We start from the raw sequence: 72,089 nt of genomic DNA on the forward strand, positions 1-72,089 counted from the left end.
CACGACTCTAGATTTAGCTCAAGGCTTTCATCAAATTTTACTAAATAAAACTGACCGAGAAAAAACTGCATTTTCTACTGACTTCGGACATTTTGAATATAAACGGTTACCGTTTGGAGTTTTGGACTTAAGGGCGGACCGGCGACTTTACAGAGACTGACCAATACAGTTTTGTCGGGCATACAAGGAATTAGAACTCTAGTTTATATGGACGACATAATAGTTTACGGGAAAACACTTGAAGAACATAATACCAAGTTACTAGAAGTGCTAGAAAAATTACGACAATACAATCTAAAGTTGCAACCCGATAAGTGTCATTTTTTGAAACACGAAATTACGTATTTAGGCCATATTATCGGTGCACACGGTGTGTCTCCTGATCCTGATAAAATTTCCTCAGTAAAAAACTTTCCCACTCCTTCCAATCAAAAAGAAATAAAATTACCGCAAATTTATACAAAATTACTCCCGAATTGCATTACCTCTAACCGAATTATTAAAAAAGACGCAAAATTTAATTGGACCCAAGAGTGTGAACTTGCATTTAATGAACTTAAACAAAAACTAATAAATCCACCTTTACTGCAGTATCCCGATTTCGATCGAGAATTTTCATTAACCACGGATGCAAGCGGTTTTGCATTAGGCGCGGTTCTATCTCAAAATGTCGAAGGAAAAGATTTACCAATTGCATATGCATCGCGAACCTTGCACCCCGCAGAAAAAAATTATTCTACTATAGACAAAGAACTTTTAGCAATCGTATGGAGCATAAAACATTTCCGACCTTACCTTTATGGTAAACCATTCAAATTGTACACCGATCACATGCCCCTTATCTACCTGTACAAATGTAAAGATCCAAATTCACGGCAAATGCGCTGGAGGCTTTCCTTAGAAGAATATGAATTCGATATAATTTATAAATCTGGATCATCTAATACGAATGCTGATAGTTTATCTCGCTCATTTTTTGATATTCAAGAATTAGCATCTAATGAAAATATTTCATCTATTCCTATCGATTCTAAACCAAAATTATCTCTTCTATGCAGATGCAATTTTAATTCCGAAAATAATTTTGAAAATTCTTTAAATACTATTAAAACCTCGGTTATAATTAATAACAATATCGAGGAATCGAATAAAGTTTTTCTCTCATGCCTAAAACATGAAGAGTCCGCATTGATATTCGTGATAAAAAACCAAACTCCCGATGTTAAATTAACTAAATATTTCGATTTTTTCCAACATAGTAACATTAATAACAATTTGGCTAATTACGGAACACACGACTTTTTCAACTTAAACTACTCTCAAAAACAATTTTTTTACTCAATTGTAAATAACATGAATTCCCAGCCAACACTTGAAGATTTTTTCCATTGCCTCTTAAATCTAAAAGCTCATTTAATTCAAGAAAATATTAAATTCATTGCTATTTCAGCTCCCGCACAATTTCAAAGTTTTTGCCACATACCAATAGAAAATTTTAGAATTTTATTACGATACATTTTCAGAGACACCGACATAAAATTAAAAATTTATTATGACAAAATTATTGAAAACCTAACACCGGATGAGATAAGTGAGATTTTAAACCAATTTCATAGATCACAATATACGGGAGGTCATCTGGGCCATAAAAAAACATTCAGCAGAATACGTAGCATATACAAATGGCCAAAAATGCGAAAACAAATTAAATCATATGTAAGTAAATGTCCTGATTGTCAAAAAAATAAAGTATGTAAGAAAACAAGGCAACCTTTAGTTATAACAACAACAGCCCGCGAGCCTTTCGAAAAAATTTGTATTGATATTTGCGGCCCTTACCCCGTTTCTGACTCCGGAAATAAATATTTGTTGACATTTATATGCGACTTAACGAAATATGCAGGCGCGATCCCCATTTGTAACCAAGAAAGTTCGACAGTCGCAAATGCATTCGTTTCAGAAATTATTTTAAAATTCGGCTTTCCTAAGGAAATTCTATCTGATCAAGGCACCACGTTTACTAGCAATTTATTCAAGGACGTTTGCAAATTACTAAAAATTAAAAAGATAACAACTTACCCGTACAGACCTGAGTCGAATGGCTCATGCGAAAGGATCCATAGGGATTATGTTCAAAACTTAAGATCCTATATTAACAAAACCCAAACAGATTGGGACAAATGCATAAAATACGCTGTTTTTATCCATAATACAACTATACACAACGCGACAAATTACACACCTTTCGAGTTAGTTTTTGGTAGGAAATTAGAATTACCACTGTCTATAGCAAAACCTATATTTCAATATAACTACGACACTTACGTTAATGAGTTAAAATCGCGGTTATCGCACGCGAATAGTTTCGCTCGACAAAATTTACTGAGTAGTAAAGAAAAAACTAAAAGTAACTATGATCAAAATTTGAATCCTGAAACCTTTGAGATCGATGAGTATGTTCTTTTGAGAGATGAAACTCCGTATCCGCGGCGATGCAAAAAACTTTTGCCCTTATGGAAAGGTCCCTTTAAAATATTAAAAACCGATAGTATAAATAGTACCATTTTGATCCATAATAAACATGTACAAGTGCACAACAACAAATTGAAAAAGTTTATACCAAACGAGTAAAGTAACATAATCTTTATCAAATTTTCTAAAAAAAAAAAAATCTTATTATTGAATTGCATTTAATTAATTTGATAAATCTCATAGAATAATGTTAATTATCACATAAATCAAATTATCAATTAAATTTTATTGATTAAATAATAATAATAAAAATAATATTTCTTTTCACAAATAAATTAAATCTAAAATATGTAATGTAAATGAATTTAAAAAAATAGTCCAATTTATAATATTAATGTTAAGGTTTAGCTAAGTGTTTTGATTTACTAAAATATAAATAAAAATTGATGTCTTTAGTTGTTATATCCATGATGCATCAACTCATAGTTATTAAGATAAAGATTTTAGTTATTAATGTACAAGTTAATTACAACCTGAAATTCGCTAATGTTATGTAATAAGCCGAGGACGGCTTAATTTTCACGATGGAGGTGTTGAGAATTGTGTTCTTTATAATTATAAATATAGTCATAAGTAAATTCATTTGAACGATGTATAATCCCGAGTAACGGTAAATGTTGCGAATATCTTGTACATCTGCAAGACAACCGTTAATAAAAGTTTACATGATAGCTCATGTACCCTCGGCGAGCTATCATAAAACTAGAAATATTGGAAATATTTTAAAAATGTAAAAATATAGGTTAGTTAGTCCTGAACTCTTGAACAAGTAACAACTAAAATATTATAATAAAGCGCTAAATAAATTTTTGTATCTAAATAAATTCTTTGATTTCACACACTTCCAGAAGAGCTACAAATGTTCCAATTCTCGTCGTTATGTATTCCAAATAAACTATAATCTACTCAAGAAGTTATTAAAAATTGGTTACATTTATTCATTAATTAGTAAATTCATTACTAACGTCTCTTCAATATATATATATATATATATATATATATATATATATATATATAAAAATTAATAATACACATCTCACAAACATACCTTGTATACCATTCACTGGCATGCCTCAGCCAGCTTTTTGTAGCCTCTGAGATGGCAAACTTGGTTTCATTAGGTAAGTTCTTTAGAACAGTTTCTGAAATTATTCATATGTAAGTTTTATACATAATTTACAACATATCATAAACATAGGAACTATAAATTACCATTGATGATATCGCACAGCACAAGCTCGCAATACTTGTGCTTAGAGGTGGGTCGTTGACGGTTTTGCCGTCAACGAAACGAAACGGATATCGGGGGTTCGTCAACTAGTTAAATAACTAGTTATTTTTCAACTATAGTTATTTTTAACGATTCAACGCTGGCAACGTTAAGAAACTGATAGTTAAAATAACTGTTTTATTGAAAGTTGGTAATATGAAGTTTGTTCTTATAAGAGTCAAGTTGACGTTGTTAACTGATTTGTTGAATAAAAATATATAAATGTGAATTGTCACATTTATTACACACACACACACACACACACATATATATATATATATATATATATATATCACATTTATTGTTATTAGTAATAAATAATGGTTTAATTTAAAAAACTTAAATATTTTCATTACAGCAAAGCCGTATACTAAAACATTGAATTTACGTGTTATATAAAAATAGCAATATAAAAATATATAGTTACATAAAAATGTTATAAAAAATAAAAAATTAATTTTCAGGTTTAGTTTAAAAAAATTATTACAAGACAAATGCTATGAGAATTTTATGAAAAAATATTAAACATTGAAAACTATAAAAAATGTAACTGATTTTCTAAAATTAAACGATTTGGCGCGTGTTGCAAGTTTCTATAATATGTGCACGAACATCTGCAATATTATAAAAGCAGTAGTCTAACAATAAGCGATTTTCATAGTATTAGTTGATCCTTTCCAACACCAGGTACCTGCTAACGTTCGTTTTCGAAAACGAACGAACTCCTATATCGTTGAATAACTAACTGGCCGCCATGTTTTCAACTGTTTCGAAACTAGTTGATTTTCAACTAGTTATTTCGTTGCGACGAAACGGTTAGTTAGTTAACGAAGAAGAAACGGTTGAAAATAACCGTTCGTTGATTCAACGCCCATCACTACTTGTGCTTTCCTTTACCCCCTGCCCAGCTGAACTCTCCTAGCCAGGCCATCATCAAATATCAATTTAATCAATTGTACTGTGACAGATTTAGCACATTTTCCACCTGTCCTAGCCAAATACAAAATCTAAAAATAAAGACTAGTTTATAATAAAGCTAACTAATAAACATAAATTTGGGTGAACTTGTGATTACCAGTTGTGTTTTCACATCCTTGTTGTTTCTTAGACTATCCTCCACTTCTCGAAGTTCGTCCATTGAGCACAGAGGAAACTTGTTTAAAATTTCCTTGATTTGGCCCATGTCACTACTCATGACAGCCTTAGGAGACTGGAAGGAATCCATTCTCAACATCATTTCCTTCACTTGCTCCTCAAGGCCCTCCATGGTTAATCGAACTTTAGTCATCTCCCTGATGAAAATTTCCTCGCCAATTGAATCTAGCAGGGTAGAAATGCCAGCATTATAAAATATATATTTGTACTAGTAACATAATATTTCAAATACCATGCAGTATACAAAAAGCTTTACGTACAATTATTATCTCTGTTCCGTCCAATTTGTCTGCAGCTTTTTTTCTGGAGAAGTAATCAATGTCTCCAAATCATTATTCATGTTTTCAATTGGCTGTTCTGCACATATATTTATTCTTGTGCAACTTTTCTGTAGATTTGCAGAATCAGTAATAGCTGTTGCCTGGATATTAGCCTTTACATAGTAATTCACACGCCTTTGAAACTGCCTCTTTGAAATAAATTTAACACTTTTGAATACTTTTTTTTTGGCGCCATATTATATTAGAAGTTTTAAAATACTATATATTTTAGTGTGAACTCAAATTATAACTCTTAGATAGAGAACTAAACTGATAAAAATGTAAATTTATTTTTTTCAAGTATGATATAAATTATTTATTACACACTCAAATATACATTAATTATATAAAACACATGCAATTTCCACTATTATTAATCAAGTTTAGAGCATTTGGATTTTCAATATTATTTATTAATAACACCACATATATATTTAAACAGAACAAATGAAATTTTCACTAATAATACTCAATTACGCAACAACTATTAAAAGAATTCGACATATAGCGTCAGTAGCTTAATTGATGACGCCAAGCGACGCGACGGCGAAGAGAAAGGGACAAACATATACGTTTAGAGGTCTCAAGCCGTGCGCGTACGAGAGCGACATGTTCGTGAACCCGTGCGCTATACCTGCTCGAGTCCTTTGGTTTTGAGACGTCCCGTTGCATATTCATAGGATATTCATAGGATATCGCGATATTGGGAGATTGTGAGGACAAGTGGGACATTCCCTGGCATGTCTTGTGCTGTCTGGGAAGGAGCTGAAAATTTAAAAGATCGAAGACTCGAAGAGCGAGGAGTATCAACAGACAGTAGCGATGACAGGCGCTCATTATGCGGCTGCGCATGTATTTGTGTATAAAAATGCTGTGAAGTAGGGAACGGGCAAGCTCATAAAAATGTCAGTGAAAACGCCATGACTTCTCGGGGTGGCGAAAAAGTGCAAACAAGGATTCCAAACAAGATGGCGTTTGACAGGTTTTATTTCGTATTTTGACAGGTTTTATTCAAACTTATGTGCTTGTTAAAGATGGTTATTGCTTCTTATAATCGCAATTTTTATTTATTTCTAATAATAATGCGGCATATCTGAGTCACCAATCATGTGCGTATATTAAGTGAAGAAAGCGCATGAATAAGAAAGTGAATTTTGTTATAATTAACGTTAGAAGAAATAAATTGCTTCGTTGGATAGATTCATTGAGGTATGTACTCATAATTAAAATGTATTTGCTATTGACCACCATATTAAAACAAACATGTGTTGCTTAAAGGTATGATAAAATTTTCAGACAAGGCCATAAGATATTTTATGATTTGCATGTTGTGTTATCAGCTGAACAAAGTTTAGATCTTTCTATTAGTACTTTGTTGCAGAATGAATCTCATATTTGATAGGATGTCAGGACTTACAGGATTTCTACACTGCAATTTGATTTGATTTAATTGTTTTGTATTATTGCATTACTGCAGGTATGTTTTGTTTTATTGCATAAAAAGATATTAACTTTTAAAAGTTTTAGGAAGCTATTGTATCAGTATATGCACGGTTGAAGAATTTCTCCAAAATTTGATACCGATGAGCAGTATTTGCTAATATTGATAGAAGAGGGTCTCCTCCATAGATTGGTAATTATTTGTGTGAATTTAATATTACATACCTGTTAAAATTTTATACTTTAAATTATATGCTCTCAATGTTTTTTTTTTCAGATTAATTTAGGTACATATAAGAAGTATTCATCTTTGATTTCCAAAAGCTTTCAATTTATGTATTACATATAACATTTATGTACAGTTAATATTATTATACAAGCTAACAGTCATGATACATATATATTTAATCTAATATAAATTAACATTTCTTTCATTTACCATCCCCATCTTATCCAATAATGAAAGTTTGAAGATTCACCAAAATAGGACATAAAAAAACAATATTTTCACCAGAAAATTGATAGTCCTTTGGTATATTACATAGAAGTTTTAAAATTTTCATTCTGTGTATGACTCATTCTACATGTATACGCACACTAGCTTCAAAGTGAGTTTAATTAATATCTCCTGGTGAAAATAATCCGTTTTAAATTTAATTTTAAACAAATAGCATATGCACAAGTACTGCTATATTTATTAATTTGTCTAACTCAGTCCATATTGATGAAAATCTTGACTATAAAGTACAATTAAAAACTTTGTCTTTTTTACTCATGAATTTACCTTTGTCAGTTAATACAGCACATCCAGATTTTACTTTTTTTTATTACGCCCGAGAGTACATTAATTTGGGTTGGAGTGATTCTGCCTAAGCCCACATTATTAACAAAAGAAATAAAGCCATCTGGAGTGCAAATAAATAAGAACCTACTTTCAAATACCCTGGAAACTACCAACGAATGAATCTGAAAAGTAAAACCTAAAGCAATATAACTAATTTCTAACTTTCATAATTAGTGTTTTCTAAGAATCAAACTCACAAATGGATTTTTAATAATGTTTTTATGCATGTATATATGATCATTTAAGCAAATATTGATTTAATTTACTAAAGCCTCTTCAAACTTTGAACTTTCAATATTTTTCTGATTGAATATCCTTCCTGAATGTAAATAGTATGCATATTGGTAGTAGCAAACAAAATTTATATTTTGAATTTCATTATTCTTACCTCTGTTATTGTAAAATCATAAAAAATAAATGATGAAAATATGTAAGAAATATGAATTATTAAATGTTTAACCTAAAAATGCACGTTTTACGTCAAAACAAATATTAGTTGACAGCAAATTCAACACATAAATGTGTCATCCGCCATATTTGTTGGAATCCAAGTTGCACTTAAAATCCGCTAGAGGAGAGCTTGCCCGTTCCCCGGGTGTGTAAGGGTGCATTCGACTTGGACGCTTACGCGCTGTGAGCGCGCCGTGAGCGCGCTTTCATCGTTCGACTTGGCGCTGTGAGTGTCACATAAGTACGCTCGTAGCATCATCGTAGCATGTTCGTAGCACATATTTTGCGCTCAAACGCGCTCACGCCACGGAGGTGAGGCGCGTGAAAGTGTCATGGCCGTTTATCAAAACGAATGCATGGAATGCATAATCTAATCCTAATTTCATTTATTCATAGTTCAATTCTCAGTTCAATAAGTACGCAAAAATGGCGAGCTGTGCATTACAATCATTTTCTGTTGATCTATTTGATTCAGAAACAAATAAAAATTTCTAATAAATTATTTATTATTTGACAGACAGTTGCCGCCATTTTGATGCTTATTGACGCTCACAGTTTCCAAAACGAACGGAATTTAGTTATCGATTCTGAGCGCTTCTAGGCGCTTATCGGCCAAGTCGAACGCTAAAAATTCGTGCTTATAAGCGTGAGCGCTCACAGCGCGTAAGCGTCCAAGTCGAATGCACCCTAAATGTCAAGTCTGTCAAACATAATTGGTGTTCGCGCATAGGAATTTCACGTTTTTCATGTTGTAATCATTGTTAATTTTCCGGCTTCTCAATCTGTATGTTTATTCATTTTGTTGCTGAAATAGTTAGAGGTTAGATCAGGTTTATTTCATTTTTGTGTTCTTAAATTATATCATTTGTATTATTTTCTTTTATTTATTTGTGGATATAGGTAACGTAGGATATAGGACGAATTACTTTAATTTTCAGTACCTTAGGTTAACATACTAGTTGAGTTTTTACATATATAGTTATAGTGTTAGGTTTATTTACATTCTTAATTACTATTTACAATTAATTTCTTCTTTTTATGTCTTAATTTTTATTTAGGATAGGTTTCAAACTCATTTTTATCTAGCTAAGCTCCAAGCTTATTTTTAGGTTATGTTTACTTCGTAGTTAGGTTTTATTATTTGTGTACATCTAGTTAGTTTTAATCGTTTTCTTTTTACATATATAGTTATAGTGCTAGGTTTATTTACATTCTTTATTACTATTTACAATTCATTTCTTCTTTTTATATCTTCATTTTTATTTAGGATAGGTTTCAAACTCATTTTTATCGAGCTAAGCTTCAAGCTCATTTTTAGGTCATGTTTACTTCGTAGTTAGGTTTCATTATTTGTGTACATCTAGTTTGTTTTAATCGTTTTCTTTCTATATTTTATATCAAATTTTTTTTAGTTAATATAGGTTTTAAAAATAGTTCTGAATAGGTTACGTTCTCTTTCAACTTTTTTTTATATACTTCATTATAGTATTTTATTTTTAGTTTTTATTTCTTTTATAGCGATTTATATTGTTTAGTTACTTCTTATAGCTTTTACTATGATTAGTAAAACTGTGTGTTCACGTTGCTTTAAGCAATTTAAGAGCAGTAGCTCCTTATATCGCCATGTTCGTGAGGTACATGGCGAGCAAAGCATTCGATATAAAACTACATTCGAATGTAGTTATTGTCAAAAATTACTACATACTAAATATGCTTTAAAAAGACATGTAAATAAGTTCCATTCCGCCTCTCCCTGTAATCCTTCTGTAGACGTTGATTCTGACTCCAAATCACAATCAAGTTCGCAGAATTCCTTACATATCCAAATACCTCCTACTACACCTATGCCAGAATTTATACCTTACAATACCTTTTTTAATAATTTTCGTATCAATCCTCATACTTCATTAGCACTTCATTCCTATACAGCCTCCAGTTTACCATCACCATCCATAACTTCTGATTTTCCTACTGATACTAGCATTTGCCAACCATCCACGCCTTCCAGAATAGCTTCCCATTCTCCAACAACTTCTATTATCCGTCGGCCCTCAGTTCCATTAATTTGCCAACCATCCACGTCTTCCAGACCATCTTCCCATTCTCCAACGACTTCTATTATCCGTCGGCCTTCAGTTCCATTGATTTGCACTAATATTTCTAGGATCCATACCATTCCCAATCCGCTTTCTCCACAACCTTCTACATCAACTGCTTTTTCCACTTTGACTGTCACTCCTAAATCATCTTCCCCATTCACTCAAGCATCCCCCAAGACTTCATTTCTAGGTTCGCCACGATCACAAAGGATAATATGCCCAATATGTAAAAGAAGCTTTTCAAGATATGATGCATTGCGGGATCATATTGAATTTGACCACAACATTGAAATAAAATATGAAGAACAGTTTTTTTCTTCACTAAATGGTTTGTTAATTTTTAATTATTGATATTATTAAAGAAGTTGTGTATAATTTTCATACTTACTTGTAGATTTTTATGCATGGAAAAATCTGACGGAGCAGCAGGATTCATCTTTTTATGTAAAGGACAGTGCTGGACACAAAACAAAAGGCGGACCCATAATAATATATTACAATTGTAATAGATCATACACAAATGAAAAACTCACAGGCAGACATTTGAAAGAAAGCAGAAGGATTGGTTCTGCATGCCCCTCGCGAATCATATCTACCTTATATGATGATGGTCACGTGGTTGTAGACTATTGGAAAACTCATGTAGGACATGAGAAACTGGCGAAATATGTCCCAATAGACAAAAATTTGCTGAAGGACATCAGAGGTATATATTTATTATCACATGTACAATTTCGCTTTTCTCATTTTATATATATTTTAAATGTTAAATTTTAAATATGAACAACATACTACAAAATTCTATATTTATATATATATATATATATATATATATATATATATATATATATATATATATATACATACATACATACATACATACATACATACATATGTACATATATTTGTATATATGTATAATATACCACATATAAAATCAATATTACAACTTGTATAATATTTGCAGAAAAAATTATAGCTGGGGTTAACGACGATGTGATTATCGGCACAATACGTGAAGCTTGTTATCGTAAAACATTACCTGAGAGAGCTTCATTAATATCTAAGAAAGATTTGTGGAATATTAAAAAAAAGGTTATACCATCATATACTCCTAAATGTAAAGATGATACAGTAAGTGTGCGAATGTGGTTAGAGGAGATGAGATCTGATAATCGATTCATTATTGTTTTTCATAAAGAAGTTGGACCTGGCACTGCTAAGTACGGTCTTCAAGATGAAGATTATATCTTAATAATCATGACAAAAATGCAATGTAGAATGTTGAAGAAGTTTGGTACTGACAGGGTTTGTATTGATGGTACCCATGGGACAAATGGCTATGGGTATCTGCTACAAACACTGCTTGTGGTTGATGAATTTGGAAGTGGCATACCAGTCGCATTTTGTTTTTCAAATAGGCAAGATGAGTTTATGTGTAAAATATTTTTCGAAGAAATTTATAAGGTGGTAGGTATACTTAAAACAAAGGTATTCATGACAGATGACGCTCCAGCTTATTTTAATGCGTGGTCATCTGTCATGGGTGTGCCACAGCACAAACTTTTATGCTCCTGGCATGTGTCCAGGAGCTGGAAAAGATCAGTATCAAATAAGATTTTAAATAGAGAAAAGCGTGAAGTCATTTACCAGAAATTAATAGAATTAAAAATGATTTTAGATGAGGATGATTTTTGGAGCAATTTAAATTCTTATTTGAATGAGCTTGAGAAAGATGATGATGCGAAATTATTTGTTAAATATTTTAAGAAATTTTATTACAGCCGAGCAACTACTTGGGCATACTGCTATCGCAAAGGTTTAGGAATAAATACCAACATGTTTTTAGAAAGTTTCCATAACCAAATGAAAACTCGAGTTTTGGGAAGAAAATGTACTAGGAGGATGGATAAAGCCATTCAATTGGTGTTACGCCTCGAAATGAATGCTCTTATTCAGAGGACTCGTAGAATAAATGGAACATTATTATCGACAAGGCAGAGAGATGTACGAGTAACCCATGTAAGAGGTGCAGCAATATTGCCGCATCGTATTCTAGAATGCATTCCCAACACACAATGGAATGTTTTTTCAACAGAAGATAACGTTGCACCATACGTGGTTACCAAAATAAATCCAACATGTAATAGTACATGCATGAGATGCGAATCATGTAAGATTTGTTTGCATACGTACTCATGCAGTTGTATAGATTATTTGATACGATCAAATATTTGCAAACACATCCATGCATGTGTAAAGGTTTTCCCGAGTGATACTGGTTATAGGCGTGAACTTTTAGAAAAAGATATGTTACAAAAATCTCAGGACTTCAAAAATCCAGAGAATTTTCAAACAAGTACAAAAGACGATGAAGAGGCTTGTTATGCCATTATAAAACAAGCAGGCCAAGAGATCATGAATTTGATACAGGATAAACAGTTTGGTAATTATAAAATATTTAAGGACCAAATTTGTTCATTTCTGCAACAAGTAATGACATCGGCCCAAGAAAATATGAGAGAAAATGTAAATAAAAAGATAGAGTGCCAAAGGGCAGGGAAGAAAAAGACCACTTGATTCGTTATTAAATTATCTAATTTATTTAAATTTTATTAGCAATGTTATTTAATTAATTTATTAATTTATTTATTTAATTTATTTAATTTATTTATTTATATATTAATTTTATTGATGTTATATAATTTTATTGCATATAATTTTACTGTTTGGTAAATTTATCTTTATCATGAATAATTTATTTAAATTATTTAATTTATATATGGCAACAAGTGAGTCTGCTCAATATTTGATACAGAAACATGAACAATAGTACATAGCTACATATTTAAAATAAGGTAAGTTAAATATTTCACTAATGTATTATAATTTATTTCATAATTATCCATGTATTCATATATTTTATTTGCAGGTAGCAAGTGTTATACTACGCATTATACTAGTAGCAAGGCAAATACTAGCATACCACAATAAGAAAGTCTATCATACAACACACATGTAGGTATGTACATGTCATACTTTTAATACTTGGGGGACTGGTAATGTTTTAATAGGAATCAATCAATTCTTACTCGCATGTTTTCTTAACTATTCAGTACCAGTTCCGCACATGTAAGGATGCGTAATAACTGCATGCGTATGTATGAAAACAAATCTTACACGGTTCACATGCAAGTACTATTACATGTTTTATTTTTCTTAATAACTGCATATGGTGCAACAGCATCTATTACAAACCATTGTGTGTTGGAATTATTTTCTGTGTTACGATTAGGCAATATTGTTGTGTATTTTGCGTGACTTGTTTATCTCTCGTGTCTTGTTGATAGTAAATCTTCGTTTTCTTTGATAAAAAGCATCTTAGGTGCAACACCTAGGGTACTTTCTTCCCAAAACTCGACTTTTTATTTGATTGTGAAAACATAATTACTCGGTTGTAGTAAACTTTTCTAAAATATGTAACAAATTACTTAGCATCTTTCTAAAATTTATTCAAATAAGTATTTAAATTAAATCTTCCTCTATAAAATCGTTTTATTTCTACTAATTTCCAATAAATGACTTCTCGCTTTGCTGTTTTTTATGCTGTGGGACAAACAACAAATGACATATGACCAAGCGTTGATATATGCTTGAGCATGATATGTCATGAATGTCTTTATTGTAATTATGCCTAATGCCTTAATAATTTTCTTGAAAATATTTTATACCACTATTCCGTTTCCAAATTCATCTACCACGAGTAAGGTATACATTTGAAAGCCATAAACAATAGTTCCATTTGTATCATCAATGCAATCCCTGTCGGTACCTCAAACCTTCAGAATTTCAAATTACATGCTAGTCATGATTAAGATATAATCTTCATATTGAAGCCTATAATTAGCAGTGTCAACATCTTTATAAAACAAAACTATGTATCGTTTATCTTAACTCATCTTTTCTACCCACTTATTTACACTTTCATCTTTTCATTTGTATGTAACACTTTTTTCTTTTCTTTTTCTTAATGTTCCACAAATCTTGTTATTAATGAAGCTCTCTTTATTACTTTCTTATGATAAGCTTCATGTATAGTGCTGATATTCACATTGTCATTAATCCCAGCTATAATTATTGATCAAATTCAAAACTATTGTCATTTTTACTCAGATCTTTAATTTTTAATTTATTGGTGATTTTCCTGTTGTACAGTTTATATTTTGTTATACTTTATTTAGCTGTTATTTATTCTATTCCTATGTATGTTTTTTTTTTTTTACATTTCTCTTTCTATGCATATATATTTTAAAATACGAACATATGCATAAACAAACACCAAGCCTCACTCTACTCATTTATTTAAGTCTTTGAGCTGCACTGCTTTCATGTTTCTAAATATAGGATATTAAGTTCATTTATTGCATAGTTTGCAAAGGTCTCGTGTTTGTAATATATTTGGTTACTAAATCATAATTAATATTGACTAATAGTAACATTTTTATTTTCCTTTACTAATTTTTGAAGCATATATTTTTGAATTTGTAATGCCAATATGAATGATAATCAATTACCTCAAACTTCCGATCACAAGTCATAAAATCATGAGGTAGTCATTGAAAATAATGCAGTCAATTAATGTTGCCTCCAATGCACACAAGCAGATATATAATATAGTTTAGGACAACTTATTATGAAATATAAGGAATAGCAAAAAGAGTCAACAATCGCTCGGCTAATCAATCATTCATATCGCGGATTGTACAAGTTGCATGTTTCTAAAGCAAAACAACTGTAACAAATGTTGAGAGAAAATCTAAGAAATTAATATTAGAAGTTTCTTATAAGAAGTTTAAATTTTATACAAAATTATATATACTAAAAATTGCAATTAGTAATTTAAAAGTAGCTATACTGTTAACAGAAAACATTAAAGATTTCACCTTTGCGGTCACAAAACACATTAGCAGTTGACATAAATAAATACAATACAAACAAAAAAAATAAAATACAAGTTTGTATTAGAAAGTATAATTAGAATTATTGTCATTTAAATATAAGATAGTCATGATTCTAACATGCGAATAGAAAGAAATGGTGAATTTTAAAAATTATTATTTCAATTTAATGAATCATTGTGGCTTGATGAATAAAATCTTATAACTATATTAATTCAAATGTAACATAAAAATGAGCACTTGAAAGCAATCAAATATCATCAGTAATGGAAATAAGGTCATATCAAATATCATAAAATGCAAATAGATGTTTAACTATATCTAAGTTATATATATAGCTTATATCATCAGTAATGGAAATAAGGTCATATCAAATATCATCAAACTGGTGGCAAAATTCAAACCAGAAGAATAGATGGATAGATGCAGTCTTTTTATATAAGACATATCAATATTCAATTAAGGATTTTTTTGCTGAGAAATCATTCTAGCACTGGCATTACAATATTCGACAAATATTTAAATATCATTAACATATCATAAACATAACTTCTACTCGTGAATATTATATGGTTTATGACTAAATATAAATATATTATGATTGGGACTCAAATCCTCCAATGTTAAACCTCAAATGGACTAATATTCTAAGACTTCTGTTTGATAAACTTTGTAACTTTTACTTTCTATTCATATGCTTTGGCCTGTTGTATTGTTCACTATTCATACGCATTTTTTGGTATGTCATATGTAATTGTTACATAATCATAATTATTATGTAATCATCATCAAAATCATTAATTAATTAATCATCATCATAATCATTATAACATCATTATATAATCTCCATTTTTCATGTTTGGTTCCCTATTATTCATCTTGAATGTATTTACTTCCTTCTTTTCTCTTCTTTAATTGTTATTACATTTTATTGTTATTGTTATGCATTTACTGTTACTACTTTTGTTCTCATGGTAATAGGTTTTCTTCTGTAAATTATTATGAATAATTGTAAATAATTAGTTAAAATAATAGATATTATAATTGTTATTGTTATGCATTAACTGTTACTATTTTTGTTTTAATGGAAATAGGTTTTGTTCTGTAAATTATGAATAATTGTAAATAATTTGTTGTGTTTATATTACATTGTATATTATATAATTCACCCCCAATAAAGATTTCATTATGATTATGCATTTGTTTTTATTTAAATTTTAAATTCCGCAGCAAATATTGTTGAAGTTTAAATGTACGAATCCGCATATTTAGGTAAAAAAACAAAACTGCTAAAAATTTACGAGTAATACAGAAATTAAACTATGTTTTATTCTGGTAAAATATTCAAACATAAAAAATATATAAAAAGAAATATATTAGGCTTGCAAACTTTTCAAAGAACACTGTCCAAAATAAGTTGTATTATATCAATAAAATTAAAAAATGTCAAACACTCAAAAATTTGGATTATTTGACAAAATTCAATCGAAACATTTCAAGTACTGTAAGTCGAAATTATAAATGTTAGGTTAAATATAGCTTTGACAGATACATCATTTCTACATCTTACTGTTAGAGACTTTCGCTCACCTTTGTTGGTACACCTACATTCTTAAAACATTATTTTGTTTTAATGGCTGCCGCACAATGATCAAGGTCACAAACGTCATCGCTACTGTCCACATCCACGTGTCGAAGAGCGTTGTTGAGTTATGCGCTTACCAACACATTTTGCGATCCATTTTTATATATAATATTTTATAAAACCTAATTTCTAACCCTACTCATAATCCTAATAAAAACATAATTATAACTATAATATTTATTATGAATCTAATAAAAAATATATGTATTAGGAATATAAAAAATCAAATTAATTATAATCTTATCAAAGCATAAAGAAAAAATTATTAAAATAAATCTTATTTTAATTATTTAAACTAAAATAATCAAAAGAATTAAAAAATAACATTCTTCTTAATCGAAAAGAATAGTATACAGTTGACCCAATTCTAAAATAAAATAAAAAAAAAATTAATAAATTAAAATTAATTGTATCAAATGAATAATCATTCCTGAACATATAAATAATAAAGCCTTAAATAAAGTATGTATTAAAAGATGAAAAAAAAGCGAAGATAATCTTCTTATTATTGCTCGTTGCCTTGGCCGATGAGGCTTTCGTCGACTTACCCTAAATGGTCTTGTTCATAGATAAACACGTATATGGTCTTGTTCTTACCGACTGTCGTCTTAGGTTTCGCCGACGACTTTTTTAATGTGCCCGCTGCGGATGCAGACTTCTTTTTAAGGGACGAAGCAGGTTTGGCGGCGCCCTTCGACTTTGCTGTCTTCGATTTTATTTTTATCGCTGGCTTCTTAGCGGTCCTAGCTTTTCCAGCCGAAACACCGCTTTCGCCGCCCCTCTGTCTAGCGGCAAGTTTATACGAACCCGAAGCACCGTTGCCTCTCGTATGAATGAGTGTTCCCATTTCAACTGCCGACATTAAATACTTTCTGATGTATGTTGATTTTTTCTCGGCGTCGATTTTATAATTGGCCGACATATATTTCTTGATCGCCTGCAGCGACGATCCTCCGCGTTTTTTCAGGCTTGCTATGGCGTCGTTGACCATTACGTATATGGGAGGATAGGGCGCCCTCACTCGCTTTTTCTTCGATGGGACGGCTTCACTCGACGATGCTGTAGCTGGCGCAGCGGTTCCCACCGGCGACGCGGATAAAGCGTTATCTGACATTATAGTAAAACTAGCTGTAAGTGGAATTCTGTCTTAAGGCAATTAGGGCATCGTGCCTTAAGGCAAATTGCTGGAACTTCCCGTACCAAAAATTATTATTTTTTTAAAAACGATTGACATTTTTGAAAAAATTTTACTTCGAAGAAATAGATTTTTGAGAAACTGTAAATTTGATAAAAAATTACTTTCTTTTGAAAAAAAAAATTTATTTGAAAAAAAAAAAATTTTTTTTTGAGAAAAAAAATTTTTTTTGGAAACAAAAAAATTTTTTGAAAAAGTTTTCTTCATTTTGACATATTTTGGAAATTCTGAACTTTTATTCAAAGCAATCGCACTGCTTGAACTGCATAGAGACAAAATGTCAAAGCTCGCAAGTGCCGCGCCGCCGTCTAACGCATAAGCATTGGTACGGAACCCATAGAAATGTAAAAAAAATATACTTATTGTTGAAATCTCTATAAAAAATATCTGATAATTTGAGGTGCATATGTCAAATGATCATTTTTAACCGCCGAATGGCATTTTTTTTTTTTGCTTTTTTCATTAGATCTCCGAAACCGCTAGACCTGCCTTCATGAAAATTTGATCAATTCTACATCTTGTCAATACAAGTCAAATGTTTTTTGAATTATTAAATTCGGACGCTCCGTTCTCTTAAAAACTGAATTACCGTTTTCGGCACTTTTTGCCTTGTATCTTTGGAACGGCTGGAGCTGCCTTTGCCAAAACTAATCAGCACGTCTTCTTATCAATACGAATCGAATGCTTTTTGAATTATTCAAATCGGTTGATCCGTGTTCCCGAAATCGTCGACGAAAATTTGTATCCGCACATACATACACACACACATACATCCATTTTTTCTAAAGTATGCCAAAATGTTCAGAAACCTCTGAAACGTAAAGATATATAAAAAATTTCATTTTCGATTTTTTTGCGATTACTATAACTTGCCCTACGGGAAGTTAAAAATGGTTACGTTTGGCTACTTTTGATGTATTAAAACTATATTTGAAAAGTGTAGGACCGAGGAGAAAACAATTATATTTGAAAATTTTACAAAAATGAAAATAATATGTATAAAAAGCTAAATCCAGCGCTTTTATTTTAAATAATTCGCTGGATTCGCTTACAATGGATTCACATGATAGCTAAATTCATCCCCAACATATCATCAAAAGCATGATTTATTTCAATCGTTAGTTTTTCTAAAATATCGCTCATTATATTCAAGTAACATATCAACTCTCATACATACAAATCCAAAATCCAAATATGAAATTTCTTATTGACTCAGGCTCCACAAAATCTTTCATTTGTCCAGAAATCGCTAACAAATATTTCAAAAATTTTATTTACTCTGACCCTTGTACAATAAAAACTGCTTCAGCAACACACAAAGGAAATTTTGCATGTAATATTCCGAGTTTTAAAGAGTTCAAAGGTAATGAAAACCTGCCATTCCATCTTTTTAAATTTCATGAAACCTTCATTGGGTTATTAGGTATTGATAATCTTAAAAAATTGAAGGCAATAATAGATTTAAATAATGGGTTGATAGTGTTACCCAATACTAATTTAAACTTACATTATTTAAAAAGTCCGGCAAAAATACTTTTTAGTCAACAGATACCAGAAAGATGCATTCAAAAATGTAAAGTCCCAGTTAACATTAAAGAAGGTGAAATTCTAATTACAAGGCAAAATTTTCCAAATTGTTTCATTCCAGATACCGTAACATTAGCAAAAAACAATGAAGCCATAGTTGAAATTCCTAACCTAACAGAAAACGAAATTAACTTAACATTAACCAAACCTTTACAAGTAGAACTCACAAATGAAATAGAATTTTATAATTTTTGTATCTGACTCAAATATAGATTTTTCCGATATTGAAAACCTAATACGGACTGACCACATGAATCTCGAAGAGAAAAATGCTATTTTAAGAATTTGCAAAAAATATAAAGACACTTTTCATAAACCAGATAGTTTAGAAGAAATTATTTATAGTTTAGTTATATTGATGACAATTATTTTAAGTGACATAAAAATATAAATAGATTTAGCTAAAATGAATTTAATTCATAATTCAATAATAAAATTAGATAATCTGAATTTTATGATTAATACTATAAAGCATTTATACAGTACAGATTCACTACCATTTTCCATAGGCGATAGTAATCTTCACAAACATTACAATTTATTAAAAATTCAATATTATTATACGGATGATAATAATAATCTACTCCAAACTTATAAACATTATAAATTGTTTCCAATTCCAAATACCGAAAATAGAGTCATTATTCCACCTAAACCTTTCCTTAAAATTGGCAATAATAACTATCAATTTGATGATGCAGATTGCAGAGCAGTTTCAAAAATATATTTCTGCAATATTAAACATATCCTATCAAATAATGACGAATGCATAATAAAATTATTACAAGTAGACAACACTCACATCGAAACATGTAATGAGGTTCAGGTTAACATTTCACACAATATCATAGAGCAAAAAATGATGCACACTATATTTTTAACTTCCCGAAGGAGAAGTTTATGTTTTCATCAAAAAATCCGATTCGCTAATTTTATGTTTTCTCGACGTTTCAAGCCATTCTGAATCGAATGAGACCAAATTTGGAAAAAGTATGTGTGTGTGTGTGTGCGTGTGTGTGTGTGTGTGTGCGTGTGTGTGTGCGTGTGCACCAACAGATTTTTTGCCGTAAATCGCCGTTTTCTCAAAAACGGCTGGACCGATTTCAAAAATTTAAAAGCCATTCGATGTATCTCGATGAGGACTATTGTTTGTCAGTTTTGTGCGACGATCGGCCAAACCGTTTCTTCGTAAATAGCAGAGAAGTGAAAACTCTTTCGTCCACGTTTTAGCCCGCAGTTATGAATCGATTTTGAAAATTCAAAAACCGTTCGAAAGATATTGGTTGGGAATCGTGCTGATTAGTTTTTGGTAGAGATCGGCCGGGCCGTTTTCTTGTAATAAAGTTTTTAAAAAAAAAATTTCGACGATTTTTATGATTATTTTTTTGACGATAGATACCATAGTCTTCTAGATCATACTAAAATATTACGGCCCTACGACAACTGGTTCAGCTTTAAAAATTCGTCAAAGTTTGCAAAAATCAGTATGGTCTTTTTGGCATTTGTCAAAATTAGACTTTTGATCGACGTTTTCTCAAAAACGCCTGAACCGATTTTAGAAATTTAAAAGCCATTTGATGTATTTCGGTGAGGACTATCGTTTGTCAGTTTTGTGCAACGATCTGCCAAGCCGTTTCTTTGTAATTTGAAAAAAAGTGTTGAACTTTTCGTCCACATTTAAGCTCATCCTACCGAACCGATTTTAAAAAATCAAAAACTGTTCGAAAGATATCATTAGGGAATGATGCTGATTAATTTTAGGTGAAAATCTACCGAGCCGTTTTCTTGTAATTAAATGTTGAAAAAAAGTGTTAAATTTTCGTCCACATTTAAGCTTATCCTACCGAACCGATTTTGAAAAATCAAAAACTGTTCGAAAGATATCATTTGGGAATGATGCTGAAAGGCTGAAAATTTAAGCCTTTTTTCATGGAACTTTTTTTGGCGATATACATCATGGTCTTATAGAATTTACTGTAATATTACGGCCTTACAACAAGTAGTTTAATTTTAAAAATTCGTCAAACTTTGCTAAAATTATTATCGTTTTTTTAAAGTAGGATTGATGAAGTATATTATTTACACATTTTTTTTTTTGATTAAGTCGATTATTTACACATATCGGGAAGTTCATGTATCAAGAATTGATATGTCTTGCAATCATCAAGAAGAAACAAAATTTATTAAAGGAAATTTTATTTTGAAACTAACCCATCAATGCAAATTCAGTATCGACAATAGAAATTACTATAATATGGAATCTTCAATAGAAGGAAAAGCTATAATTTTACCAAGATTTAATTTAAACTACAATATTTCAAAATCATCCGAACCAATTGCAATCAAGTCAATTCAAGTAAATGAGCTATCTAAAATTAAAGAAGATCAAGAACAAATTCATAAACTCTATGCAAGGAAGACTGGAATTAACAACAACAGCATCGTGTCAATCATCATGTATATAATATTTATAACTATTGTTATTATTTATATTCTGTGTAATAAATCCACTCGGAATACTTTTAATCACTCATAATTTAATTTAGTTTGTATTGATTAGGTCAATTAATTACACATATCGGGAAGTTCATGTAACTTGCCTTAAGGCTAAATACCAAACCAATTAGTTTAGAAAAAAAGTTTAAAAAAAACTTAAAATAAATTTCAAACTTTAAAATATTTGATATGATTACTAAATTTCTTTTATTATTTATATTTTAATAATTTCTATAATTTTAATAATTTCTGGAAAATATTCATCTCAATTATTTTAAAATTTTAATAAAATAAATTGTAATGATCTTATAATTTCATTAAAATTTCTAAATGAATAATTAGAAACAATAAAATTATAAAATAAATAAAATGTAAAATTACAAAAAATGAATAAAATTTTAAAAAATCATAGAAATCATTATAGTGAAAACAAACGAATAAATAAAAATACAATCGAAATATATTTACGTTTGGTATGACTCTGTTGACGCTCCATATCTATATGCAACAACTATTGCCGATATCCAGTGGTTATCAAACTTTGGACTCCGGTTTTCAAAATTCCTAAATAAATCAAAAAAGTATTAATAATAATGCTACGATAATATATAATAATTATATCGTACATAAAATCAAATAATTCGAATGATAAACAAACGATCGTCTCCATTTTGAATTCGAACATAGTCGTCGTTACTGTACGGCGGCAGCCATCTTAAAAATTTATTAATTTGTTGAAAATTTCGAAAAAATACGAAAGAAAATGTAAAAAGAATGTGTATATTTAATGCAAATCATTAAGACTTTGTTTATTTGTTACTGTCGAAGCGTGATCGTTGTTATTATTCGGATATAGGATGGTTTGGCCGGCCATAATTTGCGCAAGCATTTTGCGCAAAACTCCGTAAAATAATACAGAATTGTATCATAAATGCAACAAAAGAGCTTTGTATATTGTTGTAAGTATATTTACCTTTTTATTGGTAATCACAAGCACTTATAACACTACACGACTGAGCGAACTATGCAAATTTTTTGACAATCTTTGTGCGAATGACAAGGGCGGAAGTCGTTCCCAATTGTCAGCGCACGAACGCATATACTCTTTATATACAATGTGAAGTTGGCCATTGTCGCCAACATCACATACGAAAAAAATTAGGCTAAGTATTAAATTTCACCTAATCATATTTATATACGTATTTATATTTATATTTATATTTTTATATTTATTTATTTGATTTGTTTAGAATCTCCACTGCGATATTGATAAAAATAATCTCCGAGTGCAACAATGTATTAAATGTGAATTGTCAGCGGCGGGTCAGTGGCCAATGCAACATGCACAAAAGACTCGACTTTGTATGGAACCTTTTACACTGTTTTTCGACAATGTATCAACTAAATAAGTATTCACACACTACAGAATATATACACAATGTATTTATAATATCAAATACTTTGCAATCGTGTTATAACCATGCACACTTTATTGTTCTAGATTGGAATTCACTTACACAAAACCATATGCACAAATATTGTTTATAACCCAGAAAAAAGGGTCACTCTACTATAAAAGTTCTACAAGGTAATAACAATATACAATTTCACATGTGGTGCTATTTACAATATTCCAAATCACTTTGTTTATGATTTGGATTCAAAACATTGAAGCATAACCAAAATTCCTGTCAAGGTGTCAAGACTTATATGGAGTACTTGCTCAAGGAAGATCTACAGCAACTTTTGCATCAAATAAATGGATTATGAGAGCTCTATTTGTACAACAAGATTTTGCATGATGTCTACAAAACAAATTTGAATGCTATTCATACAAAACCCTTTGTGTAAAATGTGCAGTTTCAATACAGATGATAAAATGCATAAGGTACTTGTATTATATATAAACTGTTATACACTTATAAATTTAGTTGATTGGTTATAATTTATACAAGATTGTATAGTAATTTAAAACTAATAAAGCCCCAAAGGAACTGCAGAAAGATTTAGCACAATCTCTACAAATTATTCATCTACAAACTGAAGAACTTTGCAACATATTTTCAACCGTGTAAATATCACTTAAATGGATAATTGTTAATACTGGATAAAATTGTATTGTTATAGACAACATGCAAAGGTAGTTTTATAATTTTAAAACCATTTAATCACTCTATATACAAACAGAGTTATTGTTGTATAAAATATTACAATAATATATTGTCTTTAGTGTATTTTTAGATCCACTACATTATTAGATATAGATTATTAAATACAAAAGTTTGAATTGTGCATTTAAATCAGAATAAGGTGATACAATTATCATTAATACTATTCATCATCTTATTTACTACATAAATGGACATTTGTAAACACTGGATTGTAACTTAGTTTTCTACAAAGCAAATACAAGGTATTGTTAATATTTTTACCCAATTTAAACACTCTACAAATGAACAGTGTTATTGTTTAGATAGATTGTAATTGTAAATAATGATGTTTTGCTTTAAATTAATTAATTAATAATATTTTATCTAATTTAGGTTTATTTGCATCACATTGCACTTACAAGATAAACTTCAACAAATGCTAAAAATTAACAAAAGTTTTACATTTGAATTGGAATAATGTCAGAAATTTTGCCTAACAATGTCTAAGTATAAATAAATATTCATCAAGATGATTTAGTGGATTTTCAAACAGATATCGACAAGTGCATAAATTTACTGTTGGAATTTATATTTAATTGAAAATCAAGGCTAAAATCTCTATGCAAATTATTAAAGTATGTTATTATACTGTCATCAACTTTTTAACAATATATCATGTAAGTATATATAAACACTAGATAAATATACATTTTTTAAACAACAAATTCAAAAGTGTTTCTACCATTTTGAGACAATTCTTAAAATAAACAAAATGTTTTGTTACAAATATTGTATTGCAATAGATGTATATTAAAAAATATTTTGATATCTTTATTTATTAAATTTTGATGTACTGTTGCAAATATTATTTTTAATAGAAATATATTTACCTACTATTTTATTCATTATAAAGACTTTTGTATAACATTCACAGTGTTTTCATCAACAAAGTTATATTGTTAGAGCAGAATTAATAATTTTATAATATTTTATAATATCTCAAATGTATAGAATTCACTTTTGGATTTATTGTTTTTGGTAATATCTAAATAAGTATATAACATATATGAATTTTATAAAGATATATTTTCTAGTTTGATTTTTAACACTTTCAGTCAATTTCCAAATGTCTCTATGATATGAATTAACAGTGTCATTATATTATATACATTGATGTAATAGAAATCATTAGCAATTTATTACAATATATTTAATGTGTTAAATTTAATTTTAGATTCATCATTCCACTAGAATAATTTTATCTTGTGCACCAACAAATTTCTAGCAAACTTTATTCTTAAATAAAGATAATGTGAAAGCATTTTGGGCAATTTCATAAAGTTTTAGCATTTTATTCATAATATAAAAGGTAAATATGTAAACATTTGTGCTCACTGGTTAAATTTATATTTTGAACAATCCAATGCAAGTTTTTAAACAAATTTAACACTCTATAAACCAACAGTTAGATAAATTGTTGCAATAAATATGAATATACTTTAATTATAGATTACACTAAAATTATCCTTAGATAAATTTCATCATGTTCTAGAATTTATTGCAAATTGTTTAAACTTTACACTTTAATATAAAAGATTTAGCAAAAACTCTACAAATAATTTTAGAAAATTAATTAGAATACTATAGGCACCTCATTTTGTTATAAAAATGCTAAATAATTAAACTTAAGTTAATTACAAAATTTTGTAGTAACTTGATGAATATATAATTTATACAAGTACTTTTTATCTATTTTGAAATTATTTTATAATTTTAGCAATAAAATTTATTAATATTTTATTATATATTAATGTCTCTATGTGTATCTGATTTATTTTTAGATTCACATAATAAATGATCTAATAGAGATTATGACATAAATTTCCAGAAAATTTGTTGTAATTTATATTTAATTGAAGATAAAGGCAAAATCTCTACAAATTATTATAAAAGTATATTATGAGAGTTTCAATATTATTTTGGCAATATAAATTGTAAGTAAGTATATCAACATTTTTGTTAAAATAAATGTATAGACAACAAATTTACAACTTTTTTAACATTTTGAGACCATTCCAAAAATTAAAAGTTTGTATACAAGTATATTAACAAAAATAATTTTAAATTGATACTTTTATTACTAAATATTTGTACATGTTTTAAAAATTATAACTGTTATAAATATTAGTATACTAATATTTATACCAGTTATAATTTATATATATTAAGTGGTAAATCTCAAGAAAATCATATGGAGACATTTATATTATTAATACTTGAACAAATTTATATTTTTCATATAAGCATTTAATTATAATGATAAAGCAAACGAAATTATTAATAATTGTGCAATAATTGTTAAAATATATTGTATCTAAGTTATTTTTATATTGATTTTTTAACAGAGAACTTCAAGTACAAAAATTTGCAGCAAATTTCTTAAATTCATAAATTTATATTTGAATTCAAATATAATAAGATAAATTTATTTCAATATCTATAAATTATCATCAGTATTTTGTATACAATTTAATTGCAATTTGTATATATTGATATAATATATATAGAGATCAAATGCAAAATATTATCATCACATATGGATATTATTTAATTTTTTAGTTTTGCTAAAAATATATCAAATTTCTTATTACAAATTTTAATTTTAACTCTTTATCTAAATTCTATTTATATTATTATTATTTTGTATCATTTTACTGTTTTTTTTTTAAATTCATTGCATATTTTTAGAACTCTTTTTTTAATTTTTTATTTTATACCATAAGAATGTTTCTAATATTTTTTATTTGTTTTTAGATTCATTAAATTAATCATTTGTCTGATGGAACTTATTATTGTAATAAACAACATCTTTATATATAATAATAATTTACTGCAAAGTTAAGGAAATAGAAAACCAAATGATACAAATTTACCAGGATTTTATAATATATAGAAAAATGTTTAAATTGAATTCAGGAGAAAATAATAATATAAATATATATATATATATATATATATATATATATATATAGGGTGGTCCTTAAAATGGTCATTTTCGAATTTCCTTGCTCCCAGGGGCTCAAATGGTTAAAATATAAAAAACAATTCTCTGAAAGTTTTAGCGAATTTAGATACGTTTAGATAGAGCGCAATTCAATCAAAATTTTGTATGGAAATAGCATGGAAAAATTTTCAAAAATTTTAAAAATGTTTTTTAAATGTAATTTAGCGAACAAATGAATGAATAAAACTCATTCATTTGTCGCTAAGTTATACCTAAAACATTTTTTTTAAATTTTCAAAAATTGTTTCATGCTCTTTCCATACAAACTTTGATTGAATTGCGCACCGTCTAAAAGTTAATATTAAGAGCTAAAACTTTCAGAGATTTTTTTCGTCTAATTTCTTTTTTATTAAAATCTTTTTTTTAAATACATTTAAATATACATCTGTTTAATTTTTTTCTAATATATGATTAATTTCATTTTATATTTATACTGCAAGTATTATATGTAATTAATATCTACATATATCAACATTAAATGAAAATGTTACAGGAATTACGAGAAATATTAGACACAATATTCGAAAGTTAAAATTCATCTATATATGCATTTGTTAACTAATAAGATGTTTATATGACATTCTATAAAGCCTGAAATATATGGATTTAACTCTGCTGATATTTTACGGTATTTTACGGCATAAGAATATTTTTTATGACTACTCGTAATTTATTTTCAGGATAAATATGCAGAATTTACAACAAAATGGTGTTCAATATATATTTTATAATAAAATACTTCATGTATTAGATTTATATGGTTCAACATCTTTTTTTTTTTTAATTGTTATTTGCGGATTAAGCTTTCTGTCGCCCTATGCCTTATGTGACCAGGCGCCCTTTTTAATAGAGAGACTTAGATGTAATTTCTAATATTGCCTAAGGAAAATCACAGTAATTGCAAAAGAATTGAAAATGAAATTTTTTACATATATTCACGTTTCAGAAACTTCTAAACATTTTGAAATACCTTAAAATAAATTCATGTGTGTGTTTTTATATATTTTTTTTTAAATTACTTAGATAGAATTTCTAACATTGTGTAAGGAAAATTATAGTAATTGCAAAAGAATCGAAAATGAATTTTTTTGCATATATTCACGTTTTAAAAACTTCTGAACATTTTGGAATACTTTAAAATAAATTCATGTATGTGTATGTATTTATGTTCGATTCCCAATGATAAGACGTTGTGATTAGTTTTAGGCAAAGGCATGTCCAGCCTTTACAACAAGTGCAAAAATTGCTATTCAGTTTTTGAAATAATTGCAGAGACCGATTTCCGAATAATTCAAAAAACATTTTACTTGTATGAGATGATGAGGAATGATGAATTAACTTTAGTTAATTTAGAAATGCAGGTCCAGCAATTCGCGGAGATCTAGAAAAAAAAACTTAACTAGTGTATGCATGGGGTAAGGTGCTTCAAGCCAAGTAACTTTCCAAAAGAGAACCAAATGAAATGAGTAACTTTCAACCTTGTGCAAAAATTTTGAGCTTAACTGGTGGTCAAATAGACTAATATGATGACTTGATGATGAACATTGTATTTAATGTTCGAATGCTTTTTTTCAGAGGCGAAATTCGTGCAGCTATTATGATTATTATAAAATTACTATCCGTTTAATACTAATTATGAATAAGCTTCACAAGAGCCTGAAATAATATCTCTTATTGATTACGGCTTGCTTATGAATGAATGAATAAATAAATAAATAAATAAACCAAATTTGCGTGAGTACGTGTGAGCCGAAAAACAGTTCGAAATATATTATTCCCAACCAATATCTTTCATTCTTTCTCATTAGTTTCTGGTAAAGACCGGCCGGACGTTTATTATGTATTATGTACGTACCCCAATCTTTTAATGCTGCACATGAATTTTTTAAGGCTTCTGTATAAAGAGGAATACCGAAAATTTTCTTTGATTTAATTATCTTTGTTGTATAAATTTAAAGAATAAAAGCATCCTTTGAAATTAATAGTTTATGTTTTCTTTTGACATTTTATCAAGGATAACTTCCTGATATCACTTTTTTTTGTTCCATTATATTATTATTTTGAAAATCACTAAAAATTTTAAATTTGCATTTTAACGGCAGAATAATTTTAGCAATAAAATAAATATCACTTTTTTGAAAACTGTAATTATTTTGAACTTATATTTTTGTAACCCTAACTAATTTAAATCATCAATTTGTTTATTATGTAATTATAAGAAAAATCTAGAAATTAAAAGTTTTTTCTATTATTTTATTGGAAAAATATTGCCTCTTGAATAAAAACATTGATTTTTATCTAAACCCCCTATATTTCAACTATATATAATTAATATATAACATTTATTCACATTTTTAATATTATTTAAAAACGAATTTTATTTTAGTTAAAGCGGCTACACTAATGATAATAAACCGACGCTTCATAAATTTTAGAAAACCGTAAAACAGTTCTCAATATCAACTACGCTTTAGAAGCAAAGGGATCAAAATGAATGCAGTATTGGCGTATAAATTTTTTAAAGAAATAAATTTTTTCTATAAAATAAATCTACAAGGATATTTGCAAACAAAGTTTAGAGAACTATTTGGAAAAATTGTACTATGCAAATATTCGGCACCGAAAGGCTAGGAAACCAATAAAAACATAAAATCAAAAGATCTTCAGAAAATCCAAAGTTAAAAAATTATCTATGGTGTTTGAAAACTTATCTTGTTCTTCTTAATAATTTTAATTAATTAAGTTTTCTAAAAAAATTTTTCTTAAAAAAGATGGATTTTTTTTTAATTTTAATTTGTTTTTTTTTAATTATTTAATGTCTTAAATCCTCCCTAAAGCCAAAATTTTTTTAAATGGTTAGATAATTAGGATCTTTCCAGCTTAGTTTTTTTTAACAGAAGAACGCATCTTCTATTAAAAATCTTTTTTAAATATCTCAACAAAAATTATTTCTACTTTATAGCACATATCAAATCACTATAAATATGAAAATAGCCTATTTTCATAAAACATACACTAGATTACTTTTACAACTCAAATATATAATTTATTATTACCTTTTTTAAAAATTTTCAAATTAACCTTCATCAAGACAACAATGAAGAGATATTCTACCAAAATTAGGGTTTTTGCTGCAATTTGTTTATATTTTAAAATATTGTAGACATTACGAATCTTAAACATATAAAAGACAAATTTAATTATATTTGTTGTATAAACTTTTTAATTATTACGTCAATGATATTATTATAAATAAACAAATAAAAAATAAACATAATTCTTGGAAGAAAAACAGATAAAGATGTAAATGTAATTTTTAGATTCGAAATATTGAAATCAAGCAACATTCAGCGTTTCAGGGCATATTTTAATTGATTTTAAGTTTATTCAAACATTTTTAGGTTATTTATATTTATATTTTGAAGTATATATTGCATTTATTTATTTTTTCATATTTTATATTTATTTTTGATAAATAATATTTTAATGAAAACTAAACTGTTTAGGTTTAAATAATTTTTGGGTTCGATTTCGGCAAATCCAGTAGTCTCATCTTTAGAAATTTCATCAGAATTTGCAGGTACAGGTTGTCTAGTGTTAGAAATATCATTGGAACTTCTTAGTCCATCAAATGGATTATTTGAAGGCAAACTTTGTTTGCTACTAATTGAACCTGGTATGTCTGTAGGTATTTGGATTTTGGTCGAGGATTTTTGTAACCAAATGATTCGAATCTATTTTTTGGAGCTAAAGAGTTTTTAGCATTAAAGTTGTCTGTTTCAATAGATTCATTTGGCATCATTTTGCTCTCATTTTTTTCAACATTTGCTGATTTATTGGTTTTCTTGGTCCTGATTTTCCCAATCAACTCATCGGTTTCATCAAAATTATTCACAACTCCACAATCTTGTTCACTCGGAACCTTTTTAAGATTAATACTCTTACAAAATTTAGAACCACCCTTTGCTGGTTTTGTATAAGTCTTAGATGGCTTTTTAATAGAATGTTTAGAAATTGATTTATCAGGAATGTTTTCTATGAAGTTAGTAAAACTGCGATTTGTTTTGGCTTTAGATTTTTTGCTCATTTCTGGTTCCAAGTTATCCAAATCCTGTCTAGTTCCAAAATCAGGCTGATTGGTTGGTGATAATTTGCTGGAACTTGGTTGTATACTGTTTTGGTGTTTTTTGGTGTCACCAATTTGATCAAAATCCATCTTCAATTTTTTAGCACAACCTGGTACATGAAGGTCTTCATCATTTTGCTTTTGGTCTTTACAAATATTTTCTGAATTCGTCAATTTAGCATCCATTTTTTTATTTCCAACAGTACTTTTAACAATATTGTCATTTCCCACCTTTTTAGAAGTCGAGTTATCTATAAAGTTAGTAAAACTTCGATTTGCCTTGGCTTTAGATTTTTTGCTGATTTCTGGTTGCAAGATATCCAAATCCAAATTATTTCCAGGCTGGTTGGTTGGTGATAATTTGTTGGAACATGGTTTCACAGTATTTTTGGATTTGTTATCTGTCTGGGCTTTGGCTTTATTGCTGTTATCTGGTACTAAGTTGTCCATTTCAGGCTGGTTTCAAATTCAGGCTGGTTGGTAGACAATAATTTGCTGGAACATTTTTTCACAGTATTTTTGGATTTATTATTTTTCGAAGAATCAATTAAATTGGTGTTTACGTCACCAATTTGATCAAAATCCATCTTCAATTTTTTGCAGAACCTGGTACATCAAAGTCTTCAGCATTCTTCTTCTGGATATTTTCTGAATTTGTTAATTTAACATCCAAATTTGTATTTTCAAGAGCAGTATTTTTAGTACCTTTAGCAATATTGTCACTTCCCACCTTTTTGATATTATTAAATTTGTTCAAAAAGCCACCAGAATCATCATCATCATCAAATATATCAATATTGATACTACCATCGAATGCAAACTCTGTTAAACCATTGTCGACTGGTGGTTTGTTGCCAGATTTTGTATTGTCATTGGATTTTTTTGGACTTTTGGAGAAATTCTTGCGCAGTTTTGCCAACAAATCATCGAAATTGTTGTTAGATTTATTTAACAAATCATTTGAAGATAAAATGGAATCACTTCTATTTTCGATAAATTGGAATCCTCCAAACTTTTATTCGGGGTCTTTTATAAGACTAAGACTCTTACTGTCAAATCTATCTTCAGTAACTTTGCATAGTTTTGCCAAAAAATTATTGGAGTTGTTATTAGGTTTACATTTGTTTAACAAATCATCTGAAGATGAAGTTACAATTAAGCATTTCTTTCATAAATTAGGCTTATTATTTAAAACTAACATCTGTGATAGAAATATTTTTGGTAACTCCATCATTAGATTTACTGATAGATTCACCAGAAGATGTGTAAACCTTGTAAATTGTTTACCATACCACTATCACTGTTTTTATCAAGACTTGTCTGGCTACGATTAAAAGTTCTTGTATAAATTAGGCTTTTTATTTAAACTTTTGGTAACTCCATCATTATCCTTAGATTTATTAGCAGATTCACCAGAAGATTGTGTAGAAACATTTAAATGTTTGACCATAGAACTATAACTGGTTTTACCAAAACTCGTCTGGCTACGATTGAAGAGTTCTTTTATATAATTAGGCTTATCGTTTAAACTTTTGGTTATTCCATCATTACATTTAGATTTATTGATAGATTCACCAGAAGATTGTGTAGAACCATCTAAATGTTTGACCATACTACTATTACTGTTTTTATCAAGACTTGTCTGGCTACGATTGAGAAGTTTTTTATAAAATCAGGCTTATCATTTAGACTTTTAGTAATTCTACAATTATCTTTAGATTTATTAGCAGATTCACCAGAAGAATGTGTAGAACCTTGTAAATTGTTTACCATACTACTATTACTGTTTTTATTAAAACTTGTCTGGCTACAATTCAAAAGTTCTTTTATAAAATTAGGTTTGTTGCTTAGCCCAACCATATCCTCCTCATCCTTAGATTCAAACCTGGATTTGCAAAGTGTTTGTGAAGACAATATATTATTACTACCACAAGATTCATCCTCCCGTTGATCTTTTACCAAATCCTCCAAATCGAGTTTGCCCAAAATCTGTTGATGCAGCCTCTCGTAGTCTTCGATTCTTTTGGCTTTAATGGGATCCTGCAAGTCGACCATGGAAATATGTCCACTCGAGTTGTCCGATTGCATAGAGTATTCCATCAGAATGATTGTGGTGATGGCATCGACTGCCTCAACGTGTTTCTTGAACATGAGACGAGCGTGGGCTTGTGACAACCTTTTGGGATCATAATAATTTGGTTAGAGGAGGATATTAGTGGTAGTATTGGGTTGGCAACTAAGTAATAACTAGTGGTGTATGGCATCGTGCCTTAAGGCTAATTGCTGGAACTTCCCGTACCGTAATGAAATATTCGAGAAATTTTAAACGTTTCCCAATATATTATTACAAATACTGTAACTTTCATTATTTTTGCTGTCTTATTGTTATATCTGAGCAAATCAGATAGCAAATGTAAATCATAAATCAATTTATCTCCAGAACATTAACAATCGTCATTTAATTTCGAATTCAATTTCATTAAAAAATAGTTGCCTAATCTAATTTACACAAAATTGAAAAAGTGCTCCCGTATAGTCACAGTCTAAATGCATTTGCAAATAATTCTGTGCGGCACTTTCACTTATACCGTGCTTAGCTTGGCGGCATTTTCATATTTTTCAATAGTTTTTTCACAAAATTGGAAAAATGCTCCAGTACATAAACAGTCTAAACGCACTTGGGTAAACATTTGTACCAGAGTGGCGCTTAGACTGTGCTTAGCCTGGGTAATTTTTTGAATTTTTAATCCAAAATTACAAAAATATTTTATGGAAAATAAAAAAAGATGTAATCATTTTTCAACTTTTTTTTTAACTTCCCGTAGGGTAAGTTATTGTAATGGGCCGAAAATAGGAATTGAAAATTTTTACATTTCTCGACGTTTTGAAGGTTTCTGAACGTTTTGGCATACCTCAGAAAAAATGGATGTGTGTGTGTGTGTGTATGTATGTATGTATGGATACAAATTTCCAGTCACGTTTTAGGGCGCACGGATCAACCGATTTGAATGGTTCAAAAAACATTCGATTCCTATTGATAGGGAAAAGAGCTGATTAGTTTTTGGCAAAGGCAGGTCCAGCCGTTTCGGAGATACGGAGCAAAGAGTGCAGAAAATAGAAATCGTGTTTTTGAGAGAACGGAGTATCCGATTTGAATGATCTAGAAAACATTCAATTAGTAATGATTGGGAGAAGTGTTTATTAGTTTTTGGCAAAGGCAGGCCCAGCCATTTCGAAGATACGGAGCTAAATATGTAAAAAATGGCAGTTTTTGAGAGAACTAAGCGTCCGATTTAAATGATGCAAAGAACTTTCTGCTTGTCTTAACAAAATAATTTATTTTGGAAAAAAAAATTTGTTCCTTTTTTTTTTTTTTTTAGTTTTTTGTATATCGAAAATATTTCAGATTTTATTTTATTATTTTATATTAGATAATGATACAATATTTATAATAATCTATTTGAAAACATTCAGTATTCAACGGGAAGTTCCAGCAATTTGCCTTAAGGCACGATGCCATAATTGCCTCAAGACAGAATTCCACTTACAGCTAGTTAAATTTTTGTATTGTATTTTAATAATATTAATAAACAAGTGGTAAAAAATGGATAGTAAAAACATCAATTGCTTTCTTTTACGACTCTTTAAAAATGTTGAGCAACCCCCCTTTATGTTGAGCAATCTTTCGCTTGGTCTACAGAAGTTGAGGTTGACCAAATCAAAGATATAATTAAATAATGCCATTTAACTAGTCGAGAGGATGCAAGAAGTGCATATAACAATTGAAGAACATTTAAAATGTCTTGGTCAAATTAAGAAGTTCCATATGAGGATTGTGGATACCTTACAATTGAACATAAGGATCAACTATCGCCTTCTAAAAACCGGCTCCTTTTCAAAAATGATCATGGCTGGTGATAAAAGATATGTTTTGTACAGAAACATAGTTAGAAAATAATTATGAAACAAATTTTTTGAACCAACACAGACCACATCGAAAACTTTGCATCAACAAAAATCACCACGACATATTGGAAGTTAATTTATAAGATTACAAAGGTGATGTACCAAACGATCAATTCTGATTTTCATGAAAAAACACATTCAGAATTGCCACTGACCACACACATCTTTGGCAACTCGTGAGAAAAACCATTGGAGCTTACAAGTGATATTTTTTTATTCTAAACCATTGGAGCTTGTAAGTGACATTTTTTATTCTATTTTCAAAGGACCAAATCATTGGATTTTGGAAGTGATAATTTTAAATCTATTTTCAAAGGACTAAATGCTAAATTCTGATGTTTTCTATTAACAATTAATAAAACTAGATAAAACAATCAAAGAAACGTCCAGGAAAGGTGTACTAGCCTCACAAATCTTTAGCAACTCCTGAGAAAAACCATTCGAGCTTGGATGTGATATTTTTAAATCTACTTTCAAGAGACCTGATGATAAATTCTGACGAATTCCATCAATTGAGAGATAAAACAATCAGAAACGTCTAAGAAAGGTAACTTCGGCAACTTGTACCAAAAATCATTGGAGCTTGGAAGCAATATTTTTTATTCTATTTCCAAGGATCAAAATAATAAATTCTGATGCATTCAGTCAACAATTAATAAAACTAGATAAAACAATTAGAGAAACGTCCAGAATAAGTGCACTGCCCTCACAAATCTTTGGCAACTTGTGAGAGAAATCATTGGAGCTTGCAAGTGATATTTTTTAAAATCTACTTTCAAGAGACCGAGTGATATATTCCTGATGTACTCGTAAGAAAACCATGATTTTTAATCTACTTTCAAGGGACCAAATGAAAAAATATGATGTGTTCTATCAACAATCGATAAAAATAGATAAAACCATCTAAAAAACGTCCAGGAAAGGTGTACTAGCCTCACAAATCTTTGGCAAATCGTGAGAGAAAGCATTGGAGCTTGCAAGTTATTTTTTATTTTATTTCCAAGGAACAAATGATGAATTCTGATGTATTCCATCAATTGATAGATAAAGCATCAGAGACGTCCAGAAAAGTCGCACTAGACTCACAAATCTTAAGCTACTTGTAGGAAATTATTGGAGCTTGGCTTGAAAGTGAAATTACTTAGTTGCCAACCTCTTATTACTTTAATATTATTTATTGATGAGTATATTTTTACATAAATATTTCACTGATAATTTATGAGGACAAACAGGAAAAATAAAAAATTCTAAATAGCACGTCAAATACTTGAATAAAGGAAAATAAATATTTTGGCGTTATTTCTGATTTGATTAACTTTTTTATTTATAAAAAAATTAAAATTTGTAAGTTATGAAAATTAGTCTTGAAATGTGTTGTAAAAATGCATAATAATAGTTTTGATCTTCATAAAGATTTCTACAGCAAATCTTAATTCACTTTGCGTCGTATTTTTAGCACGAAAACTCGACGCAAATAAGAAAATCTTATTCTTTTTAAAAATCATCATTCATAAAAAATGTTACACAAAAATTTTATACTGTGCTTCATTTTACAAATCCTTAGAAATTCCAAGACTTTAAAAAAAATCCGTCAAACAAAATCTGATTCGCGCATAAATTTCAATCTTTGAAGTTACCTCCATCACCAATATTTACAAAAATATTTTCTTACCTTATAAGACTATCCAGCAATCTCACCGTAGTCCTGGATGCATCCCGATACTGGCTCATCCTCTTGTATTGATAATAAGCTGACAAAATCAATTCGGCTTCTTCAGTCATCACAGGATTTATATTTTTTATGAACTCAAAGTACGATTTAAACATTTTGACTGTCCATTTTTCACTGTCAATCACCGAAGTCTCAAAATCACTTTTCTCTCCAAAAAGAATATGATCGGCCACTAGACTATCCCACTTTGCGTCATGCAGATCTTTTAGGATAAAAATTAAATCAAATCTGAAAGGAAAAGGAAATTAATCTCATTCTGCTTCTTAGGTAAGACAAATTATTTTTGTTATTTTGTATTTACCTGCTAAGTAAAGGTGGTGCTATTACGATATTGGCACTAATGCTATCAATCTGATTGTATCTTTTCCTCGGATTAGCTGCAGCTATAACTGAACACCTAGTGCTCAATTTGCACACCATACCAGCCTTGGCGACACTGATTGTCTGCTGCTCCATTGCTTCATGTATGGAAGCTCTGTCTTGCTCCTTCATCGAGGTGAATTCGTCTATGAAGCATACTCCACCATCACAGAGTACTAGGGCACCTGCTTCGAGGGTCCATTCGCTGGACTCCTGTAAAGAAAAGAATTGAACACAGAATAAGTAAAAACTAGTGGTGTATGGTACCTTAATGCAAACTGCTGAAACTTCCCGTACCGTAATGAAATATTCGAGGAATATGAAAAGTTCTCAAATATATTATTACAAATACTGTAGCTTTCATCATTTTTGCTATCTTGTTATATCTAAGCAAATCAAATGTAAATCCTAAATCAATTTATCTCCAGAATAAAGATTAATAATCGTCATTTCATTTCGAATTCAATTTCAAAAAAATAGTTGCACAAAAATTTACACAAAATTGAAAAAGTGCTCCTGTATAGTCACAGTCTAAACGCATTTGCAAATAATTCTGTGCGTAATTTTCACTTATACTGTGCTTGGCTTGGCGGCATTTTCACATTTTTCAATATTTTTCACAAAATTGAAAAAGTGCTCCAGTACATACATAAACAGTCTAAACGCACTCGGGTAAACATTTGTACCAGAGTGGCGCTTAGACTGTGCCTAGCCTGGGTAATTTTTTGAATTTTTAATCCAAAATTACAAAAATATTTTATGGAAAAAAAAGTAATAATTTTTTATCCTCAAAAGCAATTGTTTTGTCAATACGAGCAGAAAGTTTTTTAGATCATTCAAATCGGACGCTTAGTTCACTCAAAAAATGCCATTTTTTTCACATTTAGCTCTGCATCTTCAAAATGGCTGGGCCTGCCTTTGCCAGAAACTAATCACCTCTTCTCCCAATCATTACACATTGAATGTTTTTTTAGATCATCCAAATCCGATACTCCGTTCTCTCAAAAACTCGATTTGTATTTTCTGCACTCTTTGCTCCGTATCTCCAAAACGGATGGACCTGCCTTTGCCAAAAACTAATCAGCACATCTTCCTATCAATAGGGATCGAATGTTTTTTAAACCATTCAAATCGGTTGATCCGTGCGCCCGAAAACGTGGACGAAAAAATGCGGACATACAAAACACACACATCCATTTTTTCTGAAGTATGCCAAAATGTTGAGTAACCTTCAAAACGTCGAAAAATGCAAAAATTTTCATTTTCGATTCTCGCCCCATTACTATAACTACCCTACCTGAAGTTATATATGATAGAATATTAATTTTAATAATAAATTTTAATTACCCATACAGCAGCTACAGTTAAACCAGCAGATGTTGAACCAATTCCTGTTGTTAGCACAGATCTGAAATGCAAATTAAAATTATTACAATAACAGATTAATTTATGACACAAATTGTTCTTACCTCGCCACTAATTTCTGTGCAAACTTCAACAATTCAGACTTTCCAGTCCCCGGATCTCCAACGAGTAACAAATGTGACTGCCCACGTACCGAAACATCACTACCTTTGTCTTCCTGCGACGGAGTTCTTTGTGTAGACAAAAATTGGGAGCACCTTACCGGTTCATCATCATTCGTAGTATATTTTGTGTTGAGCTGCTTCGAGTTATTTGAATTTGATGTGCCTCCTATTATTGTAAGAACGACTGCCAGTTTTATTAAATACATTCCATACAGCTAAAAGTGAAACAAATTGATAAGAAATTACATATTGTTTAAATAATGTTTTAATTTTATTACCTCTGGGCAAAAATTATTTATTATAACATCCCTCGCTTGCAGCATTTTACCATTCTCCCGGTGATCAAACCAAAATTTCTTAATCCAACTGTCTGTGGCTGTTTCTGTTTCCACATCATTATCCTGTTTAGTAACAACTGTGACAGAATTTGCTCTTATAGACAGCGACACATCTAAATGTCTGTTCACAGTGATGTATTTCCAACGTCTTTGCACAATGCCACTGAAAGTAAATAAAATAATGATAAAATGAGATGTACTAATGTAAAAATACAGTTATTAATCGAATTTAATTACCACACAATTATGTCATCTCCAGGTTGACAAGTATCGACTAAATCTTCTCCTAAACTGATCCATATTGTTGCAGGTAATGAACCGACACCTTGATGACCCATTTGCTCCTAAAAATATTAGATTTATGAGAAATATTGTCTAAATAAGAGTGAATTAGGTTTCTGAAACAGTTAATTAGGTTGTGCCAGGTTATTTTTATATTTATTCAACATTTCAAAACATTTTGTTACCAAATTTTCTCTTATTTTGCTATTTCCAACCAAATTGTAACCGGTCTATTTTTGGCCCCCATAAATACACATTTTTTTACTAATTTTGATGTTACTTTAAACATTAAATCAGTAATTTGGATTTTCTAACAATTTGTCCTTCAGAAAGTTAATAACATTAGCAATCATTTCTTTAATATACCTGAATCTTCAACTCCTGATAATCAATACAGTTCTCGGGTCCAAGTCTATTTTCATCAAAACTAACAATTTTGGAAGACTTACATTGACCTTCAGGATTTTTACACTTGGTTATCGGCTCAATTAAATACATTTTGCTACAATTTGCATGAACTGTCTCAACATATTTACACCGAAGACATTTGTAATCTCTTTTAATCTCTAACATCCTTGCTTGGGTCATTCTTATCACAGTACCTATAAATAAAATATATAAAATATATAATAAATATAATATATAATAAATATATTATATAAAAAAATAATATATATATATATATATATATATATATATATATATATAATAAATGTGTATAATTATACCTTTGAATTGTATAAACTTTTCAAAATCCTTTTCACTAGGAAAGAATTTGTTGTCGCATTCATTATTAGCATACAAATTTTGAAATCTGACTCGGACTTTGGATTTTACTCTCATCATATATATTCTAACGCCTTGAATAGAATTTAAGAGTTCTTGCTGTGCTGCAACTAGAGCTTCGTTCCATAATTTTAAACTGAGGCTAGAATGCAAGAGGAGACTTGACGCTAAGACTGGAGCGCTGTTGTTCAATTCTGTAAAGCTGGAAAATGGAATAGAAGGAATAAATAAATTGATAAAGTTTGCAAGAGTTAACATTAGTTTTACAAGTTTTCAGCATTCAAATACAACATAAAGGTGTACATGATATATTTCTTTGGGAAACTTCTGATTTTGTGTAAATAATTAACTTAATCATAATGAGGTCAATATATCTTCTTTATAAGAATAACTGGTTTTATTTTCGTTACATAACCATGCAAATATTTAAGCTAAATGCTTGAACTAAGAGTCGCAGACATTTTTCTATGACTGACTTAAATCTAAATGTATTTAAGTAGATATTTGTAAAGCTATACGTATACATTTTTCTACTCATATAGAATGTTTTGTCAGTCTGCATTTAGTCAAAACAATTAAAAATGATTGAATGCATAAATCAAAGCAAAATACAAAGACTGTCCTTTATCTCAATTATCATTACAATTGTGATTTATAATTCAAACTAACGTACTTTACGTGCAGTGAAAAGTATTTGGTGTCATCATCATGTTCCAATATAGTTTCAATATCTTGTCTATGAAAATTTAACAAAAACTCTTCCATTATACTCTAAGTGCACCTTTTAACTAAAAAAATACATATTATTTTTGCACAAAATGTAAATTTAACCTCACAAATTTTCGTTAAAGTATTTGACAGTTCTGGACGTAACGAGATGCAAGAGACAGGATGGTAACATGATAGGAGACAACATGTAAGGGAAAATTAATTTAAAATATAAATAATATATGATGGACGATATATTTAAGTTGATAATATATAAATATATTCATAGATAAACAAGTATAAAATAAGCATATATTGATCTAACTAAAATAAATCGAGTATGTTTTAATATTTTCGAAAACATTTAATTTGAATATTAGTTTTTTGTATTTGCCGCTGACATGTTGAAGCTTAAATAACCTGCTAGGTTGGCAATCGTTCTCTCAAAGTTTGTGTTTGACAATTTACTTTCATTAAAATTGCCGACGAAATATTATTCTCAAAAAAAATATATATAAAATATGTTGCTTATTTAATTTACATTCTATAAACAATTATTTATCTAATTACAATTATCATGGAGACATTACTCGAGCAACAGCGACGTTACCACGAGGAACGCGAACGTTTAGTCGATGCAATGGTTAAAGAAATGATTTTCAAGAAAACAACAGTACGTGACAATATAAATTCCGATCACAGATTAAAAATGCTGCTAGATCACCACATGAACAGTACAAAAAATCTAAAAGAATTATACGAAGATAAAGACGGCGCCCGAAAAGATGAAGTCGCTGCTCTGTCAGGCCCAAACGAGTTCAATGAATTCTACAACCGTCTAAAACAAATCAAAGAGTTCTACCGAAAGCACCCACACGAGATAAGTGTCCCCCTTTGCGTAGAATTCGAAGAGTTAGATAACATGCGTAATAACACCTCAGAAGAATACACAAATCTCGTAGAGTTCACCGACGAAGAAGGTTATGGTAAATATTTAGATCTACACGAATGTTACGAAAAGTATATTAACCTCAAAAACATTGACAAAATCGATTACATATCCTATTTAACAAGTTTTGATCACTTGTTTGAAATCCCGAAAGACCGTAAGAATTCCGAGTACCGCAAATATTTAGAAATGTTGCTCAATTATTTGCATGATTATATCACAAGGATAAAACCGCTTTTGGATATTGAAAAGGAACTGAATGCGGTCCATAAAGACTTTATCGAACAATGGGAGAACGGTAGTTTTCCTGGTTGGCCCAAAGAAGCAGGTAGTGCTTTGACAAACATTAGTGCACATTTAGATTTATCCTCGTTTTCCAGTTGGGAAGAATTAGCGTCTTTAGGTTTAGATAGATTAAAATCAGCCCTGTTAGCTTTAGGTTTGAAATGCGGTGGTACATTGGAAGATCGTGCACAAAGACTGTTTTCAACAAAAGGCAAAAAGTCTTTTGATTCTAATTTATTAGCTAATAAACAAACAAGGAAAAGAGCAATCCAAACATAATGAGCGACAAAAAGAAATAGCGTTTTTGGAGGCACAAATATATAGATTTTCTGATATTTTAAGCGAGCAAAGAATAGCTACAAAGGAGAATGTACAAAGAAAACAAGCACGTACCGAAGGTGAACGTGATGATAGCGATGTTGAAGCAAGCGCCAGTGAATCAGATGAAGATGATACTGATGATGTACCGCATAATCCCAAAAAGCTACCACTCGAATGGGACGGCAAACCAATTCCATACCTTAGACGGCTGCACGGCTTGAATATAAGCTACAATTATGAAATATGTGGAAACTTTACTTACAAAGGTTTGTAAATTTCAAACATATTTTTCAATACCCAAAGCTTTCCAAAGGCATTTTGCAGAATGGCGTCACGCCTACGGCATGCGTTGTCTAGGAATCCCCAACACCGCCCATTTTGCAAATGTGACCCAAATCGAAGACGCTCTAGCGCTGTGGGAGAAACTGAAAAATCAAAAGCAAGGTGAAAGATGGCACCCGGAACAAGACGAAGAATTTGAGGACTCACTTGGAAATGTTGTGAACAGGGAAACGTACGAGGACTTGAAGCGGCAAGGTTTATTGTAATGGATACAAATAAGTTTTGTAATATGATTTTTAAAACAAGAATACAGATAAGTTTTAGCCAAAAAAGTCTTGTAATTTTTTTTAAATACATTATATAAAATATTTGTACACACATTTGTTTTTATTATGTATAAACTTACTTATAAAAACTTGTTAATAATCTTTAACAATTATAATAATCATCACATTCTCATTAGTTGAAACTGACGACAGCAATATTAAAATTGATTGAGCATACATTTATATCAGAAATTTTCTTTTACTGGTCAATTTTGCCCCATAAAATAGCATTGTCATGGCAATGCTACCTTATACTTATTTATTGGCAGTGAAAATTGCGAAAATGTCTACTTGCCGTTTATCAGGCGAGTTTTACGTATAAAGGGGGCGCCCATTAATCACGTGATCGATTTTTTAAGGATTTTTGAACCCCAGAAAACCTTCCATCAAACACATTACATGTATTTTTAGTTACAAGAAAAAACTAATATTTTGATTTTTTTTAAAAGTTTGGATTTTTTTTTAAAATCAGGTAAAAAATAAATACACGTGATATCTTATTATACCCCTTTCCCCTTCGTGATATTTCTTGATTTTTTGTCAAACCCCATCCCCCCCTAAAAACTTTACGTGATCAATGGACGCCCCCTAAACAAGCAAGAAAAAATCTTATAAAAACTGCACCATTTAGAATTCTGTTTTGTTATATTTATTATTATTTGCCACTTACTGTTTTTATTCTATTTTATTGTTTTTCCAGTATTATTTTTGTTATTCAATAATTTTATTTATTAATTTTATTATCATCATTATTTGCTTCTATTTATATTTAAATCATCATAATACGCATATCATTTTGATGAAAATACACCTAAGTCTGTTTTTACACGGTAGATTGGTTCCAGAAGAAGCCGTGTAAAAAAAACGTGTAAAAAAAGACATTGATCTTATACAAAAATGGGTGATTTGTTCCTAATCTTTAGAGATACCTATTAAAATTAGTGAAAAACAAGAATTCATGTTTATTTTATTAAATCTTTAAGCTAGTGTTTGCAAACTATCGATACTATCGATGGTTTCAGACTTTAATACAATACTTTTTTGTGATATGAACATACTTCGCAAAAATTAAATTTGACAAAATAAATTTAAGTACATAAAATTTCAAATCGTGCTAAATGGAATAAAATCGTGTAAAAAAATTAAAAATATTCAATTTTCAAACCGTGTAAAAACAGACTTAGGTGTACTATCCTTTATCTTGTACTCTATTTTATTTATATTTATGTTATTATTCACATATGCTACTAGATGTTATATTATGTAGCAGTTATTACAGGTATTGTAATTTAAAAAAAAAATAGAATTCTGTTATAACATTATTCCTTGCTTGTTTATATGTAAAATACGCCTGATCGCACAGCAAAGTGATAGACATTTTCATAATTTTCAATACCAAGAACAAGCATAAGATAGCGTTGCTATGACAACGCTATTTTATTAGGCAGAATTGCTCCCTTAATATCATGACGAAATTTTTACTCCACAGTATAGAACATTTATTTATATTATAATTTTATAAATATTCCTGTGCATGCACTGTGCCAGCCTTTAAATATTTTATATACAATTGTATAAAACAATTTTTAGCGATTTCTTAAATTTATTTGTTAGTATTTTGGTTGTTTGAGGTTTTGAAGGCAAGAATGCGTTATTGAACTTATTTTCACATTCAATAAACATTTTATGAACCAAATTGTGTGTGTATATATATATATATATATATATATATATATATATATCTTATATATAAAAATGGAACTCTCTTTCAAATGTCCGAATAAAACTCGAAAACGGCTGAATCGATTTGGCCAGTCTTAGTCTTGAAAAATTCGTGCCAATCCAGAGAATGTCCAAAAGGTGAGAAATTATTTCAAATCCGCGTAGAAACTTTACATTTATAATTTGAAAATTTTTGTTGAAGCGTAATGTAAATAAAACAATCGACGGTGGCTAATACTTGAAATGTCAAACGTTTTTGACAGATGATGTTCGATTATGTTTAATAGGATGTTTTACGTGAATATTATTTAATTATGATTAAATTGTAGCAAGTAGTTTTGTTTGTAGTTTTATTTTCATACAAAAATGTTAGTAAACGGGCCGCAAGTGCTACTAGAAACTCAAAATATCAACTTTTTTGAAATGTTAATATGAAAATGCACTTTTTGGCATATTTTTCTCAAACACGATGCTCTGAAAGATCTCATTTGTATCATTATATACTCATTGGTATTTATAAAACATTTTCTAGGTTATATTATTTTTATTTATGTTATTTAAATTCCGAACCTCAATTTGGTATCGATCAAAGGGACATTTTGTCGAATAACATTTTCCCAGTTATAATTTCCCAGAATTTATCGAAGAATAGATAGTAGTATATGAAGGACCGGGGTTAAAAAGTTCCACCACCGATGTGTCAAAAATCAGTAAACTTAAGCATTGTTTAACAACAATATTTGAAAGTAGAGGAAAAAAGATGTATAACCTGCTATAACCTTGAATTGAAAACGGTAATCTTTAAAATGGGTGAAATAAACGGTAATCTTTGAAAATCTATAATATAAGTATTTTCTTCTGTTGGTAGTTTTTTAGTATCAGTTAAAAATGTAATTATTTTGTAAAATACCTTTAAAATTATAATAAGGCTTTAAACCTTTTTGCCACCTTCCCGTTTCAAGTTACCTCGCCTATAGGGTAAAAAGGTTTAGATAACAAATTTTTGAAAGACATCAAAAAAGCACATTTCTACAATGATGAAGTAGAAGACAGAGTTTACTAAACGTAGTCAGATAATTGTTTGTTTGATATGTGTTATTTGTTGTGATATAATTGTTATGGTTTTCACAATATAGTTTATATTTGCTCAACGTCAAATTGGATCTTTGTGTCTCGACCTGCTCTACAAATATACTTTTTATTAAATTCACTACAATTCATCGAATGTTACTTGAAACATTTTAAAAAGCAGGTTAAAGAAGAAATACTTAATTCATTTTCTATCTCTCCTCGCAAAAATTTGAATATTTTGTATAAGCTGAGTAGTATTATTTACAATTATACACAAAATCCAGAACCCAAAAAAATCTGAAAAACTTGAAACGTAATCAACAAGTCAAAAGACCAAAAAAGACTTGGATAAATTATACTATGTTTTCTATAGAAAGTGAATAAAACTTCCAGTTTGATTGTACTGACAAAATATAGACAAACTAATGGGGTTTATTGTTTTTATAATACTTATAAGATAAAATTAAAAACACGTTTCCGGACTGGTGCATGTCAGATTGAATTTTACAAAAATTAAAGCTTACAAAAGTATACAGATAATTAAATAATTGCTTACAAAAAACCATACATAATCGAGACTCTAATGTGCGTTCGTGGAATCAAAAAAATGTCTTACATTTCAATCAAGATATAGAAGCGAATATGGAATCGGACAGTAAACCATCAGAAATCCCAAAACTACGAAAGACCGTTATTGGATCCAGCAAATACAGCAAGATACCTCGCGAAGAAGGTCTGACCAATATGTTTACATCGGAAAAGGTCTCGCTGCGTTCAACTTCATCAGTTTCTGACTAAAGACAGGAAGTAATATCATATCTAGTAATAGTGCATCTACAAGCTTCACTCAACCACATTCTGATGTCAACAAACCTCCTAATTCATGGCAAGTAGTCAATTTCAAAAAAAGAAAAACTTCATTTGAACCATTAGGAATAGATGTCAAAATTCAAAACAGATTTTCGGCCCTTTCAACAATAGAAACAGCTAATGATGACAACTCAGTTAAACCGGCTCCAGTCAGTAAGCCCCCTCCAATATTTATTTACGGAGTTGACGATATTAATGATATGTCTAATCAATTAAATGAAATAATTCCGCACGATCAATATTTCCTGAGAAGTTTAGCTAACAATACATTTAAAATTCTATGTAATTCTGTCGACTATTTTTGAACTTTATCCAGACATCTAAAAGAAACTAATGCCGTATATCATACATATCAATTAAAAGAAGAGAAGGCTTATAGGGTTGTTCTTAGAAATGTACACTTTTCAACAAGCACAGATGCAATTAAATTAGAACTATTAAAACAGGGTCATGTCGTACGTAATATCCTAAATATTAGACATAGAATAACAAAAGAACCTCTTAATATGTTTTTTGTTGATCTGGAACCAAATAGAAATAACAAAAATATTTATAACATTTATAAATTATTCAACTGCATAATACGCGTCGAACCACCGAGAAAGTCTAATAACATTATACAATGCACTCGCTGTCAACTCTTTAATCACACCAAAAAATACTGCAATAGACCATTTGCTTGCCTGAAATGCTGTGATAATCATAATACAAATTTTAAAGAATCGTCTTGGCCGATGGTCATCGCAAATCTAATCGCGGCCTCTCCTTAGCAAATTTTATTTAAAAAAGATATTTAGAAACGGTCCGGCCGGTCTTTACCAGAAACTAATGAGAAAGAATGAAAGATATTGGTTGGGAATAATATATTTCGAACTGTTTTTCGGCTCACACGTACTCACGCAAATTTGGTTTATTTATTTATTTATTTATTCATTCATTCATAAGCAAGCCGTAATCAATAAGAGATATTATTTCAGGCTCTTGTGAAGCTTATTCATAATTAGTATTAAACGGATAGTAATTTTATAATAATCATAATAGCTGCACGAATTTCGCCTCTGAAAAAAAGCATTCGAACATTAAATACAATGTTCATCATCAAGTCATCATATTAGTCTATTTGACCACCAGTTAAGCTCAAAATTTTTGCACAAGGTTGAAAGTTACTCATTTCATTTGGTTCTCTTTTGGAAAGTTACTTGGCTTGAAGCACCTTACCCCATGCATACACTAGTTAAGTTTTTTTTTCTAGATCTCCGCGAATTGCTGGACCTGCATTTCTAAATTAACTAAAGTTAATTCATCATTCCTCATCATCTCATACAAGTAAAATGTTTTTTGAATTATTCGGAAATCGGTCTCTGCAATTATTTCAAAAACTGAATAGCAATTTTTGCACTTGTTGTAAAGGCTGGACATGCCTTTGCCTAAAACTAATCACAACGTCTTATCATTGGGAATCGAACATAAATACATACACATACATGAATTTATTTTAAAGTATTCCAAAATGTTCAGAAGTTTTTAAAACGTGAATATATGCAAAAAAATTCATTTTCGATTCTTTTGCAATTACTATAATTTTCCTTACACAATGTTAGAAATTCTATCTAAGTAATTTAAAAAAAAATATAAAAACACACACATGAATTTATTTTAAGGTATTTCAAAATGTTTAGAAGTTTCTGAAACGTGAATATATGTAAAAAATTTCATTTTCAATTCTTTTGCAATTACTGTGATTTTCCTTAGGCAATATTAGAAATTACATCTAAGTCTCTCTATTAAAAAGGGCGCCTGGTCACATAAGGCATAGGGCGACAGAAAGCTTAATCCGCAAATAACAATTAAAAAAAAAAAAGATGTTGAACCATATAAATCTAATACATGAAGTATTTTATTATAAAATATATATTGAACACCATTTTGTTGTAAATTCTGCATATTTATCCTGAAAATAAATTACGAGTAGTCATAAAAAATATTCTTATGCCGTAAAATACCGTAAAATATCAGCAGAGTTAAATCCATATATTTCAGGCTTTATAGAATGTCATATAAACATCTTATTAGTTAACAAATGCATATATAGATGAATTTTAACTTTCGAATATTGTGTCTAATATTTCTCGTAATTCCTGTAACATTTTCATTTAATGTTGATATATGTAGATATTAATTACATATAATACTTGCAGTATAAATATAAAATGAAATTAATCATATATTAGAAAAAAATTAAACAGATGTATATTTAAATGTATTTAAAAAAAAGATTTTAATAAAAAAGAAATTAGACGAAAAAAATCTCTGAAAGTTTTAGCTCTTAATATTAACTTTTAGACGGTGCGCAATTCAATCAAAGTTTGTATGGAAAGAGCATGAAACAATTTTTGAAAATTTAAAAAAAATGTTTTAGGTATAACTTAGCGACAAATGAATGAGTTTTATTCATTCATTTGTTCGCTAAATTACATTTAAAAAACATTTTTAAAATTTTTGAAAATTTTTCCATGCTATTTCCATACAAAATTTTGATTGAATTGCGCTCTATCAAAACGTTAATATTAAGAGCTAAAACTTTCAGAGAATTGTTTTTTATCTATTTGGAACCATTTGAGCCCCTGGGAGCAAGGAAATTCGAAAATGACCATTTTAAGGACCACCCTAATATATATATATATATATATATATATATATTTATTTATTTATTTTTTTCTCCTGAATTCAATTTAAACATTTTTCTATATTTATAAAATCCTGGTAAATTTGTATCATTTGGTTTTCTATTTCCTTCAACTTTGCAGTAAATTATTATTATATATAAAGATGTTGTTTATTACAATAATAAGTTCCATCAGACAAATGATTAATTTAATGAATCTAAAAACAAATAAAAAATATTAGAAACATTCTTATGGTATAAAATAAAAAATTAAAAAAAGAGTTCTAAAAATATGCAATGAATTTAAAAAAAAAACAGTAAAATGATACAAAATAATAATAATATAAATAGAATTTAGATAAAGAGTTAAAATTAAAATTTGTAATAAGAAATTTGATATATTTTTAGCAAAACTAAAAAATTAAATAATATCCATATGTGATGATAATATTTTGCATTTGATCTCTATATATATTATATCAATATATACAAATTGCAATTAAATTGTATACAAAATACTGATGATAATTTATAGATATTGAAATAAATTTATCTTATTATATTTGAATTCAAATATAAATTTATGAATTTAAGAATTTGCTGCAAATTTTTGTACTTGAAGTTCTCTGTTAAAAAATCAATATAAAAATAACTTAGATACAATATATTTTAACAATTATTGCACAATTATTAATAATTTCGTTTGCTTTATCATTATAATTAAATGCTTATATGAAAAATATAAATTTGTTCAAGTATTAATAATATAAATGTCTCCATATGATTTTCTTGAGATTTACCACTTAATATATATAAATTATAACTGGTATAAATATTAGTATACTAATATTTATAACAGTTATAATTTTTAAAACATGTACAAATATTTAGTAATAAAAGTATCAATTTAAAATTATTTTTGTTAATATACTTGTATACAAACTTTTAATTTTTGGAATGGTCTCAAAATGTTAAAAAAGTTGTAAATTTGTTGTCTATACATTTATTTTAACAAAAATGTTGATATACTTACTTACAATTTATATTGCCAAAATAATATTGAAACTCTCATAATATACTTTTATAATAATTTGTAGAGATTTTGCCTTTATCTTCAATTAAATATAAATTACAACAAATTTTCTGGAAATTTATGTCATAATCTCTATTAGATCATTTATTATGTGAATCTAAAAATAAATCAGATACACATAGAGACATTAATATATAATAAAATATTAATAAATTTTATTGCTAAAATTATAAAATAATTTCAAAATAGATAAAAAGTACTTGTATAAATTATATATTCATCAAGTTACTACAAAATTTTGTAATTAACTTAAGTTTAATTATTTAGCATTTTTATAACAAAATGAGGTGCCTATAGTATTCTAATTAATTTTCTAAAATTATTTGTAGAGTTTTTGCTAAATCTTTTATATTAAAGTGTAAAGTTTAAACAATTTGCAATAAATTCTAGAACATGATGAAATTTATCTAAGGATAATTTTAGTGTAATCTATAATTAAAGTATATTCATATTTATTGCAACAATTTATCTAACTGTTGGTTTATAGAGTGTTAAATTTGTTTAAAAACTTGCATTGGATTGTTCAAAATATAAATTTAACCAGTGAGCACAAATGTTTACATATTTACCTTTTATATTATGAATAAAATGCTAAAACTTTATGAAATTGCCCAAAATGCTTTCACATTATCTTTATTTAAGAATAAAGTTTGCTAGAAATTTGTTGGTGCACAAGATAAAATTATTCTAGTGGAATGATGAATCTAAAATTAAATTTAACACATTAAATATATTGTAATAAATTGCTAATGATTTTTATTACATCAATGTATATAATATAATGACACTGTTAATTCATAGAGACATTTGGAAATTGACTGAAAGTGTTAAAAATCAAACTAGAAAATATATCTTTATAAAATTCATATATGTTATATACTTATTTAGATATTACCAAAAACAATAAATCCAAAAGTGAATTCTATACATTTGAGATATATATATTATAAAATTATTAATTCTGCTCTAACAATATAACTTTGTTGATGAAAACACTGTGAATGTTATACAAAAGTCTTTATAATGAATAAAATAGTAAATATATTTCTATTAAAAATAATATTTGCAACAGTACATCAAAATTTAATAAATAAAGATATCAAAATATTTTTTAATATACATCTATTGCAATACAATATTTGTAACAAAACATTTTGTTTATTTTAAGAATTGTCTCAAAATGGTAGAAACACTTTTGAATTTGTTGTTTAAAAAATGTATATTTATCTAGTGTTTATATATACTTACATGATATATTGTTAAAAAGTTGATGACAGTATAATAACATACTTTAATAATTTGCATAGAGATTTTAGCCTTGATTTTCAATTAAATATAAATTCCAACAGTAAATTTATGCACTTGTCGATATCTGTTTGAAAATCCACTAAATCATCTTGATGAATATTTATTTATACTTAGACATTGTTAGGCAAAATTTCTGACATTATTCCAATTCAAATGTAAAACTTTTGTTAATTTTTAGCATTTGTTGAAGTTTATCTTGTAAGTGCAATGTGATGCAAATAAACCTAAATTAGATAAAATATTATTAATTAATTAATTTAAAGCAAAACATCATTATTTACAATTACAATCTATCTAAACAATAACACTGTTCATTTGTAGAGTGTTTAAATTGGGTAAAAATATTAACAATACCTTGTATTTGCTTTGTAGAAAACTAAGTTACAATCCAGTGTTTACAAATGTCCATTTATGTAGTAAATAAGATGATGAATAGTATTAATGATAATTGTATCACCTTATTCTGATTTAAATGCACAATTCAAACTTTTGTATTTAATAATCTATATCTAATAATGTAGTGGATCTAAAAATACACTAAAGACAATATATTATTGTAATATTTTATACAACAATAACTCTGTTTGTATATAGAGTGATTAAATGGTTTTAAAATTATAAAACTACCTTTGCATGTTGTCTATAACAATACAATTTTATCCAGTATTAACAATTATCCATTTAAGTGATATTTACACGGTTGAAAATATGTTGCAAAGTTCTTCAGTTTGTAGATGAATAATTTGTAGAGATTGTGCTAAATCTTTCTGCAGTTCCTTTGGGGCTTTATTAGTTTTAAATTACTATACAATCTTGTATAAATTATAACCAATCAACTAAATTTATAAGTGTATAACAGTTTATATATAATACAAGTACCTTATGCATTTTATCATCCGTATTGAAACTGCACATTTTACACAAAGGGTTTTGTATGAATAGCATTCAAATTTGTTTTGTAGACATCATGCAAAATCTTGTTGTACAAATAGAGCTCTCATAATCCATTTATTTGATGCAAAAGTTGCTGTAGATCTTCCTTGAGCAAGTACTCCATATAAGTCTTGACACCTTGACAGGAATTTTGGTTATGCTTCAATGTTTTGAATCCAAATCATAAACAAAGTGATTTGGAATATTGTAAATAGCACCACATGTGAAATTGTATATTGTTATTACCTTGTAGAACTTTTATAGTAGAGTGACCCTTTTTTCTGGGTTATAAACAATATTTGTGCATATGGTTTTGTGTAAGTGAATTCCAATCTAGAACAATAAAGTGTGCATGGTTATAACACGATTGCAAAGTATTTGATATTATAAATACATTGTGTATATATTCTGTAGTGTGTGAATACTTATTTAGTTGATACATTGTCGAAAAACAGTGTAAAAGGTTCCATACAAAGTCGAGTCTTTTGTGCATGTTGCATTGGCCGCTGACAATTCACATTTAATACATTGTTGCACTCGGAGATTATTTTTATCAATATCGCAGTGGAGATTCTAAACAAATCAAATAAATAAATATAAAAATATAAATATAAATATAAATACGTATATAAATATGATTAGGTGAAATTTAATACTTAGCCTAATTTTTTTCGTATGTGATGTTGGCGACAATGGCCAACTTCACATTGTATATATAGAGTATATGCGTTCGTGCGCTGACAATTGGGAACGACTTCCGCCCTTGTCATTCGCACAAAGATTGTCAAAAAATTTGCATAGTTCGCTCAGTCGTGTAGTGTTATAAGTGCTTGTGATTACCAATAAAAAGGTAAATATACTTACAACAATATACAAAGCTCTTTTGTTGCATTTATGATACAATTCTGTATTATTTTACGGAGTTTTGCGCAAAATGCTTGCGCAAATTATGGCCGGCCAAACCATCCTATATCCGAATAATAACAACGATCACGCTTCGACAGTAACAAATAAACAAAGTCTTAATGATTTGCATTAAATATACACATTCTTTTTACATTTTCTTTCGTATTTTTTCGAAATTTTCAACAAATTAATAAATTTTTAAGATGGCTGCCGCCGTACAGTAACGATCGACTATGTTCGAATTCAAAATGGAGACGATCGTTTGTTTATCATTCGAATTATTTGATTTTATGTACGATATAATAATTATTATATATTATCGTAGCATTATTATTAATACTTTTTTGATTATTTCGTTGTATTTTTATTTATTCGTTTGTTTTCACTATAATGATTTCTATGATTTTTTAAATTTTATTCATTTTTTGTAATTTTACATTTTATTTATTTTATAATTTTATTGTTTCTAATTATTCATTTAGAAATTTTAATGAAATTATAAGATCATTACAATTTATTTTATTAAAATTTTAAAATAATTGAGATGAATATTTTCCAGAAATTATTAAAATTATAGAAATTATTAAAATATAAATAATAAAAGAAATTTAGTAATCATATCAAATATTTTAAAGTTTGAAATTTATTTTAAGTTTTTTTTAAACTTTTTTTCTAAACTAATTGGTTTGGTATTTAGCCTTAAGGCAAGTTACATGAACTTCCCGATATGTGTAATTAATTGACCTAATCAATACAAACTAAATTAAATTATGAGTGATTAAAAGTATTCCGAGTGGATTTATTACACAGAATATAAATAATAACAATAGTTATAAATATTATATACATGATGATTGACACGATGCTGTTGTTGTTAATTCCAGTCTTCCTTGCATAGAGTTTATGAATTTGTTCTTGATCTTCTTTAATTTTAGATAGCTCATTTACTTGAATTGACTTGATTGCAATTGGTTCGGATGATTTTGAAATATTGTAGTTTAAATTAAATCTTGGTAAAATTATAGCTTTTCCTTCTATTGAAGATTCCATATTATAGTAATTTTTATTGTCGATACTGAATTTGCATTGATGGGTTAGTTTCAAAATAAAATTTCCTTTAATAAATTTTGTTTCTTCTTGATGATTGCAAGACATATCAATTCTTGATACATGAACTTCCCGATATGTGTAAATAATCGACTTAATCAAAAAAAAATGTGTAAATAATATACTTCATCAATCCTACTTTAAAAAAACGATAATAATTTTAGCAAAGTTTGACGAATTTTTAAAATTAAACTACTTGTTGTAAGGCCGTAATATTACAGTAAATTCTATAAGACCATGATGTATATCGCCAAAAAAAGTTCCATGAAAAAAGGCTTAAATTTTCAGCCTTTCAGCATCATTCCCAAATGATATCTTTCGAACAGTTTTTGATTTTTCAAAATCGGTTCGGTAGGATAAGCTTAAATGTGGACGAAAATTTAACACTTTTTTCAACATTTAATTACAAGAAAACGGCTCGGTAGATTTTCACCTAAAATTAATCAGCATCATTCCCAAATGATATCTTTCGAACAGTTTTTGATTTTTTAAAATCGGTTCGGTAGGATGAGCTTAAATGTGGACGAAAAGTTTAACACTTTTTTTCAAATTACAAAGAAACGGCTTGGCAGATCGTTGCACAAAACTGACAAACGATAGTCCTCACCGAAATACATCAAATGGCTTTTAAATTTCTAAAATCGGTTCAGGCGTTTTTGAGAAAACGTCGATCAAAAGTCTAATTTTGACAAATGCCAAAAAGACCATACTGATTTTTGCAAACTTTGACGAATTTTTAAAGCTGAACCAGTTGTCGTAGGGCCGTAATATTTTAGTATGATCTAGAAGACTATGGTATCTATCGTCAAAAAAATAATCATAAAAATCGTCGAAATTTTTTTTTTAAAAACTTTATTACAAGAAAACGGCCCGGCCGATCTCTACCAAAAACTAATCAGCACGATTCCCAACCAATATCTTTCGAACGGTTTTTGAATTTTCAAAATCGATTCATAACTGCGGGCTAAAACGTGGACGAAAGAGTTTTCACTTCTCTGCTATTTACGAAGAAACGGTTTGGCCGATCGTCGCACAAAACTGACAAACAATAGTCCTCATCGAGATACATCGAATGGCTTTTAAATTTTTGAAATCGGTCCAGCCGTTTTCGAGAAAACGGCGATTTACGGCAAAAAATCTGTTGGTGCACACGCACAACACACACACGCACACACACACACACACACACACACACACACACACACACACATACTTTTCCAAATTTGGTCTCATTCGATTCAGAATGGCTTGAAACGTCGAGAAAACATAAAATTAGCGAATCGGATTTTTTGATGAAAACATAAACTTCTCCTTCGGGAAGTTAAAAATATAGTGTGCATCATTTTTTGCTCTATGATATTGTGTGAAATGTTAACCTGAACCTCATTACATGTTTCGATGTGAGTGTTGTCTACTTGTAATAATTTATTATGCATTCGTCATTATTTGATAGGATATGTTTAATATTGCAGAAATATATTTTTGAAACTGCTCTGCAATCTGCATCATCAAATTGATAGTTATTATTGCCAATTTTAAGGAAAGGTTTAGGTGGAATAATGACTCTATTTTCGGTATTTGGAATTGGAAACAATTTATAATGTTTATAAGTTTGGAGTAGATTATTATTATCATCCGTTAATAATATTGAATTTTAATAAATTGTAATGTTGTGAAGATTACTATCGCCTATGGAAAATGGTAGTGAATTGTATTGTATATAATGCTTTATAGTATTAATCATAAAATTCAGATTATCTAATTTTATTATTGAATTATGAATTAAATTCATTTTAGCTAAATCTATTTATATTTTTATGTCACTTAAAATAAATTGTCATCAATATAACAAACTATAAATAATTTCTTCTAAACTCTCTGGTTTATGAAAGTGTCTTTATATTTTTTGCAAATTCTTAAAATAGCATTTTTCTCTTCGAGATTCATGTGGTCAGTCCGTATTAGGTTTTCAATATCGGAAAAATCTATATTTGAGTCAGATACACAAATTATAAAATTCTATTTCATTTGTGAGTTCTTACTTGTAAAGGTTTGGTTAATGTTAAGTTAATTTCGTTTTCTGTTAGGTTAGGAATTTCAACTATGGCTTCATTGTTTTTTGCTAATGTTACGGTATCTGGAATGAAACAATTTGGAAAATTTTGCCTTGTAATTAGGAATTTCACCTCCTTAATGTTAACTGGGACTTTACATTTTTGAATGCATCTTTCTGGTATCTGTTGACTAAAAAGTATTTTTGCCGGACTTTTTAAATAATGTAAGTTTAAATTAGATTGGTAACACTATCAACCCATTATTAACTTCCCGTAGGGGTGTGTGTGTGTGTGTGTGTGTGTTGTTTTGTAGGTCCGCGTTTTTTTCGTCCACGTTTTCGGGCGCACGGATCAACCGATTTGAATGGTTTAAAAACATTCGATTCCTATTGATAGGGAGATGTGCTGATTGTTTTTGGCAAAGGCAGGTCCAGCCGTTACGGAGATATGGAGCAAAGAGTGCAAAAAAAATAGAAAGCGAATTTTTGAGAGAAAGGATCAACCGATTTGAATGGTTTAAAAAAATTCGATTCCTATTGATAGGGAGATGTGCTGATTAGTTTTTGGCAAAGGTAGGCCCAGAGGTTCGGAGTTACAGAGCTAAATTTAAAAAAAATGGCTGTTTTTGAGAGAACTAAGCGTCCGATTAAATGATTTAAAGAACTTTCTGCTTTTTCAACAAACAATTGATTTTGGAAAAAAAAATTTTTTTTTGTTTCTAATTTTTTTTTCAAAAATTTTTTTTTGTAATTTTGGACTAAAAATTCAAAAAATCACCCAAGCTAAGCAAAGTCTAAGCGCCACTTGGTAAAAATGTTTACGCAAGTGCGTTTAGACTGTTTTGTGTACTGGAGCACTTTCCATTCAAAAAATCACCCAAGCTAAGCACAGTCTAAGCGCCACTCTGGTACAAATGTTTACCCAAGTGCGTTTAGACTGTTCATGTACTGGGCACTTTTTCAATTTTTGTGAAAATTATTGAAAAATGTGAAAATGCCGCCAAGCTAAGCACAGTATAAGTGAAAATGTCGCACAGAATTATTTGCAAATGCTGTGACTATTTGTTTAGACTGTGACTATGCGGGAGCACTTTTTCAATTTTGTGGAAATTTGGCAAATATTTTTTTTTTTGAAATTTGATTCGAAATGAAATGACGATTGTTAATGTTCTGGAGATGATAAATTGATTCATTTATAATTAACTTTCCGTAGGGTGAGTTATTAATCGCACAAAAATCGAAAATGAAAATTTTTATATATCTTTACTTTCCGTAGGTGAGTTATAGTAATCGCACAAAAATCGAAAATGAAAATTTTATATATCTTTACGTTTCAAAGGTTTCTGAATATATTGGCATACCTTAGAGAAATTGATGTATGTGTGTGTATGTGTGTGTGTGTGTGCGTGCATTTGTGTATGTTCAGATACAAATTTTCGTCGACGATTTCGGGAACCGGGATGAAGCAATTTGGAATAATTCAAAAAACATTCGATTCGTATTGATAAGGAGACGTGCTGATTAGTTTTTGTGAAAGGCAGGTCCGTATTTGTATAATTCAAAAAACATTTTACTTGCATTATCAAGATGAAGATTTGATCAAATTTTCATGAAATAGGTCTAGCGGTTTCGGAGATCTAGTAAAAAAAGTAAAAAAAAAATAACATTTGGCGGTCAACAATAATCATTAGACATTAGACATATGCACATCAAATTATCAGATATTTTATAGAGATTTTAACAATAAGTATAAATTTGGTTAACATTCCTATGGGTTCCGTACCAATGCTTATGCGTTAGACAGCGACGCGGCGCTTACGCGCTTCGATATTTAGTCTCTATGCATTAAAGCAGTACGATTGCTTTGAAAAAAAGTTCAGAATTTCCAAAATATTTCAAAATAAATTTTTCAACAAAATGTAAGTTTTTGTCAAAAATTTATATAGTTCCTCAAAAATCTATTTTTTTTCAGAGTAAATTTTTTTCAAAAATGTTAATCTTTTCAAAAAAAAAAATAATTTTTTATTTAACGCACGCCACCTTTGAACTCTTTAGACGAGATTACTTTAAACGGCAATCAATAATAAAAACAAATATGACTTCGAGACTAGTCGTGAAAAATTGACGGACTGCATAACACACGATGTATAAGCGTAGTTTACAGACTGAGCATCGATACTATATAATAAATAATAAGCCGTTTACAACAGCCAAGTATGGCTGACGACTGAGCGTTAAACCAAAATGCTCGAATCATGCCGTAAATAACCGAACGTACGACAATCTTGGTCCAAGTCTGGGTAATCATTGAACGGCCAAGGCTGGGTTAGCCAGTCGTGGCCCAAGTATGGTTAATCTTTGGCATGGCCAAGGCTAGGTTACCCAGTCTTGGCCCAAGTCTGGGTAATCGTTGGCATGGCCGAGGCTGGGTTAAGTAGCCCGGCCAAGCCTGGCCCAATACTGGTATGCCGAAGCTTGGCCCCTTGGTTTCCCATTACTGGCCCAAGCTTGGCCCCTTTGTCAAGTCTGGCGGTTTCCTGCATGGGACATCCGATGGCGGTGGCGGCGAGCTCGAGTAAAAACTTTTCCTCGAGTCCACATAAAAACCATATCCTTGAGTGTAAATCTTTTGAAAACACATTTAAATAACTCGCTCTCTCTCTCGATGTTTGCACAAAAAGGAGTCGAGCTATTATTGACTAAGGAAAGTCGGGAAATTCGGGCAAGACCGAGGAATACACCGCAAATCCCATATCAAATAACAGCTAACTGCTGTCGAATTTCAAATTTTTGAAATGTTAATAGTTCATATATAAAATAACCTGATTTTTGTGCATCAGTATTTACTTATTTTGTTAATTAGAGAAATGCTGTCTAATTTTATATTGAGCAACGTAATCCTTCTGTACTGTTTATGGCAACTTTAATAATAACATAAAATTCATTTTCAAATTTTTTTTTTTTTCAAATTTCATATATATATATATATATATTATATATATATATATACAGGGTGCCCCAGAACTTAACGTCAAGCCGAACTGTGGCACAATATGCGAGAGAGAAACATTTATCCTATCGTGTATCCGTTATCGTGTTGTTGTTAGATTTTTTACTTCCCGTGGGACAAGTTATTGTAATTGTCCAAAAATCGAAATTAAAAATTTTTGTATTTCTCGACGTTTTGAAGGTTTCTGAACATTTTGGCATACCTCAGAAAAAATGGATGTGTGTGTGTGTGTATGTATGTATACAAATTTCCAGTCACGTTTTCGGGCGCACGGATTAACCGATTTGAATGGTTCAAAAAACAATCGATTCCTATTGATAGGGAGAAGAGCTGATTAGTTTTTGGCAAAGGAAGGTCCAGCAGTTACGGAGATAAAGAGCAAAGAGTGCAGAAATGGAAATCGAGTTAGTAATGATTTATTATTTATTAGTTTATCAGATTTTGGCAAAGGCAGGCCCAGCCATTTTGAAGATGCGGAGCTAAATGTGCAAAAATGGCAGTTTTTGAGAGAACTAAGCGTCTGATTTGAATAATTCAAAGTACTTTCTACTTGTCTTAACAAAATAATTGATTTTGGACAAAAAAATTTTGTCTCAACTTTTTTTTCAATTTTTTTTCAAAAATTTTTTTTTGTATATCGAAAATAATTCAGATTTTATTTTAATTCTGACTAAAGTTCTAATATACTTTGAACAAATAATTTCAACTTTGCAATTCAGTTTATATAATTCTTATAAATATTAGACAATATTACAATATTTATAATAATCTATTTGAAAACATTCAATATTTCTCGAACATTTCATTACATTACGGGAAGTTCCAGCAATTTGCCTTAAGGCACGATGCCATACACCCAACTAGTTTTATTATAAAACTGTCAAGTATTTTACCGTTTTACTCTGTTTTTTCAGATGCAAAATTTGTGAAGCTATTTTGAATATTATAAAGTTATTATTCTTTTAATATTAATTATGAATAAGCTTGATAAGAGCCTGAAATAATATCTATTATTATTGATTACGGATTGCTTATGAATAAATAAATAAACTAGTTGGTTTGGTATTTAGCCTTGAGGCAATTACATGAACTTCCCGATATGTGTAAATAATCGACTTGATCAAAAAAATGTGTAAATAATATACTTCATCAAACCTACTTTAAAAAAAAAACGATAAGAATAACTACTTTAAAAAAAAACGATAAGAAAGTTTGACGAATTTTTAAAATTAAACTACTTGTCGTAAGGCCGTAATATTACAGTAAGTTCTATAAGACCATGATGTATATCGCCAAAAAAAGTTCCATGAAAAACGGCTTAAATTTTTTTTAACAGTTAATTACAAGAAAACGGCTCGGTAGATTTTCACCTAAAATTAATCAGTATCATTCCCAACCAATATCTTTCGAACAGTTTTTGATTTTTTAAAATCGGTTCGGTAGGATGAGCTTAAATGTCGACGAAAATTTAACACTTTTTTTCAACAGTTAATTACAAGAAAACGGCTCGGTAGATTTTCACCTAAAATTAATCAGTACCATTCCCAACTAATATCTTTCGAACAGTTTTTGATATTTTAAAATCGGTTCGGTAGGATGAGCTTAAATGTCGACGAAAATTAACACTTTTTTTCAACAGTTAATTACAAGAAAACGGCTCGGTAGATTTTCCCTAAAATTAATCAGTACCATTCCCAACTAATATCTTTCGAACAGTTTTTGATATTTTAAAATCGGTTCGGTAGGATGAGCTTAAATGTCGACGAAAATTTAACACTTTTTTTCAACAGTTAATTACAAGAAAACGGCTCGGTAGATTTTCACCTAAAATTAATCAGTATCATTCCCAACTAATATCTTTCGAACAGTTTTTGATATTTTAAAATCGGTTCGGTAGGATGAGCTTAAATGTCGACGAAAATTTAACACTTTTTTTCAACAGTTAATTACAAGAAAACGGCTCGGTAGATTTTCACCTAAAATTAATCAGTACCATTCCCAACTAAATATCTTTCGAACAGTTTTTGATATTTAAAATCGGTTCGGTAGGATGAGCTTAAATGTCGACGAAAATTTAACACTTTTTTTCAACAGTTAATTACAAGAAACGGCTCGGTAGATTTTCACCTAAAATTAATCAGTACCATTCCCAACTAATATCTTTCGAACAGTTTTTGATATTTTAAAATCGTTCGGTAGGATGAGCTTAAATGTCGACGAAATTTAACACTTTTTTTCAACAGTTAATTACAAGAAAACGGCTCGGTAGATTTTCACCTAAAATTAATCAGTACCATTCCCAACTAAATCTTTCGAACAGTTTTTGATATTTTAAAATCGGTTCGGTAGGATGAGCTTAAATGTCGACGAAAATTTAACACTTTTTTTCAACAGTTAATTACAAGAAAACGGCTCGGTAGATTTTCACCTAAAATTAATCATACCATTCCCAACTAATATCTTTCGAACAGTTTTTGATATTTTAAAATCGGTTCGGTAGGATGAGCTTAATGTCGACGAAAATTAACACTTTTTTTCAACAGTTAATTACAAGAAAACGGCTCGGTAGATTTTCACCTAAAATTAATCAGTACCATTCCCAACTAATATCTTTCGAACATTTTTGATATTTTAAAATCGGTTCGGTAGGATGAGCTTAAATGTCGACGAAAATTTAACACTTTTTTCAACAGTTAATTACAAGAAAACGGCTCGGTAGATTTTCACCTAAAATTAATCAGTACCATTCCCAACTAATATCTTTCGAACAGTTTTTGATATTTTAAAATCGGTTCGGTAGGATTAGCTTAATGTCGACGAAAAATTTAACACTTTTTTTCAACAGTTAATTACAAGAAAACGGCTCGGTAGATTTTCACCTAAAATTAATCAGTACCATTCCCAACTAATATCTTTCGAACAGTTTTTGATATTTTAAAATCGGTTCGGTAGGATGAGCTTAAATGTCGACGAAAATTTAACACTTTTTTTCAACAGTTAATTACAAGAAAACGGCTCGGTAGATTTTCACCTAAAATTAATCAGTATCATTCCCAACTAATATCTTTCGAACAGTTTTTGATATTTAAAATCGGTTCGGTAGGATGAGCTTAAATGTCGACGAAAATTTAACACTTTTTTTCAACAGTTAATTACAAGAAAACGGCTCGGTAGATTTTCACCTAAAATTAATCAGTACCATTCCCAACTAATATCTTTCGAACAGTTTTTGATATTTTAAAATCGGTTCGGTAGGATGAGCTTAAATGTCGACGAAAATTTAACACTTTTTTTCAACAGTTAATTACAAGAAAACGGCTCGGTAGATTTTCACCTAAAATTAATCAGTACCATTCCCAACTAATATCTTTCGAACAGTTTTTGATATTTTAAAATCGGTTCGGTAGGATGAGCTTAAATGTCGACGAAAATTTAACACTTTTTTTCAACAGTTAATTACAAGAAAACGGCTCGGTAGATTTTCACCTAAAATTAATCAGTACCATTCCCAACTAATATCTTTCGAACAGTTTTTGATATTTTAAAATCGGTTCGGTAGGATGAGCTTAAATGTCGACGAAAATTTAACACTTTTTTTCAACAGTTAATTACAAGAAAACGGCTCGGTAGATTTTCACCTAAAATTAATCAGTATCATTCCCAACTAATATCTTTCGAACAGTTTTTGATATTTTAAAATCGGTTCGGTAGGATGAGCTTAAATGTCGACGAAAATTTAACACTTTTTTTCAACAGTTAATTACAAGAAAACGGCTCGGTAGATTTTCACCTAAAATTAATCAGTACCATTCCCAACTAATATCTTTCGAACAGTTTTTGATATTTTAAAATCGGTTCGGTAGGATGAGCTTAAATGTCGACGAAAATTTAACACTTTTTTTCAACAGTTAATTACAAGAAAACGGCTCGGTAGATTTTCACCTAAAATTAATCAGTACCATTCCCAACTAATATCTTTCGAACAGTTTTTGATATTTTAAAATCGGTTCGGTAGGATGAGCTTAAATGTCGACGAAAATTTAACACTTTTTTTCAACAGTTAATTACAAGAAAACGGCTCGGTAGATTTTCACCTAAAATTAATCAGTACCATTCCCAACTAATATCTTTCGAACAGTTTTTGATATTTTAAAATCGGTTCGGTAGGATGAGCTTAAATGTCGACGAAAATTTAACACTTTTTTTCAACAGTTAATTACAAGAAAACGGCTCGGTAGATTTTCACCTAAAATTAATCAGTACCATTCCCAACTAATATCTTTCGAACAGTTTTTGATATTTTAAAATCGGTTCGGTAGGATGAGCTTAAATGTCGACGAAAATTTAACACTTTTTTTCAACAGTTAATTACAAGAAAACGGCTCGGTAGATTTTCACCTAAAATTAATCAGTACCATTCCCAACTAATATCTTTCGAACAGTTTTTGATATTTTAAAATCGGTTCGGTAGGATGAGCTTAAATGTCGACGAAAATTTAACACTTTTTTTCAACAGTTAATTACAAGAAAACGGCTCGGTAGATTTTCACCTAAAATTAATCAGTACCATTCCCAACTAATATCTTTCGAACAGTTTTTGATATTTTAAAATCGGTTCGGTAGGATGAGCTTAAATGTCGACGAAAATTTAACACTTTTTTTCAACAGTTAATTACAAGAAAACGGCTCGGTAGATTTTCACCTAAAATTAATCAGTACCATTCCCAACTAATATCTTTCGAACAGTTTTTGATATTTTAAAATCGGTTCGGTAGGATGAGCTTAAATGTCGACGAAAATTTAACACTTTTTTTCAACAGTTAATTACAAGAAAACGGCTCGGTAGATTTTCACCTAAAATTAATCAGTACATTCCCAACTAATATCTTTCGAACAGTTTTTGATATTTTAAAATCGGTTCGGTAGGATGAGCTTAAATGTCGACGAAAATTTAACACTTTTTTCAACAGTTAATTACAAGAAAACGGCTCGGTAGATTTTCACCTAAAATTAATCAGTACCATTCCCAACTAATATCTTTCGAACAGTTTTTGATATTTTAAAATCGGTTCGGTAGGATGAGCTTAAATGTCGACGAAAATTTAACACTTTTTTCAACAGTTAATTACAAGAAAACGGCTCGGTAGATTTTCACCTAAAATTAATCAGTACCATTCCCAACTAATATCTTTCGAACAGTTTTTGATATTTTAAAATCGGTTCGGTAGGATGAGCTTAAATGTCGACGAAAATTTAACACTTTTTTTCAACAGTTAATTACAAGAAAACGGCTCGGTAGATTTTCACCTAAAATTAATCAGTACCATTCCCAACTAATATCTTTCGAACAGTTTTTGATATTTTAAAATCGGTTCGGTAGGATGAGCTTAAATGTCGACGAAAATTTAACACTTTTTTTCAACAGTTAATTACAAGAAAACGGCTCGGTAGATTTTCACCTAAAATTAATCAGTACCATTCCCAACTAATATCTTTCGAACAGTTTTTGATATTTTAAAATCGGTTCGGTAGGATGAGCTTAAATGTCGACGAAAATTTAACACTTTTTTTCAACAGTTAATTACAAGAAAACGGCTCGGTAGATTTTCACCTAAAATTAATCAGTACCATTCCCAACTAATATCTTTCGAACAGTTTTTGATATTTTAAAATCGGTTCGGTAGGATGAGCTTAAATGTCGACGAAAATTTAACACTTTTTTTCAACAGTTAATTACAAGAAAACGGCTCGGTAGATTTTCACCTAAAATTAATCAGTACCATTCCCAACTAATATCTTTCGAACAGTTTTTGATATTTTAAAATCGGTTCGGTAGGATGAGCTTAAATGTCGACGAAAATTTAACACTTTTTTTCAACAGTTAATTACAAGAAAACGGCTCGGTAGATTTTCACCTAAAATTAATCAGTACCATTCCCAACTAATATCTTTCGAACAGTTTTTGATATTTTAAAATCGGTTCGGTAGGATGAGCTTAAATGTCGACGAAAATTTAACACTTTTTTTCAACAGTTAATTACAAGAAAACGGCTCGGTAGATTTTCACCTAAAATTAATCAGTACCATTCCCAACTAATATCTTTCGAACAGTTTTTGATATTTTAAAATCGGTTCGGTAGGATGAGCTTAAATGTCGACGAAAATTTAACACTTTTTTTCAACAGTTAATTACAAGAAAACGGCTCGGTAGATTTTCACCTAAAATTAATCAGTACCATTCCCAACTAATATCTTTCGAACAGTTTTTGATATTTTAAAATCGGTTCGGTAGGATGAGCTTAAATGTCGACGAAAATTTAACACTTTTTTTCAACAGTTAATTACAAGAAAACGGCTCGGTAGATTTTCACCTAAAATTAATCAGTATCATTCCCAACTAATATCTTTCGAACAGTTTTTGATTTTTTAAAATCGGTTCGGTAGGATGAGCTTAAATGTCGACGAAAATTTAACACTTTTTTTCAACAGTTAATTACAAGAAAACGGCTCGGTAGATTTTCACCTAAAATTAATCAGTACCATTCCCAACTAATATCTTTCGAACAGTTTTTGATATTTTAAAATCGGTTCGGTAGGATGAGCTTAAATGTCGACGAAAATTTAACACTTTTTTTCAACAGTTAATTACAAGAAAACGGCTCGGTAGATTTTCACCTAAAATTAATCAGTACCATTCCCAACTAATATCTTTCGAACAGTTTTTGATATTTTAAAATCGGTTCGGTAGGATGAGCTTAAATGTCGACGAAAATTTAACACTTTTTTTCAACAGTTAATTACAAGAAAACGGCTCGGTAGATTTTCACCTAAAATTAATCAGTATCATTCCCAACCAATATCTTTCGAACAGTTTTTGATATTTTAAAATCGGTTCGGTAGGATGAGCTTAAATGTCGACGAAAATTTAACACTTTTTTTCAACAGTTAATTACAAGAAAACGGCTCGGTAGATTTTCACCTAAAATTAATCAGTACCATTCCCAACTAATATCTTTCGAACAGTTTTTGATATTTTAAAATCGGTTCGGTAGGATGAGCTTAAATGTCGACGAAAATTTAACACTTTTTTTCAACAGTTAATTACAAGAAAACGGCTCGGTAGATTTTCACCTAAAATTAATCAGTACCATTCCCAACTAATATCTTTCGAACAGTTTTTGATATTTTAAAATCGGTTCGGTAGGATGAGCTTAAATGTCGACGAAAATTTAACACTTTTTTTCAACAGTTAATTACAAGAAAACGGCTCGGTAGATTTTCACCTAAAATTAATCAGTATCATTCCCAACTAATATCTTTCGAACAGTTTTTGATATTTTAAAATCGGTTCGGTAGGATGAGCTTAAATGTCGACGAAAATTTAACACTTTTTTTCAACAGTTAATTACAAGAAAACGGCTCGGTAGATTTTCACCTAAAATTAATCAGTACCATTCCCAACTAATATCTTTCGAACAGTTTTTGATATTTTAAAATCGGTTCGGTAGGATGAGCTTAAATGTCGACGAAAATTTAACACTTTTTTTCAACAGTTAATTACAAGAAAACGGCTCGGTAGATTTTCACCTAAAATTAATCAGTACCATTCCCAACTAATATCTTTCGAACAGTTTTTGATATTTTAAAATCGGTTCGGTAGGATGAGCTTAAATGTCGACGAAAATTTAACACTTTTTTTCAACAGTTAATTACAAGAAAACGGCTCGGTAGATTTTCACCTAAAATTAATCAGTATCATTCCCAACCAATATCTTTCGAACAGTTTTTGATTTTTCAAAATCGGTTCGGTAGGATGAGCTTAAATGTGGACTAAAAGTTCAACACTTTTTTTCAAATTACAAAGAAACGGCTTGGCAGATCGTTGCTCAAAACTGACAAACGATAGTCCTCACCGAAATACATCAAATGGCTTTTAAATTTCTAAAATCGGTTCAGGCGTTTTTGAGAAAACGTCGAACAAAAGTCTAATTTTGACAAATGCCAAAAAGACCATACTGATTTTTGCAAACTTTGACGAATTTTTAAAGCTGGACCAGTTGTCGTAGGGCCGTAATATTTTAGTATGATCTAGAAGACTATGGTATATATCGTCAAAAAAATAATCATAAAAATCGTCGAATTTTTTTTTTAAAAACTTTATTACAAGAAAACATAAAATTAGCGAATCGGATTTTTTGATGAAAACATAAACTTCTCCTTCGGGAAGTTAAAAATGACTATAATTCAAAATTAAATAAATATCAAAGTAAAAGGTAAAAACTAAATTGATTTGTAGACTACTAAAAGGTTTTTATCGATACTTGAATATTTTTAATATTTAAGTGTATCAACTTGCTTTTGTATTATTTCATAGTTTTTGTTGATTTCAAACCACACTTTTGCTTAAATTTATTTATACACTTTAGATAAATAAATATGTAGATATGTAATTAATAGTATTTATTCTGGAATGGCATTACTAAATTTTAATATGTTGAACAAAAAAATTGCCATATTTTCAAAAATACTAATACGTGCAGCAACTTGCTTGCGTATTATTTGACACTTTTACAATTTGCTGATTTCAAGCCATGTTTGTACAGAAATTTCTGAAGACACTTCAGATAAATAAATATGTAGATATATAGATAATTTTATCCTCTATCATATAGCATAAACAAATTTTAACATATTGAACACAAAATGTGCAAAATTTACAAAAATTCTAATACGTGTATCAACTTGCTTGGGTATTTTTTGTTACTTTTACTACAATTGCAAATCTACTGATTTCACGTTTTCACGTTTTTGCAGAAATTTCTTTACACACTTTAGCAGATATTTAGATAATGTTATCCATTTTTATAAGGCATGAACAGATTTTTATGTGTTGGTTAAAAAAAATTGCAAAACTTTCAATCCAAAAAGTGTATCATCTTGCTTCTGTGTTGTTTCCTACTTGCTACAGCAACCAAATTTTTTGAAATTAGAACCCATTAAAATTCTGTATCAAAAATTTAATAAACGCAGATACAAATATTTTAAATGAAACTAAACTTTCTTTATATATTTTGCAAGTTGCTTCTTAATATTTGGAACATTTTTCTACATTTTATAAAATATCTAGAAAATTTTGTTCCGTGCTATCTTTTTTATAAGTTTTAGAAGAAACTAGATAAAATTCACTACGATTTCATCTAAACTACCCTATATACCCTCATACAAAGTTCTGGAATAAAATTGATTCAATTTGGCCGTTATATAATGTGTTCATTGAAATATTATTATCGAAATAAAATCAAAATATTTTTCTAACATTTTGTATCTCAAATACTTCGTTCCGAATTTTTTTCTAGTCAGCTCAGCAGAATCTAGTAAAAATTTAATAATATTTCGTAAAAACAATGCAATACACTCTTATATGAAAATTTAAAATAACACTAGTCAATTTTTTGTAATGTGCAAGTTTGCTATTAAATTTTTGGAACATTTTATTGCATTTTTTTAAATATTTCGAAAATTTTGCTCCGGGCTCGGTTTTTTTGTTAGATCAAATTTACTACCATTCGATATAAATTTACTACGATTTGTAATTAATCTATTTTGAACTCGCTATTACGCATTTTAAAAATTTTGCAATATAATTATTGAGGATACTTCTTAACAATTCTTCGAATGACTTGAAAGTTTTCTCCAATACACATTTTTCTAGTTAGCTTATCAAAAACTACATAAAATTTACTATAAGTCTGTATAAGCTGTCTTATGCAGTTTTATATGAATATTTTGAACAAAGCATTTGTTTGTACCCGCATTTTAAAAATTGCTACAAAATATTCTTGACGTTTTGCAAATAACTAAGTCGAGCGCTAAACCCTATATGAACTTGCATTAATTGAATCACGTTTTTTTTTTACAAAAGAAGAGGTTGCTGTATTATGTCCTCATGGAATAAGACTTTTCTTAGAGAATAAATGTGCCATGGAATATAATAAATTTATATTGAATCTCGTTGAAGACAAAATAATATCTACTGCCACGGATATTTATGTAGGTTGCCATGCGACAGATCAACAATCATACATTCGTCAGCAGTTTCAAAAAAATCGGTTATTGATACCGGGGCTTTGCCGTATGAAATAATTTTAGTTCTGAATAAATTTTACATAATAACAACTAATATTGATGTAAGTGATGGCTTAGCTAATGGTTGTGTGGGAAAATTAGTGTACATAGAACGTGGCGATAATGATGAACTTCTACGTTTATGGTTTGAATTTCCCGGAAAGATAGGTAACAAAATTAGGAAGAAAGCTTCACATCATATTCAAACTCTTAATATCAGTAGGACAGCTGTGCCGATGCTCAGGAGATCTTATTATTATTGATGTTATATGATTATTAAAAGATGATTTTTAAAATTCAAATATGATGTTTTTTTATTTTTATCTTAATTGCCTACTCATACAATATTAAAAGTTTTACTTCAATCGCGTGTGATCCTTACGCGCACTCTTTTTTTTTTTCTAACTTTATACGTAATAATTATGATAATTACTAAATATTTTTGCTTCTTATTACAATTATAAAAAATTATTTTTCAAAAACGTTTCACAGTTTGAAAATACTATAGAACCATCACATTATTGTTTTAAAAAACAATACTCAATCCGATCTTAAATTAATGTAGAAAAATTATTTTTGGAGATTGTGCTAATTTAACACATCGGATACAGACAATACAATTTATTATAATAGTCTGTAATAAAATATAATATGATCTTTTGTGAGTTTTTGGTCTTTCTTACTCATAAGTTTGTTTTTGGTGAAAAGTACTCAATATACTCGATAGTGATAATGAATTAATTAAATTGGATATAATTTTGTTCAATTATTATTTAAAAAAATAAACTTATTGTTTTATTTTATTGTTTTTATTGTTTAGTTGAATATAGTTGTAGTTGTATATACATTTTTTTATATTTGTACTAGTAACTTTCAATTTTGTTTACTTTTGTTTAAGATAATAAAAATACCGGTAATTTACCGGTATTCCGGTTTTAAAATGAAAAATTACCGAAGTACCGGTTTTGAAATTTTCTATCGGTATTGCATTCCCTACTACTGATCCTTCTAATGAACTATCTTATGCATTCTGACACAAAAATTTTAATTATGTGAAATAGAATAAACCAGTTTGATTTGGCGTTTATATACTGTGATTTCGTACAAAATACTTTATGTTACACATACCGAGAAGTTTTAGTAACTTGCCTTAAGGCAATATGCCATTTACACCTAGCAGTTTTACATCACATTTTAATAATGAAAAAAAAAAGGTTTTCTAATCCACATTTATATATAATTTTAACAAAAATTGTAAAAACTCTTCTTTACATTCTGGAATCCTTGTAATCATAATACTATTAATGATGGTGAGAATAATTTGTAACCCTAATTAACTTCCCGTAGGGTAAGTTATTGTAATGGGTGGAAAATCGAAATTGAAAATTTTTACATTTCTTGACGTTCTGAAGGTTTCTGAACATTTTGGCATACCTCAGAAAAAGTGGATGTGTGTGTGTGTGTGTATGTATGTATGGATACAAATTTCCAGTCACGCATCAACCAATTCGGGCGCACGGATCAACCAATTTGAATCGTTCGAAAAACATTCGATTCCTATTGATAGGGAGATGAGCTGATTAATTTTTGGCAAAGGCAGGCCCAGCAATTACGGAGATAAAGAGCAAAGAGTGCCGAAAATAGAAATCGAGTTTTTGAGAGAACGGAGCATCTGATTTGAATGTTCTAAAAAACATTCAATTAGTAATGATTGGGACAAGTGATTGTCAGATTTTGGCAAAGGCAGGCCCAGCCATTTTGAAAATACGGAGCTAAATGTGCAAAAAATGGCAGTTTTTGAGAGAACTAAGCGTCCGATTTAAATGATTCAAAGAACTTTCTGATTGTCTTAACAAAATAATTGATTTTGGAAAAAAAAAATTTTTGTTTCAACTTTTTTCTTTCAAAAAAAAATTTTTTATATATCGAAAATAAATCAGATTTTATTTTTAATTCTGACTAAAGTTCTAATATATTTTAAACAAATAATTTTAACTTCGCAATTCAGTTTATATAATTCTTATAAATATT

At 29.2% G+C, this 72,089-nt stretch overlaps 4 protein-coding genes and 1 pseudogene across 4 annotated transcripts; 2 read left to right on the top strand and 3 right to left on the bottom strand.

Moving 5' to 3' along the window:
- Positions 1-4,695: 4,695 nt before the first annotated feature.
- Positions 4,696-5,324, bottom strand: LOC113380542. Its single transcript, XM_026619738.1, has 3 exons — positions 5,218-5,324; positions 4,878-5,122; positions 4,696-4,809 (listed from the first exon to the last, which is right to left on the bottom strand). The coding sequence occupies exons 2-3, from the start codon at positions 5,088-5,090 to the stop codon at positions 4,696-4,698; spliced, it is 327 nt and encodes a 108-aa protein (XP_026475523.1). The 5' UTR covers positions 5,091-5,122; positions 5,218-5,324.
- Positions 5,325-10,514: 5,190 nt separating this feature from the next.
- Positions 10,515-13,104, top strand: LOC113380538. Its single transcript, XM_026619733.1, has 4 exons — positions 10,515-10,554; positions 10,646-10,816; positions 11,078-12,556; positions 13,043-13,104. The coding sequence occupies exons 1-4, from the start codon at positions 10,515-10,517 to the stop codon at positions 13,102-13,104; spliced, it is 1,752 nt and encodes a 583-aa protein (XP_026475518.1).
- Positions 13,105-17,045: 3,941 nt separating this feature from the next.
- LOC113380539 (histone H1-like) lies at positions 17,046-17,827 on the bottom strand. Its single transcript, XM_026619736.1, has 2 exons — positions 17,311-17,827; positions 17,046-17,080 (listed from the first exon to the last, which is right to left on the bottom strand). Exons 1-2 carry the CDS (start codon positions 17,825-17,827, stop codon positions 17,046-17,048), a joined length of 552 nt encoding a protein of 183 aa, XP_026475521.1.
- Positions 17,828-31,920: 14,093 nt separating this feature from the next.
- Positions 31,921-41,089, bottom strand: LOC113380540 (probable DNA helicase MCM9). Its single transcript, XM_026619737.1, has 12 exons — positions 40,998-41,089; positions 40,267-40,526; positions 39,905-40,140; positions 39,494-39,600; positions 39,224-39,419; positions 38,859-39,133; positions 38,737-38,797; positions 37,331-37,602; positions 36,970-37,257; positions 33,217-33,507; positions 32,710-32,977; positions 31,921-32,343 (listed from the first exon to the last, which is right to left on the bottom strand). The coding sequence occupies exons 1-12, from the start codon at positions 41,087-41,089 to the stop codon at positions 31,921-31,923; spliced, it is 2,769 nt and encodes a 922-aa protein (XP_026475522.1).
- Positions 41,090-41,609: 520 nt separating this feature from the next.
- LOC113380541 lies at positions 41,610-43,135 on the top strand (annotated as a pseudogene).
- The last annotated feature ends 28,954 nt before the right edge of the window (positions 43,136-72,089 follow it).

Source organism: Ctenocephalides felis, unplaced genomic scaffold, assembly GCF_003426905.1.
Source record: "Ctenocephalides felis isolate EL2017-DRISC unplaced genomic scaffold, ASM342690v1 CF-g0.4_SCAFFOLD_02202, whole genome shotgun sequence".
NCBI lineage: Eukaryota > Metazoa > Arthropoda > Insecta > Siphonaptera > Pulicidae > Ctenocephalides > Ctenocephalides felis.

What these genes read in the sequence shown, in the direction of transcription:
- LOC113380542 (XM_026619738.1), bottom strand. Translation starts at nt 5,090, where the DNA reads ATGACTAAAGTTCGATTAACCATGGAGGGCCTTGAGGAGCAAGTGAAG. An exon ending in AGGATGTGAAAACACAACTG is followed by an intron (nt 4,810 to 4,877) that starts GTAATCACAAGT and finishes CTTTATTTTTAG; the next exon opens with ATTTTGTATTTGGCTAGGAC.
- LOC113380538 (XM_026619733.1), top strand. Translation starts at nt 10,515, where the DNA reads ATGGAAAAATCTGACGGAGCAGCAGGATTCATCTTTTTAT. An exon ending in AGCAGGATTCATCTTTTTAT is followed by an intron (nt 10,555 to 10,645) that starts GTAAAGGACAGT and finishes AAAAACTCACAG; the next exon opens with GCAGACATTTGAAAGAAAGC. An exon ending in GATACAGGATAAACAGTTTG is followed by an intron (nt 12,557 to 13,042) that starts GTAATTATAAAA and finishes TTTTATTTGCAG; the next exon opens with GTAGCAAGTGTTATACTACG.
- LOC113380539 (XM_026619736.1), bottom strand. Translation starts at nt 17,827, where the DNA reads ATGTCAGATAACGCTTTATCCGCGTCGCCGGTGGGAACCGCTGCGCCA. An exon ending in GAAACCTAAGACGACAGTCG is followed by an intron (nt 17,081 to 17,310) that starts GTAAGAACAAGA and finishes ATTTTATTTTAG; the next exon opens with AATTGGGTCAACTGTATACT.
- LOC113380540 (XM_026619737.1), bottom strand. Translation starts at nt 41,089, where the DNA reads ATGGAAGAGTTTTTGTTAAATTTTCATAGACAAGATATTGAAACTATA. An exon ending in AAAGTTTATACAATTCAAAG is followed by an intron (nt 40,141 to 40,266) that starts GTATAATTATAC and finishes TTTTATTTATAG; the next exon opens with GTACTGTGATAAGAATGACC. An exon ending in TTGCTGGATAGTCTTATAAG is followed by an intron (nt 33,508 to 36,969) that starts GTAAGAAAATAT and finishes TGATCCCAAAAG; the next exon opens with GTTGTCACAAGCCCACGCTC.